Genomic DNA, 72,089 nt, shown 5'->3' with positions numbered 1-72,089 from the left:
TTCCAGCTGTGGACCCAGACGCTCCCATCCTCCTGCTCTTAGGACGAGACATCTTAAGGGTACACAAGGTACGAGAGCAAATCAATGGGCCCCACGACACTCCTTATGCACAGCGACTCGACCTCGGGTGGGTCATCGTAGGTGAGGTCTGTCTGGGAACGGCTCACCGACCAGCCAATGTTAACGTGTTCAGGACAAACATACTTCAAAATGGTCGCACATCCTATCTGAGCCCTTTCCCTGACATCATCCAGGTAAAAGAGAACTACAACAGCGTAGCTCAGAAACACATCTCTCCCTCTACAGTGCACTCGAGAGATCCAAACACAACTGTGAACACAGACAGCCTGGGATGTTCCGTGTTCGACAAAACACAAGACGATGATAAACCAGCACCATCAGTGGAGGACAAAGCCATCTTGGACATTATGGACAAACAGGTTTTCCAGGATGATGGAAACAACTGGGTGGCTCCACTACCCTTTCGCCCCACTAGACGTCGCCTTCCTAATAACAGGGAGCAGGCCATGAACCGTCTCACATCACTTCGCAGGACTTTAGACAAAAAGCCTGACATGAAGCGTCATTTTATTGACTTCATGCAAAAGATGCTGGATAACGACCAAGCCGAACCTTCACAGCCACTAGAGGGAGACGAAGAACGTTGGTATCTGCCCATATTTGGTGTTTACCATCCACAAAAGCCTGAACAAATACGAGTAGTATTTGACTCCAGTGCTAAGTGTCAAGGCGTGTCACTTAACAATGTTCTGCTCAGTGGTCCAGACTTAAACAACACACTCTTGGGTGTCCTAATGCGTTTCTGCAAGGATTGCATTGCACTAACAGCAGATGTGCAACAAATGTTTTACTGTTTTGGTGTACGTGAGGATCACAGAGATTACTTAAGGTTTCTCTGGTATGAAGACAACAACCCAGATAGAAACATAACCGAGTACAGGATGAAAGTGCATGTATTTGGGAACAGCCCTTCACCAGCCGTAGCCATTTACTGCATGAGACGAGCAGCGCTACAGGGTGAGAAGGAACATGGGTCAGAACCCAAGCAATATGTAGTGAGGAACTTCTACGTCGATGATGGTCTGACATCAGTAGCTACTACAGAAGAAGCTATCAACATTCTAAGAAAAACACAAGCAATGTTGGCGGAGTCCAACATGAAACTACACAAGATTGCATCCAATAGCAAAACAGTTATGGAAGCCTTCCCTATGGAGGACCATGCGAAAGACTTAAAAGATCTGGACCTAGGAGTGGATCATCTCCCCTTTCAACGGAGTCTGGGACTTTCCTGGAACCTGGAAACAGACAGCTTCTCATTCCAGGTGTCCCACAATGAGAAGCCTTTTACGCGGAGAGGCATCCTGTCCACAGTGAATAGTCTTTATGACCCCCTTGGGTTCGTGGCTCCAATAACAATGCAAGGTAAAGCCTTAATCAGAGAACTCTCTTCTGATCAGAGTGAGTGGGATGCCCCTCTTCCCACAGAAAAAGAAGAGGAATGGAAAATGTGGAAGGAATCTTTGATGGAGTTGGAACATATGAATATTCAGCGGACCTACATCCCAGTCTCCTTGTCTACCACTCAAAGAAGAGAGCTACACATCTTCTCGGATCCCTCTACAGTAGCCATAGGAGCGGTAGCCTACCTGAGAGTTATTGACTCGGAAGGTCAATGTCATGTTGGATTTGTCATGGGGAAATCAAAATTGGCCCCTCGTCCGGCCCACACTATCCCACGCCTAGAACTGTGTGCGGCTTTGCTAGCTGTTGAGATGTATGAACTGATCAAAGACGAAATTGACATTGATATACATGCAGCCAAGTTCTACACAGACAGCAAGATAGTTCTCGGCTACATCCACAATGTCACCAAAAGATTCTATGTTTATGTTGCCAATAGGATAACTCGCATCAGGAAGTCTACCCATCCAGATCAGTGGTGCTATATAAACACTGACAGCAATCCAGCAGACCATGCAACCAGGCCCATACTTGCTGCGCTCTTAAAACACACTAGTTGGTTCTCAGGTCCACTGGTCCACTGATTCGACCAGACGTCACTGTCTTTGCCTCTAAAGTTTCTGGAGCTCAACTCGGCTCTCATCGCTTTGAGAGGTTCTCAAGCTGGAAAACTCTCAATCGAGCCACAGCACGACTCATTCATGTTGCAAGATCCTTCCATGAAGGTGCAGACAACACCAGCTGCAGAGGCTGGCATGACTGTAATAAACCATGCGGTACAAGTGAGTTGTCACAAGCCAAAACAGCAATCATTCACTGTGTGCAACATGAAGCGTTCAGAGAGGAATTCAAATGCATTGAAAAAGGAAAAGAGTTCCCAAAGCAAAGTACACTCAAAAAGCTGAACCCAGTGATTCATGAGGATGGGTTGCTGAGGGTGGGAGGCCGCTTATCCTCCGCTGACATGTTACAAGACGAAAAACATCCTCTCATCATCCCACGGACACATCATGTTGCCACTCTGCTGGTAAGACATTATCACGAGCAAGTGGCTCACCAAGGCCGTCATTTTTCAGATGGAGCTATTCGAGCAGCAGGCTTCTGGATTATTGGGAGCAAACGTCTGGTCTCTGGTATCATTCACAAGTGTGTCACCTGCCGCAAGGTTAGAGGGAGGTTAGTTGACCAAAAAATGGCTGACTTGCCTGCAGACAGACTCACATCTGAACCACCATTCACCAGCATTGGACTTGATGTGTTTGGACCATGGAATGTCATAACTCGTCGCACTAGAGGTGGTAGTGCAGACTCCAAGCGCTGGGCGGTGCTCTTTACATGTATGTCTACTAGAGCAGTCCATATCGAGCTTATCGAATCCATGTCCACATCCAGCTTCATCAACACGCTGAGGCGTTTTCTCGCTATCCGTGTTCCAGCAAAAGTGCTACGGTCTGATCGAGGTACAAACTTTATAGGTGCCTGCAGGGAACTGGGTATCGGTACAAATGACTCAGAACTGAATAAATACCTCTCAGATAAGGGATGTACTTGGATATTTAATCCTCCACACTCGTCTCATATGGGTGGTTCTTGGGAGAGACTCATTGGGGTTGCCAGACGTATTCTTGATGCTATGCTGTTTCAGACGGGCTCCACTCTTCTCACACATGAGGTCTTGAGCACTCTTATGTCTGAAGTTATGGCAATAATCAATGCGAGACCCTTAGTGTCAGTATCAACCGACCCTGACATGCCTACCATTCTCACACCCTCAATGTTACTTACACAAAAGACCAGCGCTACCTCAGCCCCTTCTGGATACTTCAGCATGAACGACCTTCATGGAAAACAGTGGAAGCAAGTCCAGTGTCTCGCTGACACCTTTTGGAAAAGGTGGAGACAGGAGTACCTGACAACGCTGCAGAGACGCAGAAAATGGACAGCAGAAAAGCCAAATGTAAAAGTGGGAGATGTTGTCTTATTGAAAGACAGTCAGGCACACAGAAATGACTGGCCAGTCGGGCTTGTGGTAAAAACCTTTCCCAGTACTGACAAAAAGGTTAGGAAAGTAGAACTAAAAATTGTCAAGCAAGGAGCTGCTAAGGTGTTTCTGAGACCAATCTCAGAGATTGTTGTTCTTCTTTCTGAAGCATCCTAGAGACAAAAGATAAAAATAGAAAGGACATTATTTGTTTCTTGATATGTTTTATTTCATAGTGGCACAATTTCATTATGCCAGGCGGGGAGTGTGCTGCCATCCTGTTAGAAGGTAACAGATTTTCATTGTGTTCAATGGTGTTATTTGCCCCCTAGTGGCGCTTTCTGGTACTTAGAAAGACGACGCAAACAGGAAGTACAGAATTTGTTTTGCACGCATAGAAGCAGCTACAAACAACGCTACGGTGCAGGTCTTTCAATGTAGTTATTTCTTGTCACGCTTCAGCCTTGGAAAAATATTTGTTTGTAAGTTCGATTCAAGCATTTAGCTAATGATAATCTTGTCATTGATAGAGTTGCTTACATATCAATGTTGGTTGCATTTACTCACAAATTGCAATGCCTTTAATGTATGTCGTTAGCTGTATTACTTTGCTCATGCGTCATGCAAACGAATTGTAAAATATACAATACTGTAGTTTTGTTACTGTTTCTAGTGTAATATGCTTTGTTATTCTACATAGATGGTTATACATTATTAGAGTAATGAAAGGAGCCAATTACCATATGGTTAACAATTAGCTATATGGTTTGGCATCATGCCAGATTCATGGTACCTTAGCGCGTGCTTTGTATTTATGCAACTTCAAATGTTTAATGTACAGCTACAGTATGTCGGTGTGAATTGAATACTAAAGTATATTCTTTTTCTGTATTTTGAAGTTTCACAACATAAACGTTTTCAATATATTCATTCAAGAAAAGTCACGCCTTGGGAGTTTTATTGAAGACTTAGTTGTTAGCTATCTGTCTAGTTTTGCATGGGAACGCAACTCAAGGGCAGAATAGACGTGTTTATTTTTAGACATGTAAACACCCAACGGCGTTCCATAGAAATCCGGTTTGAGAACGAAACGACTGAACAAATGAAAAATGAAACAGCACAGCAAGTAAATGAAAGAAACAGGTTTTGATTATGTTTTACTGGTAATGGGGACATACGTAAATGCCAATAAAATAACTTTTTGGGAAGTGTGGTGTGTGTGTGAAACCTTTATTTTACTAGGCAAGTCAGTTAAAGAACAAATTCAAATTTACAGTGACGGCCTACCCAGACGATGCTGGGCCAATTGTGCGCCACCCTATGGGACTCCCAATAACGGCCGGATGTGATACAGCCTGGATTTGAACCAGGGACTGTAGTGACACCTCTTGCACTGAGATGCAGTACCTTAGACCACTGCGTCCACGTGTGTGTGTTTACTATTTAACTGTATTAGAATGCTTAAAAGGTTATCGGTATTGTTTTTTTTGGCAAGGAAAATATCGGATAAATAAAATCACATTTCAAATCAAATCATTTTAGCTGGATGTCAACAGTGAAGAGGCGACTCCGGGATACTGGCCTTCTAGGCAGAGTTCCCTTCTAGTGTTTGTGTTATTTTGCCCATCTTAATGTTTTCTTTTTATTGGCCAGTCTGAGATAAGAATATTTCTTTGCAACTCTGCCTAGAAGGCAGGATCCCAGAGTCGCCTCTTCACTGTTGACGTTGAGATGGGTGTTTTGCGGGTACTATTTATTGAAGCTGCCAGTTGAGGACTTGTGAGGCCTGTGTTTCTCAAACTAGATACTCTAATGAATTTATCCTCTTGCTCATTTGTGCCACCCACTCTTTCTATTCTGGTTAGAGCCAGTTTGCACGGTTCTGTGAAGGCAGTAGTACACAGTTGTACGAGATCTTCAGTTTCTTGGCAATTTCTCGAATGGAATAGCCTTCATTTCTTAGAACAAGAATAGAATAAAGTTCTTTGTTTCTGTCCATTTTGAGCCTGTAATCAAACCCACAAATGCTGATGCAGATACTCAACTTGTCCAAATGCCAGTTTTGTGCTAACAAAATTGCAAAATGATTTTCAAATGATCAATTAGGCTTTTAAAATGATAAACTTGGATTAGCTAACACAACGTGCCATTGGAACACAGGAGTGATGGTTTCTGATAATGGGCCTCTGCGCCTATGTAAATATTCCATAATTATTATTTTTTTAAATCAGCTGTTTCCAGCTACAATAGTCATTTACAACATTAACAATGTCTACACTGTATTTCTGACCAATTTGATGTTATTTTAATGGACAATTTTTGTGTGCTTTTCTTTCAAAAACAAGGACATTTCTAAGTGACCCCAAACGTTTGAACGGTAGTGTAGATAGAGTTATTAAAGTGACTATGCACAGATGAGTAGCAGCAGCGCTTAAAAGGTTAAAAGGGGTCTGGGTAGCCCTTTGACTGTTCAGGAGTCTTATGGCTTGGGGGTAGAAGCTGTTAAGAAGCCTTTTGGACCTAGACTTGGCGCTCCGGTACCACTTGCCATAAGGTAGCAGAGAGAACAGTCTATGACTTGGGTGGCTGGAGTCTGACCATTTTTAGGGCCTTCCTCTGACACCGCCTCGTATAGAGGTGCTGGATGGCTGGAAATTGGCCCCAGTGATGTACTGGGCTGTACGCACTACCCTATGTTGTGCCTTGTGGTCGGAGGCTGAGCAGTTGCCATACCAGGCAGTGCTGCAACCAGTCAGGATGCAAGCGATGGTGCAGCTGTAGAACCTTTTGAGGATCTGAGGACCATTGCCAAATCTTTTCAGTCTCCTGAGGGGGGATAGGCTTTGTCGTGCCCTCTTCACGACTGTCTTGGTGTGTTTGGAGCATGATAGTTTGTAATGTGGACACCAAGGAACTTGAAGCTCTCAACCTGCTCCACTGCAGCCTTGTCGATGAGAATGGGGGCATGCTCTATCCTACTTTTCCTGTAGTGCACAATCATCTCCTTTGTCTTGATCAAGTTGAGGGAGAGGTTGTTGTCCTGGCACCACCTGGCCAGGTCTCGCACCTCCTCCCTATAGGCGGTCTAATCATTGTTGGTGATCAGGCCTACCACTGTTGTCATCGGCAAACTTGATGATGGTTTTAGAGTCGTTCCTGGCCATGCACTCATGAGTGAACAGGGAGTACAGGAGGGGACTGTGCACACACCCCTGAGGGGAAGGGTTGTTACCTACCCTTCCCACCTGGGGGCGGCCCACCAGGAAGTCCAGGATCCAGTTGCAGAGGGGGGGGGGGTTGTTTAGTCCGAGGGTCCTTATCTTAGTGATGAGCTTTGAGGGCACTGTGGTGTTGAGCTGTACTCAATGAATAGCATTCTCACGTAGGTCTTCCTTTTGTCCAGGTGGGAAAGGGCAGTGTTGCGTGCAATAGAGGTTGCATCGTTTGTGGATCTGTTGGGGCGGTATGCAAATTGAAGTGGGTCTATGGTTTCTGGGATAATGGTGTTGATGTGAGCCATAACCAGCCTTTCAAAGCACTTCATGGTTAAAGAGTGCCATAGTCATTTACTGTAGGCAGGTTAACTTAGTGTTCTTGGGCACAGGGACTATGGTGGTCTGCTTGAAACATGTTGGTACTACATACACAGTCAGGGACCGTTTGAAGATGTCAGTGAATACACATGCCAGTTGGTCAAGTACATGTCCTTGTAATCCGTCTGGCCCTTTGGCCCTGTGAATGTTGACCTGTTTAAAGGTGTCTCTCACATCGGCTTTGGAGAGCATGACCACACAGTCGTCCAGAACAGCTTATGCTCTCATGCATGTCTCAGTGTTACTTGCCTGAAAGTGAGCATAGAAGTTATTTAGCTTGTCTGGTAGGCTTGTGTCATTACTGGCCATTGTTCCCTTTTGTAGTCTAATAGTTTGCAAGCCCTGCCACATCAGACGAGCGTCGGAGCCGGTGCAGAATGATTCGATCTTAGTCCTGTATTGCTGCTTTGCCTGGTTGATGGCACGTTGGAGGGCATAGTGGGATTTCTTATAAGCTTCCAGGTTAGAGTCCTGCTCCTTGAAAGCAGTAGCTCTAACCTTTAGCTCGGAGCGGATATTGCCTGTAATCCATGGCTTCTGGTTGGGGTATGTACGTTCAGTCACAGCTGGGACGACATCATCAATGCACTTATTGATGAAGCCAGTGATTGATGTGGTGTACTCCTCAATGCCATCGGAAGAATCCCGGAACATATTCCAGTCTGGGATAGCAAAACAGTCCTGTAGCTTAGCATCTGCTTCATCTGACCACTTTTTTATTGACCGAGTCACTGGTGCTTCCTGCTTTCGTTTTTGCTTGTAAGCAGCAATCAGGAGGATAGAATTATGGTCAGATTTGCCAAATGGAGGGTGAGGGAGAGATTTGTACACATCTCTGTGAGTGGAGTCAAGGTGGTCTAGAGTTTTTTTTCCCTCTGGTCGCACATTTGACATGCTAGTAGAAATGAGGTAAAATGGATTTATGTTCCCCTGCATTAAAGTCCCCAGCCACTAGGAGCACCGCCTCTGGATGAGTGTTTTCCTGTTTGCTTATGGCTGTATACAGCTCATTGAGTGCAGTCTTTGAGCCAGCATCGGCTTGTGGTGGTAAATAGACGGCTTTGAAGAATATAGATTAAACCGCTCTTGGTAGATAGTGTGGTCTACAGCTTATCATGAGATACTCTACCTCAGGCGAGCAAAACCTGGAGACTTTCTTAGATATCGTGTACCAACTGTTGTTTACAAATATACATAGACCGCCTCCCCTTGTCTTACCAGAGGCTGCTGTTCTATCCTGCCGATACAGTGTGTAACCCGCCAGCTGTATGTTATTCATGTCGTCATTCAGCCACGACTCAGTGAAACATAAGATATTACCGTTTTTAATGTCCAGTTGGTAGGGTATACGTGCTTGTAGTTCGTCCACTTTGTTATCCAGCGATTGTATGTTGGCCAATAGTACCGATGGCAAAGGCAGATTAGCCACTCGTCGCCGGATCCTTACAAGGCACCCCGATCTTCTTCCTCAATATCGCCGTCTTTTTCTCCTGTGAATGACGGGGATGATGGCCTCGTCTGGTGTCTGGAGTAAATCCTTCTCGTCCGACTCATTAAAGAAAAATGATTCATCCAGTTCAAGGTGAGTAATCGATGTTCTGATGTCCAGGAGCTATTTTCGGTCAAAAGAGATGGTAGTACCAACATTATGTACAAAATAAGTTACAAACAATGCAAAAAAAAATAAAAATAGCACAGTTGGTTAAGAGCCCATAAAACGGCAGCCATCCACTCCAGCGCCATTAATACGCTTTTACTTTTGACACGTAAGTATATTTTAGCAATTACATGAACTTTTGATACTTAAGTATATTTAAAACCAAATACCTTTAAACTTTTACTCAAGTAGTACTTTACTGGGTCATTGTTTTGGAGTAGTTTTCTATTAGGTATATTTACTTTTACTCAAGTATAACAATTGGGTACTTTTTCCACCATTGCGAAGAGGTGGAGGAGGACTCTGTGGAGATCTTGGTCAATCCTTTAGACCCCCTGGAGAGCTGAAATTACCTGTCCTGTTTCAATCATGAACAACGCTGGATCTGTGAGGCTAAGGCTTGTCACAAGCCTCAACACAATAATCATAGTCATATTTAGCTAATTTTGCAGAAAGTATGGTGAAACTACTGTTTCTATGTTTTCTGTCTGTATGTTTGCTATGTGTATGAAGCACAGGCCTGGAAGCCAAAGACAAATTTCCATTCTTAAATAGAATGGACAATAACGATTTGAACTTGAACTTTAATTGCTGTATTCATGGACTATGTATTTGTGCTGTTACCAGTCCAGAAAGGTGTCTAAAATGTAGTTAACCAAAAGTTCTGTCCACAGTCTTTATTCAAGTAAAGTCCGACTGAGGCTACGAATACAAAGGTTTTGCACCTGCCTTGCAGGTCCCCATTAGCTTTTGCCACAGCAGCAGCTATTTTTTATTGGAGTCACATTTCTCTCTTTACTCACCCTCTTCTGAACACTCAACCAATTTGATCAATATGATGATGTAGCCTATCTCTCTGCCTGATATTTCTGAACAGCTGCAATTTGAACGAATGTTCCAAAAATATATATGAAGGCTACAACCTTCTCTGTCTGTTGTAACGGATATTGTCATAGCACAAGCAAGACGCAGTCTACACATTGCATTGATGTCATCTTTATAGTTATGCTGTCATATAGCCAGCTCCTGTTTAGCAAATGTTGCAATGACGATGAAAAAATAACATTAAATCACTTTTTACTGCCTGTCTGTGCCTTGCTATGCTATGCTATGCTATGTTTGATATGTGTAGGCTACATAGGGTGAATTCAGAAAAAGTGGGACACAGCATTTCCGTCTTCTGTAACCTTTTTCGATATTGTCGTGGAATATTCTAATCAAGAGACTTTGTCATTTCTTCAAACAATCATCTTTATTTGATATTGATTCATTATTGCAGTGTGCTGCCGAGAGCTTAACTGATAATGAAAAAACAGATCTTAAACAGAAGACCTAAAAATGCTTAGCCAGGGCTGGTTCCACCCCTCCCATGCTGATCATGGGCATCATAAGCCACATTATGAACCCCAACCTGGGTTCATCTCCTGGTTATCCGCACAGAATGTTGTTTTACCCCCAACCCGGCTTAGTTTCCCAGATGCCAGGACGAAGATGAGACAATGAGGGATTGTCCTAACTTTTCCAGGCTATCTCTATCTCGGGTCACACACACCACATCATATCTATGGAATGCCGACTGTAGGTTTTTAATCAGTCATTGTCAATTGTCAGCTCAAGCTCCAGAGGCCCAACTCAGTGCCACAGACACAGATGAGAGTACTCGCCATAGCTATTCGATTAATGAACAGTATTAAACATAATATTGTCATTTTTCTCTCACATCTATCTATATTAGCCCAACATATGATACATTTATGAAATCCTCAAGATGTTTCTTAATGACACAAACAGGGCAAATGTTGACATAATATTCACAGGAGGCATGACACCCATTTGTGTACACTGAGCCAAAACCATATTTTCAGTTTGTGGGACACCATTCTTCTTCTTTTTATAAGAAACATTAATGTGTTGAACATTCCAAATTGTTTGCATAGTCAACTTAAACACAGCTCTGACACACACACTTACCCGAATAGACATGCCACCAGGGGTCTTTTCACAATCCCCAAATCTAGAACAAATTCAAGAAACCGTACATTATTATATAGAGCCCTTATTGCATGGAACTCCCATCTCATATTGCTCAAATTAACAACAAACCTGGTTTAAAAAAAACAGATAAAGCAACACCTCACAGCACAACGACTCTCCCCTATTTTACCTAGATAGTTTGTGTGTATGTATTGATATGTAGGCTACGTGTACTTTTTTTTATGTACAGTTGCAAGACAAAGTATGTGAACCCTTTGGAATTACCTGGATTTCAACATAAATTTGTGAAAAAATTAGATCTGATCTTCCTCTAAGTCACAACAATAGACAAAAGACAGTCTGCTTAAACTAATAACACACAAACAGTTATACGTTTTCATGTCTTTATTGAACACACCGTGTAAACATTCACAGTGCAGGGTGGAAAAAGTATATGAACCTTGGATTTAATAACTGGTTGACGCTCCTTTTGCAGCAATAACCTCAACCAAATATTTTCTGTAGTTGCGTGTCAGACCTGCACAACGGTCAAGAGGAATTTTGGACAATTCTTCTTCACAAAACTGTTTCAGTTCAGCAATATTCTTGGGATGTCTGGGGTGAACCGCTCTCGAGGTCATGCCACAGCGTCTCAATCGGGTTGAGGTCAGGACTCAGGACTGGGCCACTCCAGAAGACGTATTTTCTTCTGTTGAAGTCATTCTGTTGTTGATTTACTTCTGTGTTTTGGGTCATTGTCCTGCTGCATCACCCAACTTAAATCCAGGTAATTCCAAAGGGTTCACATACTTTTTCTTGCCTCTGTATGTAGTTCTGTCCTTGAGCTGTTCTTGTCTATTAATGTTCTATATTATGTCATGTTTCATGTTTTGTGTGGACCCCAGGAAGAGTAGCTGCTGCTTTCGCAACAGCTTAAATGGGATCTTAATAAAATAACAAAATACTAAATAGTCCTAATTGTACCTATTTGAAAATGTAATTGACACTTTATTGTTATATGATAATAATATAGATGATAATATTGAGGATTTCAGAAGTGTATCATGTGTTGGATTAATATGCTGAATAGATGTCAAAAGAAGTGTTCCACTTCTTCTGAATTCACCCTACTATATTTCTGTTAGGTGCCACTGGAATAAACAGGATAACAGTACTCCAAGTACCAGAGCCCTGCGTAACCTAAGTACAGAGGGTCCCTAATATAAAATTGATCTCTTTCGTCACACCCTGATCTGTTTCACCTGTTCTCGTTATTGTCTCCAACTCCTCCAGGTGTCACTTGTTTTCCCAGTATATTTATCCCTGTGTTTCCTGTCTCTCTGTGCCAGTTTGTCTTGTATGTTCCAAGTCAACCAGCGGTTTTCCCGTTCTCCTGCTTTTTGCTATTCTCCATTTTCTAGTCCTCCCGGGTTTTGACCCTTGCCTGTTTCTGGACTCTGTTCCCACCTGCCTGACCATTCTGCCTGCCTTGACCATGAGCCTGTCTGTCACGTTTGTCGTCTGGAGATAGAGAGGAGGACCAAGATGTGGCGTGGTAAGTGTTTGTCATTTTTTTATAGAAAAGCTGAACACTTTCAAAAACAAAACAACAAAGTGACAACCGTGACGCTACTGAAACACAGTGCTAACAAGCAACATAACATAGACAATCACCCTCAACCCACAATGACAAAACATATAAACACACAAAGCAAACTATGGTCATGGCGTGACAGTACCCCCCCACCCCCAAGGTGCGGACTCCGGCCGCAAAACCTGAACCTATAGGGGAGGGTCTGGGTGGGCATCTGTCCGTGGTGGCGGCTCTGGCGCTGTCCACTTCTGTGGCCCCTTAGGAACGGCGACCCTCACCGCCAACCTAGGACTGGCAAGCCTACTAAAGGGCCCCACTGGACTGAGGGGCAGCTCGGGACTGAGGGGCAGCTCGGGACTGAGGGGCAGCTCGGGACTGAGGGGCAGCTCGGGACTGAGGGGCAGCTCGGGACTGAGGGGCAGCTCAGGACTGAGGGGCAGCTCGGGACTGGCTGGCGGCTCTGGCAGCTCCTGGCTGGCTGGCGGCTCTGGCAGCTCCTGGCTGGCTGACGGCTCTGGCAGCTCCTGGCTGACTGACAGCTCAGGACAGACTGGCGGCTCTAGCAGCTCAGGACAGACGGGAGACTCTAGCAGCTCAGGGCAGACGGGAGACTCTAGCAGCTCAGGGCAGACGGGAGACTCTAGCAGTTCTGGACAGACGGGAGACTCTAGCAGCTCAGGACAGACGGGAGACTCTAGCTGCTCTGGACAGACGGGAGACTGGCAGCTCTGGAGAGGAGGAAGGCTCTGGCAGCGCTGGGGAGGAGGAAGGCTCTGGCAGCGCTGGGGAGGAGGAAGGCTCTGGCGGCTCAGGACAGGAGGAAGGCTCTGGCAGCACTGGAGAGGAGGAAGCACTTGTAGGCAGAAGACGGAGAGACAGCCTGGTGCGGGGGGCTGCCATAGGAGGGCTGGTGCGTGGAGGTGGCACTGGATAGACCGGACCGTGCAGGCGCACTGGAGCTCTTAAGCACTGAGCCTGCCCAACCTTACCTGGTTGCATGCTCCCAGTAGCCAGGCCAGTGTGGCGAGGTGGAATAGCCCGCACTGGGCTGTGCTGGTGAACCGGGGACACCATGCGTAAGGCTGGTGCCATGTACGCTGGCCCAAGGAGATGCACCGGGGACCAGATGCGTAGAGCCGGCTTTATGGCACCTGGCTCGATGCACACTCTAGCCGGGCCGATACGAGGAGCTGGAATGTACCGCACCGGGCTATGCACCCGCACCGGGGACACCTTGCGCTCCATGGCATAAAACGGTGCCTGCCCGGTCCCTCTCGCTCTCCGGTAAGCACGGGGAGTTGGCGCAGGTCTCCTACATGGCTTCGCCACACTCCCTGTGGTGCTCGGGGGAGGCAGCCCCAAGTCATTTTTGGGGCTGCCTCTCGGGCTTCCTACCGTGCCACCGTGCTGACTCCATTCGCCGGTATCCCTCCTCACACTGCTCCAGAGAATCCCAGGCGGGCTCCGGCACTCTCCCTGGGTCGACCGCCCACCTGTCTATCTCCTCCCAAGTAGTGACACAGTCCAGATCTCGCTCTCATGTCCAGAAATTCTGACATTGCTGCTGCTGCCCGTTGCCACGCCGCTTGGTCCTTTTGTGGTGGGTGATTCTGTCACGGTTGTCGTCTGGAGATAGAGAGGAGGACCAAGATGTGGCGTGGTAAGTGTTCGTGATTTTTTTTATAGAAAAGCTGAACACTTTCAAAAACAAAACAACAAAGTGACAACCGTGATGCTACTGAAACACAGTGCTAACAAGCAACATAACATAGACAATCACCCACAACCCACAATGACAAAACCATATAAACATACAAAGCAAACTATGGTCAGGGGGTGACACTGTCTGCCACTGTGTACCTCCTGGACTCTGATCTGGTTTTGACCTTTTGCCTGTCCACGACCATTCTCTTGCCTACTCCTTTTGGATTAATAAACATTGTAAGACTCCAACCATCTGCCTCTGCATCTGGGTCTCGCCTTGTGCCTTGATATCTTTCCTCCATTGGAAAAGCCTATGAGACTGCCCTACTTTAGCTAGATATGGTTGGTAAAGTGTGATAACTAAATAAATGAATTACAAAAAATAAACACTAGTACATAGTATGCACATTTACATCAATTTGGCACAGTGCATTTTTCATGACAGTTTTATAACCTTCACAGAAAAAAGCTATGTCACTGATCCATAGATAATAGGACTCATCATGAATATAACCCATTTTAGCATGGACATTGCCATTGAGGGCTTCCGCCATTTTAAAGTAGTCAACTGGGTGGGGATTCCTATGAGTTGGGCGCAAAACGTACTACTTTAAAATGGAGATTGCCTCAATGGCGCTGCACATAGACAGGTTGGCTAACAATGTCACGAAAACAATGTACGTGCTTCCATTGGGCAGAAGTCAGCCTGTTGTGATTCTGGATAGCCAAATTTTTAGCAAGAATGACAAACTGCCATGTGGGGAATCGTAAGTGGTTAATTTCAGCTGGTTTCATATTTTTATTGATACTATGTCTTGTTTTGACTTATTTTATGTCAATGCTAATATGGCTAAAATCCTCTACCTAGCTAACCAGTAACTGTAACGATGTATTTGAGACAACAAGTGGTCATTGTGCAAATGTATTTATGTTTTAAATAAACATTGGAGACTAAATATAGCTTACTCCTATTGTCAACAATCTACATCAACCTCATCTGTTTTGCCCCATGTGCACGTGTCCAACCCATCTATGCTGTCACAGATGCTATAATGGCATAAAAAAACAAAAATATAAATGCAACATGTAGTGTTGGTTTCATGAGCTGAAATGTTACATATCTAATTTTGTGCACAAATGTGTTTACATCCTTGATAATGAGCATTTCTCCTTTGCCAAAATAATCCACCCACCTGACAGGTGTGGTATTTCAAGAAGCTGATTAAACAGCATGATCATTACACAGGTGCACTTTGTGCTTGGGACAATTAAAGGCCACTAACGTGCAGTTTTGTCACACAACACAATTCCACAAATGACTGAAGTTTTGAGGGAGCGTGCAATTGGCATGCTGACTGCAGGAATGTCCACCAGAGCTGCTGCCAGATAATTTAAAATGAATTTCTCTATCACAAGCCGTCGTTTAGTCGTTTTAGAGAATTTGACAGTATGTCCAACCGGCCTCACAACCACAGATCATGTGTATGATGTCGTATGGACGAGCGGTTTGCTGATGTCAACATTGAACAGAGTGCCCCATGGTGGCGATGGGGTATGGTATGGGCAGGCATTATCTACGAACAAACACAATTGCATTTTATCGATGGCAATTTGAATGCACAGAGATACTGTGATGAGATCCCACGGCCCCATGTCACAAGAATCTGTACACAATTCCTGGAAGTTGAAAATGTCCCAGTTCTTCCATGGCCTGCATACTCACCAGACATGTCACACATTGAGCATGTTTGGGATGCTCTAGTTGAAGTGTATGACCGTGTGTTCCAGTTCCTGCCTATATCCAGCAATTTCTCACAGCCATTGAAGAGGAGTCGGACAACATTCCACAGGCAACAATAAACAGCCTCATCAACTCTATGACAAGGATATGTATCTCACTGCATGAGGCAAATGATGGTCACATCAGATACTGACTGGTTTTCTGATCCACTCCTCTACTTTTTTTTTACGGTATCTGTGACCAACAGATGTGTCATGACGTTGGCCTGGGGATAGGTTTATGACAGTCATAAATACCTCCCCCCGCCCCCCCCTTTCCTCTCTCTACCCTACTGATGTGACATTTGAAAATCCCTTGGTTAACATAGAGGTTCTGGGAACATCAGAAGGTGGGGGGAAATGAACTATTTCTGGTAATCCGACCAATTGAACATATGTGGTGGGACTTAATGAATATGATGTCAGTTCGGTTGTCATCTGAGACATCAATGATCCTATCATTGAGTCTCATCAATGATAGGATTACAAACTCTACAGTGGAAAGTCTGCACATTGTAGTTATCGGATTCACATGGAATTGTTGTTCAATGTAAATGTTTGAATAAAAAATTATTGGTGAAGAGATTAAATGTAATTTTAGCTTCCAAATGAGAGATTTGGATTTTCATAAGGTTAGGGCTCTGCTCAATCAGTGGCCTGCCCCTGTGAAGAGACATGGGTTATAAAACTTTTCAAACACACCCTTCTCGCTCCACTATATAAAGCCTTGGCGAAAATGTAACTTCCTGTTCCGAGGATGTGAGGACGACGGTCCATACGTTAAAAGGACTAACATGTCAACTACAGAAGTAAGCCAACCTCAGCGTGAGCTTTGGTTGTGAATGGTATGAACTTTTAACTCTTATTCACTACAGAAGTGATACCTCCTAGCCGTTGAGTTAGCAACAGCAGCTGCAAACGTGGGCTAGGAAAGAACAGACAGGGTATCCCGTCTACCACACAACGACGTTACTACAACGTATCGAATTTACCACCAGAGACATTCTTCAAAGGACAAAGGACTCGGTCGGGCAACCATCTACCACCAACCTACCGAAGCGCAGCTCAGAGTAAATATTTATTGCATTTTCCTTCTCCAAATGAGCGGTAATTTAGAATGCATAAGATACTGTATTTACGATAGAGACATCGCTTCTCCCTTTGTTCCTCAGTCTTCCCGCTCTTTCACTCAAACCCAGCCCCTTTTCTTTGGGTAACCAGCTGTCATATCTGTTCTGCGCGCTTGGGACGTTTTCCTTTATGCCGTAATTTGTAATCAAGGTATGATTAATTCTGTGCTAATGTAATTCTGTGTGATTAGTTAGGTATTTAGTAAATAAATAATTAAACCCAATTTTTGTATTGCTGATTCAACTTGTTAGCCAGGGTTCGTGAATATAACCAAGAGAGACTGAAATAAGGTGACGATTAATATTGACTGCTATTGATGTAAAATATGACTAGGTCTTTAAGAGTATATTCGGAAGATAAAAGCTCTATAAATATTATTTCGTGGTGCCGAGACTTTCTAGTGATTTACATTTACATGATTAGCCCAATCAGGTAATATTAATTACAGAGAAAGGATTTTATAGAATAGCATCTCATATCACTTAATCCGGCATAGCCAAAGACACGACAGATGCATACAGTGCATTCAGACCCGTTCACTTTTTCCACATTTTGTTACGTTACAGCCTTATTCTAAAATGAATTTTAAAAATAATAATCTCATCAATAATGACTAAGTGAAAACAGGTTTTGAATTTTTTGCAAATGTATTAAAAATAAACGTACATTCCAACGTACATTCAGACCCTTTACTCATTACTTTGTCAAGAGGTTTGGATACGATTACACTGTATATACACACTACATGACCAAAAGTATGTGGACACCTGCTCGTCGAACATCTCATTCCAAATATGGAATTGGTCCCCCCTTTGCTGCCACAACAGCCTCCACTCTTCTGGGAAGGTTTTCCACTAGATGTTGGAACATTGCTGCGGGGACTTGCTTCCATTCAGCCACAAGCATTATTGAGGTCGGGCATTGATATTCCAATATATCACAAAGGTGTTTGATGGGGTTGAGGTCAGGGCTCTGTGCTGTGCAGGCCAGTCAAGTCAACACCGATCTCGACAAACCATTTCTGTATGGACCTCGCTCTGTGCAAGGGGGCATTGTCATTACAGTTGGCACTGCGCATTCAGGCAGGTAGCGTTCTCCTGGTATCGGCCAAACCCAGATTTGTCCGTTGGACTGCCAGATGGTGAAGCGTGATTCATCACTCCAGAGAACGCATTTCCACTACTCCAGAGTCCAATGACAGCGAGCTTTACACCACTCCAGCCGAAGCTTGGCATTGTGGCATTGCGCATGGTTATCCTAGGCTTTTTTGCAGGTGCTCAGCCATGGAAACCCATTTAAGGAAGTCCCGACAAAGTTTTTGTGCTGACGTTACTTCCAGAGGCAGTTTGGAACTCGGGAGTGTGTGTTGCAACAGAGGATAGATGATTTTTACGCACTACATACTTCAGCACTTGGCGGTCCCATTCTGTAAGCTTGTGTGGCCTACCACTTTGCGGCAGAACCGTTTTTGTTCCTTGACGTTTCCACTTCACAATAACAGCACTCATTGAGACTGAGGCAGCTAGTGCAGGGCAGAAATTTGATGAACTGACTTGTTGGAAATGTGGCATCCTATGACAGTGCCACACTGAAAGACACTGAGCTCTCCAGTAAGGCCATTCTACTGCCAATGTTTTCCTATGGAGATTGCATGGCTGTATTGGAATATCGATTTCTATACACCTGTAAGCAATGGGTGTGGCTGAAATAGCCGAATCCATTAATTTGTGTGTATATACAGTACCAGTCAAAAGTTTGGACACACCTACTCACTCAAGGGTTTTTCTTTATTTTTTACTATTTTCTATATTGTAGAAATATAGTGAAGACATCAAAACTATGAAATAACACATATGGTATCATGCAGTAACCAAAAGTGTTTAAAAAAAATCTATATTTTAGATTCTTTAAAGTAGCCACCCTTTGCCTTGATGACAGCTTTGCACACTCTTGGCATTCTCTCAACCAGCATCACCTGGAATGCTTTTCCAACAGTCTTGAAGGAGTTCCTACATATGCTGAGCACTTGTTGGCTGCTTTTCCTTCACTCTGAGGTTCAACTCATCCCAAACCATCTCAATTGGGTTGAGGTTGGGTGATTGTGGAGGCCAGGTCATCTGATGCAGCACTCCATCACTCTACTTCTTGTTCAAATATCCCTTACACAGCCTGGATGTATGTTGGGTCATTGTCCTGTTGAAAAACAAATGATACTCTCACTAAGCGCAAACCAGATGGGATAGCGTATCGCTGCAGAATGCTGTGGTAGCCATGCTGGTTAAGTGTACCTTGAATTCAAAATAAATCCCTGACAGGGTCACCTGCAAAGCATCCCCACACAATCACACCTCCTCCTCCATGCTTCAGAGTGAGAAGCACGGTGGGAACCACATGCGGAGATCATCCGTTCACCTATTCTATTCCGTGTGAGACGGTGGTTGGAACCAAAAATCTCAAATTTGGACTCATCAGACCAAAGGACAGATTTCCACCGGTCTAATGTCCATTGCTCGTATTTCTTGGCCCAAGCAAGTCTCTTCTTCTTAATGGTATCCTTTAGTAGTGGTTTCTTTGCAGCAATTTGACCATGAAGGCCTGATTCATGCAGTCTCCTCTGAACAGTTGATGTTGAAGTGTCTGTTACTTCAACTCTGTGAAGCATTATTTTGGGCTGCAATTCCTGAGGCTGGTAACTCTAATGAACTTATCCTTTGCAGCAGAGGTAACTTTGAGTCTTCCTTTCCACCCCTAACATGTCACAACACAACAGATTGGCTCAAATGCATTAAGGAAAGAAATTCCACAAATGAGCTTTTAACAAGGTACAGCTGTTAATTGAAATGCATTCCAAGTGACCACCTCATGAAGCTGGTTGAGAGAATGCCAAGAGAGTGCAAAACTCTCATCAGGCAAAAAGTGGCTACTCTGAAGCCATGTATGTATTTTGATTTGTTCAACACTTTTTTGATTACTACATGATTCCATATGTGTTATTTCATAGTGTTGACGTCTTCACTATTATTCTACAATGTAGAAAATAGTCAAAATAAAGAAACGCTGGAATGAGTAGGTGTGTTTAAACGTTTGACTGGTACTGTAAATAAATGGACAAAGCCATCAATCATGTGACACCATTCATTCTTATGCTAAGACTCAATAGCGCATTGAAGCCAAATTAAGTTGGTTAAGATTAAGATGGTATCTCATTGAGACATGCACAGTCTGAGCTGCTCCAGCTCAGGTCGGCGCCCAATTGGCCCAGCATTGTCTGGGTTTGGCCGGGGTAGGCTGTCATTGTAAATAAGAATTTTGAACTGACTTGCCTAGTTCAATTAAGGTTAAATAAATACAAATATTTTTTAAAGGCTGACCGGAGTACTGCAGGCTGCCATTAGCCACTAAATTATCCTTATATCCTGTGTTAGATTTTAAAAGAATCAGTTCAAGGACATACATCTTTATTTACATGAAGATTGACATTTTTTCCATTCACTATAATGGTCGATCCTTTTTTCTGCTAACAATATCTGCAGTACCGCGGTCGCCCTAGAACCTCTGTGGTTTCAATGAGGCGCAGTAGTTCTCCCCTGGTCTGTTCTAACACCTTCGAATCCGAGGCCATGACAGCGCTTCCGTTGTGGGTGCGGTAGTTTATCAACCTTTATTTGCGTGCAATTAACATATATGAATAAACATTACCATAACGACGGTTCAAACACTTAAAAGACACACCCTATTCCCTCAGCCCACAAATTAAGTGTATACATACCTTACATTACTCATCTCATATGTATATACTGTGCTCGACACCATCTACTGCATCTTGCCTATGCCGTATGTACCATCACTCATATATCTTTATGTACATATTCTTCATCCCTTTACACGTGTGTGTGTGTATAAGGTAGTTGTTGTGAATTGTTAGGTTAGATTACTCGTTGGTTACTACTGCATTGTCGGAACTAGAAGCACAATAATTTCGCTACACTCGCATTAACATCTGCTAACCATGTGTATGTGACAAATAAAATGTGATTTGACGTACCATGACGTCTGACGAGTATTTGTAACTGATGTGAAACGGCTAGCTAGTTAGCCGGGTGCGCGCTAATAGCGTTTCGATCAGTGACGTCACTAGTTCTGAGACTTTGAAGTAGCTTTTGTGGAGCGATGGGTAACGATGCTTCGTGGGAGGCAGTTGTAGATGTGTGCAGGTCCCTGGTTCGAGCCTTAGGTATGGGCGAGGAGAGGGACGGAAGCTAGACTGTTACATATACACTTGTAGGGTAAGGGTGGAAGGAATGATTTTTAAATGGTCCACCTTTGGCCGGAAATAAACGTCACTCTTTAATTCCGCGATGATTGTATTTTCAGCCACGGGTAGCTTTATATGCGCTACAGTCAATTGAGTGCATGTGTACTTATATTAAATATATAATTTATTTACACCTACTGTATGAGAGCTAGCAAACCAATTTGCTAATGTTACCCTGCCTAGCTGGAACTCCCGAAGAAGGAAAATGTTTTATTTCTACAATTTCCAAAAGACAAAACAAAAACATATTTACTTTTTACGTCGTAGCAACATTTCACTTATTTGCATTCGTTTTTACTTACACTTGTATGTCTATTGATGTTTTTAAGTTTTCGCGGACTTTTCTTAGCGGATGTACAATCATTGAGAAGTGAATTATGGGGAGTTTCATGTCCCGGAGTGAACATAATTAATTGCACACTCGCAAAGCCGACTAAAAACGAGGGCTGAGGGACTGACGTTGCAAACCTCCCTTGCTTGGCTAATCATTTGGACAACCCGCCAACATGGCGACGGGGATTCCCCCAAAGGGCATAAGACGAGAGTAAGTCTTTTAAGTGTTTGGACCGCAACCAATTTGTCCCGACAGTTGAACTGCTCTGGCGCGCTGCATGAAAGAGGTGTGCTTCACCCGCACCATGCCATGCCGAAAGAGTGGCAGAGGCTGCATAACTATCCTCAAAATTTCCGACAAGGCGCACTGCGTGGTTTCAGACTGCAATCTATCCCCGCTCTTCCAAAGAGAAAGTGACAGTTTTTAGTTCCGTGCGGTGATAGCGTGGTGTTTGAATCTATTCTGATGACATGATGATCGAGGATTGGGTCATGTTTAACATAAAACAAATATATATATATATATATATAGTCGCTCTTATCCATTATCTTATAATGTAGGCAAACCTTACCCGCACTATATGTGCGAGCTGTTGTCTAGAGCGCACGTGCCAAGACCGGAGTGGCACATTTGCCATTTAATGCAACAGCTGTGACAAAATTATTGGTAGAGTTGAAATTGAGAGTTGAAAATATATTGAACTTTCGATTTTATTCGGTACATGACAACTTAAGCGAAAAAGTACCTTTTATGCACTACGTCATAACGCACTGCTTTTTATTAGCAACTGGTCCATTTGGTGGAAAAATTTGAAGATTTTGTTTCTGCAAGATTCTGGAATATTCACTTAAATCTTTCACCAATTGGATGGAAACATAGCTACTGTAATAGAAACAACAGGCAGGTATATTTACCACATACTTTAATGTTGCAAGTTCAGGTTCAAATAAAACACTTAAATGAAAAGCTTACAGTCACCATCTACTACATAATTGTAGATATATCAATCCTGTGATATTACACACTGCTCTCTAATATTATCAAATAAATGCTTATGTACATGCTGCTCAGTGTTAAGCTGTATTTACAAGATTGATCTCAAATGGAAATAATGTAAAAATGGATATCCAATTACATCAGAAACAATAGATTTTACCCCCAAACTAAAGCATTTGCTAACTGTCTAGAAAGTACTGTATCTGATCATAAAATCTTACACTCACACTTCTTACACACTGTATAAACACACACAAACCATAAAATGCATACCCACAGGCAGCATAGAGAGAATACCCATACGCCAAACATTTACACACACAGTATTCAAACTCACATGGGTCAATCGCACAGAAACACTTAAACTGTAATGCTGCAGCCCTTGACATCATTAACAACGGAATGCATTGATTGCCATTTAAAGGATAAAAAAACATGACCAATGTTATATTGATGACATTTTAAAGTGAACTTTAACCCCGCAGACACCCTACTGTATTGCACTTCATACTCCAACAGTAACATGACAGAGCAGCACTAAACATAATTACTTTTTTTCCCAACTCTGCTTGCATCATCAAACATGAAGTATGAAGTCTTAAAAAAAACACCCACAAAGCAAGGTATAACTTGCTTTTTCACACATTCACCTAAAAACTCCAAAAAAGGGAACAGCATTCAGGGCGCTATGTTTTTGCATAACGTTCTAATTGTCTCAACCCTGTGAATTGCACTTGAGAGAATTTAGTTTTTTTGATAACTGCAATCCCACACAGACGCACGGATTACATGAGTAGGATTTAGTGAGGTTGCTAAGGTGGTCGCACTGCAACACACACACAACTCACACATGCCCAAGTGTAAACAAACTCTCGCTCGCGCTCACACACACAGCCTGTACTCGCTCATTCTCTACCACATTAAAACTAAACATTGGGATATTGACAAAGGTGCTCCCGTAACTGGGGTAGGTTTTATATGAAACTCATAAAACCTACGAGTGTGTGTATGTATATATCTCACACAAACACAGAGTATACAAAAACATTAAGAACACCTGCTCTTCTAAGCCTCGAGACAATAGAGACATGGATTGTGTATGTGCCATTCAGAGGGTGTATTGGCAAGACTAAATATTTAAGTGCCTTTGAATGGGGTTTGGTAGTAGATGCCAGGCGCATCAGATTGTGTCAAGAACGGCAACGCTGCTGGATTTTTCACACTCAACAGTTTCCTGTGTGTATCAAGAATGTTCCGCCATCCAGCCAACTTCACAACTGTGGGACGCATTGGAGTCAACATGGGCCAGCATTCCTGTAGAACGCTTTCGACACCTTGTAGAGTCCATGCCCAGACGAATTGAGGCTGTTCATTAGGAAGGTGTTCCTAATGTTTGGTATACTCTGTGTGTGTGTGTGTGTGTGTGTATATATATATATATATATATGTTATATATATATATAACATCACATGCTACTCTTGGCAAAGCTGTATTAAGTGACGGAGTGGCAGAGCCGATGGCCCTTACGCAGGGTGAGGGGACACACATTCAGGCCAGGAAGAACAATGGATGAGGGATGAAACATCAATGAAAACATCTCCCTTCACCTCTCAGTCCCAGCCGTTGTCCTTTATCATGTGGGACAGCTCAATGATGAACTTCCCCTCCTTGTACTTCTGACTCAACTCAAAGGCCTGCTCCTGTAGGGATAGAGATGGTGGGGGGGATAAGAGGCTGGAGTGCATAGTAGACAAGCTTAAAAGACATCCACATTTTTTTGAGAATGGGGATTGAGGATATTATTTGAGTTATTTTACAGTGTGTAGACATAGATAAGTAGCATAGTATGTGTGCGTGTTTGGCCTTACATATTTCCAGCCCAGTGTGGTATGGCAGTTCTCACAGTAGATGTCTGCCACAGCGTGGAGCCCGGTGAGTAGCAGCCTCTCCTCGGCAGGACCACAGCCCACATTCACCCTGAAAACACCAGGAACAAGAACCACAGGTCAATTACCGACATGGTTCCCCGCCACAAATGTCTGTTTTGTGACCTAACCTAAGCCTATCAGATTTTCTGGTGACCCACCAGATAAGCATATATATTTATATTTTTTTAAACAAGATATGTGATAATGCTATCCAAAACCTAATATTTAGCCCCAAATCGGAGGGTGTTTGCTATGCACCAGCTGAGAAATGACATGCTAACTACTAAATGGAGCGGCAGGTAGCCTAGTGGTTAGAGTGTTTGGCCAGTAACCGAAAGGTTGATAGATTGAATCCCCGAGCTGGCAAGGTAAACATCTGTCATTCTGCCCCTGAACAAGGCAGTTAACCCACTGTTCCTAGGCCATCATTGTAAATAATGTTTTCTTAACTGACTTGCCTAGTTAAAAAAATAAATTCAAACTACAGCAAACAGAAGGTAAATATAACTCAACTAGAACGTGACATTCACTTTTAGGATAGTGTACTGTCTTGTATGGCTTACAGGACTAGAGTAAATACACTGAAGTGGCATAAGGAGAACCTGGCAGATGCATGATAATGGCAGTGTACTGAGGCTTGAGCTGTAACTAAGGTGGGACTGTGTTTAAGGGACCTAAAAGGGATACTATTTTGCTCATTAGTTATGGGTACACTGTGTAGGCTATATGGCCAATACACTGGATGACAAGTAAAGATACTCACACAGAGTTGAAGAGGTAAGCACGTCCCTGGCTTCCCTGAAAAGACTGGACGACAGAAAAAAGAGAATAAACTCAAATGTGCCACAAAGACAGAGAGCGACAATGCAAGAAATTATTATTATTTTTTTTTAAATGTAACGTATACTCTGTGTTTGTGTGAGAAAAAGCAGCAGCAGGTTCGTAAGCGTTCATTCAAACAGCACTTTCCTGCATTTGCCAGCAGCTCTTCGCTGTGCTTCAAGCATTGCGCCGTTTATGACTTCAAGCCTATCAACTCCTGAGATTAGGCTGGCAATACTATAGTGCCTGCCTGTAAGAACATCCAATAGTCAAAGGTATATGAAATACAAATGGTAGAGAGAGAAATAGTCCTATAATAACTACAACCTAAAACTTCTTACCTGGGAATATTGAAGACTCATGTTAAAAGGAATGACCAGCTTAAATATGTTCTCATGTTCTGAGCAAGGAACTTAAATGTTAGCTTTTTTTACATGGCAAATATTGCACTTTTACTTTCTTTTCCAACACTTTGTTTTTGCATTATTTCAACCAAATTGAACATGTTTCATTATTTATTTGACACTAAATTGATTTATTGATATTATTAAGTTAAAATGAGTGTTCATTCAGTATTGTTGTAATTGTCATAATTACAAATAAATAAATATTATATATATATATATATTACATTTAAAAAAATAAAAAAGTAAAAATAAAAATATATTTTTTTAAACAAATCGACCGATTTTAAACGGTATGGGCTTTTTTTGGTCCTCCAATAATCGGTATCGGTGTTGAATAATCATAATCTGTCGACCTCTACTCTGAACAGTTTTGAACCCCCAAAAAAGTACCTGTTTATGTAGTTCCCTTCTGTTATTTTTTTTACCTGTGAAATCAACAGTTTCTACATTTAGCTCATTACATTATTTCCCAATCAGTGAGGCTAGAGCAGGAAAGCTAGTTGTTTACATGCGTGATGGACAGACAAGTGTAGCCTATTTCGCAAGGTGTGACTGAAATCTTATGGGTCAGGAGAGAGCGAGAGGGTTGAGGAGCAGGCTTGAAGTGCTAGGCATCTTGCTGTGACATCCATGATCTGAATTAGGTCCACAGAATTATACCTAGGTGGAGCAGCTTCTATGAGGGAACTTTGAACTAGCAAGCTAACACTTGTGTTTGCAGAACGGCACCAGAATAAAAAAATAAGTCCAACATGAAATGTGATAACTAAGCAGTTAACTGACATTGAAAAAGTAAATCCATTATTCTCTAGCTAATTAAAAATGTCCATCCAGTCTTCTTACGCTTCTAACATCAGTACAGTAGCCTATGCTTCAGAGGGGGGAGGGGCAGATTGCCTGTGTGTGTTTAGTCTAAGAGTTTAAGATTTTCAGCTTGCAGACAGACACTGGAATATGTTTCTGAGTGATAGAGGCTTTTGCATAGGCTCTTTGTTGCGTTTTATTTGTGGGACTAGGAAAAAAAATGCCTGGAACATAAAATAACATTAACTGGTTTTCATGCTTTTAAAATAACGGTTCTCTTATGGAGCAGTATGGATCACTTTCGTTCTGTTTCTGTTATTGAAAAATGACATTATTTTCCAGTTTTCTGTTCTGTTCCCTGAACCGGGTTCCAACCCCTGCATCCAACACAATTATATGGAATTTAACCCACTGGCCATAAACGGTCCCTGTAGTCTTACCTTGGAGATGAGGTCATCATGGTTGGCCAAGTGTGCTCGGCAGTGAACACAGCTGTACCTTCGGTGGCACGAGTCTAGGTACGCCTGGAACGTCTTAGCCTTCGTCAGCTTCACCATGTCTGAGGAGATAGAGAAGAAAACAGAGAGACTTAGCGATTAACAGGAGAGACAGAGAGGATATTGGGCATTCCTGGGGCTCCTAACGCTAGGCTACTCTTAAATGTGATCGTGGTAAACCCAAAATTTCACTATTTGTGAAATGTAGTAACTATGAGAAAATGCCATTTTGTAAGCTTATTTGCCAAATGGGGTTAGGCAAATTTGGGTAAACCCAAACAAAAAACGTATGATTCCCATGGCTTTCAACTGAAAAATGCAAGAGAAAGAACAAGTTCATTAACATTTTGCTGTCTGTCCTCTGTCCTGTCCAACACTGCAAAGAAGTAATGCCAGCATTGTAGAAAACGCATGCACTCAACTGTTAATTTCCTACATTTAGGCATGACACCTTGAGTGTCAAATGTCAGAAGGAATCACACAATTAACTAACTGTATTATTAGGAGTGGGAAACAGGTCTGGGCGCATATGAGTGACTTTATTTTAAGCCATATGCATGTCTAATTCGCAGCACACTTCCTGGTAAAATTACAGCAGGGTCCGTGCTATCAAGCGATCCTTGGAACGTCCCTACCTATTGATTTTACATTTGATATGTTTTAAGTAAGGGTTTACGGTTAGGGGTTAAGTTTTGGGTAGGGACGTCGCAAGGATCCCAATAACTCTGACCATTGCACCAGACAGAACACAACATGCATTGACCTACTTTACTGTACCAGCTAAACCCGACGATGTATGGTCAGTTAGAAGCGCTCCATAGATGGATGAGGAAAATGTGTTACTTTTTACTCAAGTCTTATGTCATTTAAAACGGTTAAATGTCCGTGTGAAAATCCATTAGTGTAGCTAGAGTAATTTCAAAATAACGCCTCGGTATTAATGCCACGGCATACACAAGAACAAGCAAAACATCACTCTGATCCTTGCAATTTTGCTGGCCTGCTAACGTTGGCTGACTCGCCCCACATTCGGACAAAGCAACTAGCTAACGTTAGCTAATTTACGTTACTGTTACATAGGCAGCTAGCCAATAATTCCCCAAAACGATGCATACAGTGAATTATTAATCGACCGCCTTCCTCTGTAGCTAGCTATCCATTTTAGCCAACTATCGTGAGAGACTAGCTAACATGTTGACGTTATCTTGCCAGCTAGCAACTGAACCATAATCTGGGTTTAGAGAAGACGCTGAATATGTTTACTGTAAACCCGCCATTTCAGGTTTAGCTAGCAACCTACATGGAAGGAAATACAAGCACAATAGAATAGCCCTGGACTCACCTAAAGTAGTTGTCAGGGTTTCAGTGGAAGACCTAATTTGAACGAAGATATGAGCAGCAACTAAAATGGTCAACTAAGATGCATCAGTAAATTGCTAAATCGTCTAGGAGATAGTTTCTTGCTGAAGAAGTGACCCAACAAGCTATCGGACAGATGGATCCAAACAAACAAGAAGAATCGTGGTGCAGATTTTCTCTCGGTCTCTAACACTTGACAACAGGAACACTTTTTTCATCGGAGATGAACCAGTTTCGTGTATGTTGTAGTTAAAATAACAATAGCTACTCAGACAACGTTTTTTGCAGTTAGGATATTTTCGTGGTGACGGACAAACTTGCAATATTATGCAGTGTTTGTTTACAACGCTGGTTAAGGAGGCGGAACCAAACACGTCACCAGCTACAAAACAATCCCCAACGACCAATGGGAATCGTCAGATTGACTGGGGGAATGTAGGTCGAACAGTTTTAGGTTGAATTGTTACTCATTTCTATGAGATTCGACCGGGCGCCAATGTAGGCATGGTTTGCACTGGCTGAAAGTTTATTGCATTCGATTCCCAGGCATGGTTGTGAGCCATGTTTCTGAAGCATGAACAATGCTGCCTTGTTAACAACATAACCAAGCCGTGCAGATTTGTTCGATTTGAGCAGGGCGCTTCCCGCTCACCCAGTCACACGACGGGCTATAGGCACATTTAACCCGGGCCAGTTTAATAGAACAATGCCATAGTTGTGGTACTTTCAAGACAACTGGGAACTCGGAAAAAACGTATTTCTTTCCTTCTTTAAAAAAATTCGTGACGGCAGTGATCTTCAGGTCGGTAAATCGGAGCTCTAGAAATATGCCCGAGTTTCCGAATTGTAATTCTGAGTTGGATGACCTTTCAAAAAGATTTTTCCTAGTCGGAGCTCGTTTTTTCCCACGTTTCCAGGTTGCTGGAACCATTAGCCTCTGCCGAGTCCAGAGATACTTTTGCGGAGATGGGAAGGAAATTCAATTGGAATTGTATTTACGCACATTGTGTACGTTGCAAATGCTTTGTCAATGGGCAGCTCGGTGCATTCTGGGACAGGAGATCACTCCATCAAGGAGGGAATGGAAGTCAATTGGGCACTAGGTCAAAAACTCAACATTAGCACGAATAACGTGAACCACAGCAGGCTAGTGGCACCTTAGTTGGGGAGTACGGGCTCGTGGTAATGGCTGGAGCCAATGGCTGGTATCAAACACATGGTTTCCATGTATTTGATGCAATTCCAGCCGAGCCCCCCCCCCCTGCTGGGGGAGCAGCCTCCTGTGAAGAACAAGTGCAACTACAAATATTTTGTGAAATGATTAACTTGCTCTCTGTAATGTCATGTATCTTTTAAATCGTGAGATTACCCAGTCAGGTTTCTCGACATAGAGCCCCACAGCGGAGGTGTCATAATACCCATAAAACCTAGCTGTCAAACAGGGAAATGGTTAATATCGTTTTTCCACCATTCATTTTTCCCATAAGGGATTTTAAAATAAGGTTTGTGTTTGGTGTGGGCTTACCCTGGCATGATGTTTCGATAACTATGTAAATCTCTCCTGGATAAGGTGACATATGTCTCTATTTACCCTCAGATTCTAAAATAGTAATTAGCATCAAAGTAGACATTGTGCAAGATTACAAATCCCTGCATGTCATCTCTAGCTGACACCTTTGCTAACAGGTATTGTGACAATTTTAAAACTTGCACAAGGCAGTTCACAGAATAGTCCATTTAAAGAAATGTAGCCAATTTATTCATTACTAAATTTAGCTAGCTTATATAGCTTACATTCTTAACTTTCTGTCCATATCAGATATGTGCATGTCCTGGGATTTTGTTTTGTTACTCACATCACCTAGTAAAATACAACTTGAGTAAAAGTATTTGGTTTTTAAATATACTTAAGTATCAAAAGTAAAAGTACAAATAATTCAATTCCTTATTAAGCAAACCAGACAGGACCATTTTATTTATTTATGGATAGCCAGGGTCACACTCCAACAGTATTTAAAAACATGGTATTTGTTTAGTTAGTCCGCCAGATGAGGCAATAGGGATGACCAGGGATGTTCTGTTGATATGAGTGCAAATGGGACCATCTTCTGTCCTAAGAAAGTACTTGTGTCACGGAAAATGTATCGAGTAAAAAGTACAGAATTTTATTTAGGAATGTAGTTAAGTAAAAGTTGTCAAAAATAGAAATAGCAAAGTACATATACCACAAAAAATTACTTGGGTACTATTCACCACTGCACAATACACAGCCCTTATTTTAAGTATTTCTAAAATCGCTTATGGGAAAAATGATTGGAACCGTTTCACTGCAAGGTTTTATGGATATTATGACTCATACGGTGGTACTGTTCATATGCTAAACGGAACTAGGAAACAGACATTTCCGACTTGCTGAACGTGGTATATAACTACAACCAGTTAGCAAGTTGGAAATGTCCGAGTTTCTTAGGTCCGACATGCACATGAATGTGGCGTCATACCCTGACTTTTAGAAGGGATTGCTTGATGATTAGTTTAGCAACTGCATGACGCAGAATGACAACGTGCACACGATTGGTCAAAAGTCTGTTAGTGGGGCCACTGAGATTCCTATCTCCTACTTTCTAAGTATCTCTGCTGAGTCTCCAACGACCAGATGTTCCGGTTTTCAGGGGAAATGGAAAGAGAGCCTGTGACTCAACTTCCTCTTTTGGACGTTAACAAGGCTACTCCACTGAGGTAGGGTGACTCCTTTCTATGGCGACACGCCATCTGTTCTCCTCCACATTTACTGGATTGGTTGAACAGTGCAGAAGAGAACCTGAACTAGTTTCATAGGTTAAGCTATGTAGAAGTCATCTGAATCCTGTCCATGTTGTCCTTGGTCACGCATGAGAAAAATCATAGAGATTCTATGGATATGATACTGTAGCTCAAGACCGTATACTAGCTACAGTTTACTTGCTACATAACACAATAACTGTAGGCCTAATAAAGCCACTGGATTAACTAGGTCAAGAGCGCTGCACTGAAAATTGGTTACATGTCCTCGCTGTCAAAATGTAAAAAAAATAGGTGATTATTAGTGAGCTGAGCCGCAGGGGTGGACTGGGACAAGAATTCGACCCTGGCATTTTATCCATACCAGCCCACACCACTGCTCGTGCCGCCAACTCACCCCCACCACGGGGGGAATGGTGCCCAGACCTACATCCACACCAGGCTTGAGTCTTCTGACATTCGCATCCACTCTAAATTAAACTTAGACACAGGCAGTAGTACTGACACATAACATTGGCAGTAGGCCTACTAATATAGCCACTGTTAGATGGCATACCACCAAAGCCACAAACAAAAATGAAAATAATGGGGCAAATTATTGTTCTAAAAACAGAATTAAATCATTATACATGAACATGATAAGAAATTTACATTAGCTAAAGATCTGACTTGTGCTCAACTCTCAAGTCTGAAATTCTTATCTAGATTTAGATGAACCAGTCCAGTGCCGTGTTTTCAGCTCTTATTCATTGTGGCTGCTGTGTGTGTCACAGAAGGCTTATTTCTCCGAATTCTAAAGGACAAGGTCTTAATCTCTTAATATGTCTCTAAAGAGTTGTTTGAATTTATCTACTTATTATTTTAACCTATTTGCTATACTGCATCCAATGCACAGAGAACCAGGAAGTGCAGCCTTTGTTTCCCACTGGGAAACTGCTGGCTGGTAGATTATTGTTAAGAACTGAACAGACTTTGACCATGGCCTGGGCTGAGAGAATGAGGAAGTGAAGCAAGTAAACACATAAATACTGTGTGTGTTGGAAGCCGTTATTTTCCAGTGGTATAAACAAATGGAAGTTGGCCTTGAATGCTTAACTATACAAGTATTTATTTAAATCATCTTTGCATTGATAAACATACAATTTGTATAGCATGTCATAAATACCCCAAAAGTCAGTTCCATTATGTAAATGTCATAATACCATGAGAGAACATCAAGGATATATACTTAAAGAAATCACTTCTCCTCCCAACAACATCCAGACATTCACTGATAGATCCATTAGGGTTTGGGAAGGTTGCAGAGAGAGGTGAACAGTGTCTCAATATATGGCCACAATCCATTAACCAAAAGACAGTAAGTGTAAGTGACATACTTTTGTGTAGATGGAATGAAGTTGCCTAAAGACATTGATCAGAGATTGGTTATGTGTTTTTCCCTCTATTGGTTAAGGTTGGGATTTCGGAAAGTTATGCTGGTCTTGTATCTGTGCTTTTTAGGGCAACTTCCTCACAGAGCTGTCCTTCTGCTCATTGGTGGAGACCGGAGTTGTGAAGGAAAATTGCGATTTCAGTGTGGTTCTTTCGGTGATACACAATGTACGAGTGGAGGTCTCTTGATAGGTAGCTCGAGCTGTCAGTTAAGAACCTGTTTGTGAATTAGTAGTTTGATTGGAGGTTTGGGCTGTCAGTCTTGACTCCTGTGTCTGTGTAGGTAGTCAGTCAGGAGGGTGGGGTAGTCTGTCATGACGCCTGTGGCTCCTGCTTCGAACGCCGCCTCGATGTCAGGATCCTCGTTGCAGACGAACAGGTGCACCTGAGGATAGAGAGGGCCAGACATCAGTTATCCCACATGAGAAAAATACTACAGTACGTGCTAAAGAATTCTATAGTAAACTTTTGTATACTCTACTACACACTGTAATATCCCTTGATCATGTGTTGTACTTGTACTTTAGAATGTTGTAGAATACTACAGTATTATCTGCAAAAATAAGCAGAGTAGTAAATATTACAGTAATGTCTGCAAAAACACTACACTTATTTAACAATAGTAAATACCATTTTTTTAATTTAACCATTATTTTGACAAGGAGTCAATGCTGAGACCAAGGTCACTTTTCCAGATGAGCCCTGTATTAAGCACCAAAATACACATCTAAACACATTCATATACACAATACACAAAAAGAAAAACAGAAAAGACAATCTTCAGTAAAAAGGTCCCCTCACAACCATCTGAAATACCATAGAGGCACAAATTCCACCAATTATAAAGTGTATTGTAGATCATGCCACAAGTAAGGTGCAAGGAAATTAAAGGCAGATTTTCCTAACTCTCTGGATACCATCTATGTGACTTCAAAGAGGTGATGAGGAACTATAGTAATTTTGTGCCACCAGAAAGTATTCCATTCACTTTTGTTTTTTTGCTCTGACATGCACTATCAACTGTGGGACCTTATATAGACAGGTGTATGTATGTATGTATGCCTTTCCAGATTATGTCCAATCAATTGAATTTACCACAGGTGGACTCCAATCAAGTTGTAGAAACATCAAGGATTATCAATGGAAACAGGATCGCCTGAGCTCAATGTCGAGTCTCATAGCAAAGGGTCTGAATACTTTTGTAAATGTGATAGTTCAGTTTCTAAAAACCTGTTTTTGCTTTATCGTCATGGCGTATTGTGTGTAAATTGATGGGGGGGAAAAAACAATTTTGATCAATTTTAGAATAAGGCTGTAACATAACAGAATGTGGAAAAAGTGAAGGGGTCTGAATAATTTCTGAATGCACTGTAAGTGAGACATCTACATGCTAAGTATGGACCATATATCGTGATCCCTACAGGTTATAGAAAAGAGCAGAAGCTCTGAACTATTCGTTCTGACTCCAGTCCTACCTACCTACAGGTTATGTAAAATTTGCTCTTTTAGTATTTCTCCAGTAGGAGAAAGCCTCCATTTCTATGTCAAAGATAATAAAACAAAAACACTATAGTAAATCCTACAGTAATGCCTGCAAAAGCACTACTGTAAATACTACAGTATTTTACATTATGCAAAAACTCTACAGTTAACACTACAGTATATTCAAATCCGCAAAAACACTACAATAACTACTATAGTATTTTCCATGTTGGCGGATATGAGTGAGAGGGCTGGGTTGTGTTTATTAGGTACAAAACAAAGTGAAACAGGGAGCTGCTATCTGAACATTGAATGTGAAATGCTGATTTACATTTTGTTGCGCAACATTTTGCTATGGTGTTCTTGAATGAACATGACCCTGGTTCCATTTCAGTCACCTGTCCCTTCACCAGGAGTGTCAAACTAATTTTGACCCGGGTGTGCATTCGGTCTTCAACAAGGTCAAGAGCACTGCACTAAAAATTGTCAAAATATAGGTGATTATTAGTGAGCTGGGCCGCAGGGGTGGACTGGGAGCCCACACCACTACTCGTGCCGCCAACTCACAAATAGTTGTGATTGAGCTAAATATTGAGAGTTGGGAAATAAATAAGTATACCTACAGAAAGCTGAGACCCTCCTCTCTTCGACAGGGACAAGGGGATGAAGCTTGTTGTACGCTAGAAAGCATTTTTCTCTCGAGCGCATGGGGGGAGAGGAGAGTGGCTCGCTCATTGCATCAGCAGGCCCCAGTGAGGACACAGGCACATTTGGAGGGCAGCCGCTTTCATTACAGGAATCATTAGGATAATGCACTTTACTGTTTGACCAAATCATAGTTTTAGCCACCCCAAAAATAGGATGTTTTGAGTGAGGTGACAATGTAGAATGTGTTCTTTCTAAGTTTATAGGCACCCTTTCTGTTTTTTTACCACCCATGATCTTGGCTGACTAACTGATGACGGAGTTGGAGCAGGTCTCTTTGCTGATGCCGCGTTTGACTTAGACTGAGGTCATGCAAACTCACATTCAATCAGAACTGGGCCGGCCCATCTTGGTGGGGTAGGCCAGCCATTGCCCACTCATCATCCAAAAGCCCATTATAGATGGAACAGAGGAATTCCACTAAAATCGAGCTGGATTGGAACTCCCATGTTTGCTCCTTGCCCTAGACACTCAGTGTCTATAGTTCGTAAAGGGCTGGATAAGGGAAAGAGGGATGTAACAGGAGCTCTGCTGACCCTACTGATGGGCCATGACATACTGAAGCGGTTAGCAGAAGGGGCTAGGAAGTGATGGCAGTAACAATTATGATGATAATAGTAATGATGGTGGTTGCTCTGTACCTGAATTCCTCTGTTGGCCAGATGTTTGAATAGACTCTTCCTCATCGTTAATCTGGAAAAACATTAACGTTTTGCAGGTGGTTTAATCTTTTATCAAAGCTTGTACATGGTCTGTTGGTTTTAGTAGGGAAAGGGAACTGCTTTGTTACTGTAGTAAATGTACCCACTTTTCTATCAGATAGATGACCATTCTGTTCTTCAGAAGACGCTCCTCAGGAATATATGTTCTGCATAAATAGAATGAGATTATATGATAGTTACAATTTACGACATACACACACAGGGTTGCCAGAGAAAGAACAATAGAAAGCTCTCTGTCACCACACATCCGTCTGCACCTATACTCAAAGATAAACATGTGACCACACACATCCATGCACAGACATAACAGATGATGGTGAAGTCAGATGGGTACTGTATCAGCACATGAACTTTGGCACCCATACGCAAAAAAACATACATGACACACACGCACACACACGCACACACCTGTTAATGATGCGGGGCAGGTAGAACTGCAGGAAGCTCTCTCCCAGCGGAACAAAGGGCAGCAGGCCGCTGTAGTAAAGGAGGAGCAGCTGCAGCCCTCGTCTCATACTGAAACTATAGGGCATGGTGGAGTTCTATAAGGAGAGAGGGAGAGCAGAGAGAGAGAGGGAGAGATGGAGGAATGGGATAGAAGAGAGCAGGAGGGACAGGGAAGAGAGAGGCTGGGTTGAGAGAGTGCAAGAAAATATCTCGCCCTAGGACAGGAGTTGGACCCCTGGTTCAGTTTATTGTATCTTCCCCTAGTTGACACTTACAGATCTGCGGCACTTTTTCATAATGGTACAGTCTACAGTCGCCCACACTGTGAGGTCCTCTCTATCATACTGTTTCACCATGTTGGACACCTGAGAGAGAGCGAGAGATAGACCAGGGCAGAAAGGGAGAGGGGAGTTATTCGTTGTCTGTGACTAAAACATTTAGTGAAGCTGTGAAACCTATTATCGTTAGATTCTTTTTTTTCCCTGACATAGTCAAATAACTCAAGCATAGATTGTTAACTTTTTTCCAAATTTGGCACACAAAGACCATGAGTAAAATGTGTCAAAAAGAATGGTACCGATTGGCCTATAGGTGGCAATGTTATAAGCGGTCTCACTTTAAACCCTCATATCCACCGCCCCGTTTGACGTAGGTGTGTAACCTGCACGTTAGCATATGCTAAAAACACAAATCTTCTCACGAACCATAAATCATATTGACGTCATATTTGGTATAGACTCAATGAATTAGCCTGTAATGAATTGGAGAAGGATTAGTTGCTGCATTCAAAGTCGGCCACGTCACACAACTAGATGGCACCATATAACACCAGGGCTATAAGAACTGAACCGATAGACATGGGGCCATGAAATTTGGTATGTAAACCAATGTATATGTCCTTAGAAGCTGTGTGATAAAGTCACTGCAACCTTAGATGGCTGCACTGGACCAGTTGGTGGCACTATAGATGTCGTCATCCTTGTGGTATTGAGAGAGAACCATGGTAATGCTTTCACTGATTGCACATAAAGGAAGATAGTTCCTACATGATATAGTGCTTGCTTTGCTATTCAACTATCTTGTGTCCTTTCTGTCTTCCTGTGAACCCTGTTCATTGCTGCTCACTGCTATATTTATAAAGTATATTCTGTAAATAAAGTTGAATTTGATTGGATTTAGCTTAGTCCTGTACTTTTTCCATCAGCAAGCTGTTGTCTTCTTTGATTTCGATGTTGACTGGCATCTTAGGGAACTTCCTGAACACTTCCTCCAACAGGGTGAACTTCCTGTCTGTACCGGTGCTGTAGTGGCCTGGTGTTGGAAAGGAAGGAAGAAAGGGATGGGAGGGAGGGAGAAGGGTGAGGTAGTGAATGTCATGATAATACACACACACACGCACGCATATACACACACACATTGGTGCAAAACCTCAAAGAGCATTTGTCTATGCCATTGACCCACTTCTGTCAGAGAAGTATGGTGGATGAGTGTGTGTGTCTCTGTGTGTGTGCCTTAATTAGGCTGACAGCGTCGTATTTTGGTACACCAGAAGTACACGAATTTCCAATGAAAAGCTGCATTTGCCTTGCAGCATTGAGTTGCAGAGGTAGTTGCATAGTGCAAACTGTAAAGTTTGGTGGAGGAGGAATAATGCCCTGGGGCTGTTTTTCATGGTTCGGGCTAGGCCCCTTAGTTCCAGTGAAGGGAAATCTTAATGCTACCGCATACAATGACATTCTCTAGGCGATTCTGTGCTTGCTCCTTTCCAACTTTGTGGCAACAGTTTGGGGAAGGCCCTCATGTTTCAGCATAACAATGCCCCCGTGCGGACCTCCCGATTGGCACAGTGGTCTAGGGCACTGCATCGCAGTGCTAGCTGTGCCACTAGAGATTCGGGGTTCGAGTCCAGGCTCTGTCGCAGCCGGCGGCAACTGAGAGACCCATGGCGTGGCACACAATTGGTCCAGTGTCGTCCGGGTTAGGGAAGGGTTTGCCCTGCAGGGATATCCTTGTCCCATCGTGCACTAGCGACTCCTGTGGCGGGCTGGGTGCAGTGCACGCTGACACAGTCAGGGTGTTTCCTCCGCCACATTGGTGCGGCTGTCTTCCGGGTTAAGTGGGCATTGTGTCAAGAAGCTTGGTTGGGTTGTTTCGGAGGACGCACGGCTCTCAACCTTCACCTCTCCCGAGTCCGTATGGGAGTTGCAGCGATGAGACAAGACTAACTACGATTTTTTTTTTTTTTTTTAACTAATCACTTTAAAAAAATTTTAGTTTAAAATGAAAAACAATGCCCCCGTGCACAAAGCGAGGCCCAACCTCACTAATGCTCTTGTGGCTGATTGGAAGCAAGTCACTGCAGCAATGTTCCAACATCTAGTGGAAAGCCTTCCCAGAAAAGTGGAGACTGTTATAGCAGCTATGGGGGATCAACTCTATATTAATGCCATTGATTTTGGAATTAAATGTTTGCCGACCAGGTGTCCACATAATTTTGGCCATGTAGTGTATGTGTTACAGTGGATACCTGCATTAAATGTGACCTCCAGTCTGTCCTTATACAAGGGTAAGTCCTGAAAAGAAAACACAATTCATATTTTATACTACAAAATGAATGAACTGTCTCATTACTGTATGGGACAGTTTATAAAAGCTAAAACAGTTTATGGAACAGATTATAAAAGGGGCCTACATGTATACACATTATAATACATACACATTAAGGTCAGAATAGCTATGGTAACAAAGAGTTCAAGCAACAATCAAGGGGAGTTTTATATTCTATGGTTTTAATATACATTTGACCTCTAACCTCTAGGTTTAGGGAGGAGATGGTGACATCATGGCCAGTCTGCCTCAGGAGGTTTTCGTCATGTGACACAACCACATGACCATCCCTGGTCAGGTGACAGTCCAGCTCCAGCATTCCTGTACCCTGCTCCACCGCACTGAGGGAGGGGGGGTAGATTAAGTGCCGACACCCGCATAACTGTTGTTTTGAACGTGTCGTAGGTGGAACTGCATTAGAGCTGTCAATCCACAAGTGGCTCCCGGCATCATACTTATTGCAGACATTGGCACATTAGTAGTAATCCCATGTAGCCATGTTTACAAGTTCCAACACTGGAATGTGTGATACAATCTACACATCGATTAGGCTGAAATATTTAGTTTATGATTTTTAACTTGAGTTTCATTATTTCTATATAGCCTACATTTTCTAGTTCTGAACTTCTAACGTGAGTGGGATGGGTGTGGCTTTGTGACAATGACCACACAAGCAGCTGCTCACCGATTTGAAACATCAACTATGCAGGTGTCGGTTAGCGCATGTTAATGCTTGATCTGATTGAATCTAGCTCAGAGGTGTCAAACATACGGTCCGGGTCTGGCCTGTGAGGGGGTCCAATCCAGTTTAAGGGTGGTTTGAGAAAAAATACAAAACTCAAATAAAACATACTTTAAAATGACTAAAACCAAATCGAAAGTATGTCAAAATTACAATGGACCCATAGTGCCTTCAGAAAGTATTCATACCCATTGACTTATTGCACATTTTGTTGTGTTACAGCCTGAATTCAAAATGGATTAAATCTATTTTTGTCACCCATCTACACATAATAACCAAGTTAAAAGATGTTTTCATTTTTTTTTTTTTTTTTACATAAGTACTGTATTCACACCCCTGATTCAATTAAGTGATAATGCCCGAGAAGCCTGTGTTTGGAGGATATATTGGCACGGGTGTTCGTCGAGGGCCGGCAAACTGTGCCAATACCCTTCAAACACCGGCTTCGAGGGTTACCTACATATTCAAATAATGATTGACATATTTTTATTAAACTTTATTTTGATGAATTTATTAAAACAATTTCATCCTTCCATAAGATATAGTCCCGACACAAATCTAAGGCTGCACCCCAAGCCAGTTCGTTTGCCAGAGACTCGACCCAGTTGTTCAGTCTTTTTGTTCTAAATTGTTCTAGTCATTCGTTCTAAATGTTCCATACCCATAATGGCTGGCAACATTTTTATCCCTTGAATTCTAGCAAGCCAACTACAGCGAACTTAGTCACGTCAAACAGTGCAGCCAAAATAACAGCAAAGTAGCTTAATTTGCATCTGTTTAAGTTGCTTTCTAGTGTAATCTATTTGGATTTCTCCTGGCATAGAAAATGTGCTCTCTCATCAGGACACTGTTGTTCAGAGGAGCTAGCCAAAAACACAGCTAACACAAACACTTCAAACTGAAGCTGGATAGACTTTAAACTAGCCGGACTTCATTTCATTTGATCTTTTTTCAATTGATATTTCTTTGTATATATCCATGAAAATGATGCCAGCTGATTCATGATTTTGACTGGCTGAGAAATGCTGCCTGCCTGCCTGTCTGTCTCATCCTGACTCCCGACACTTTCATAACTATGGGACAGCTTGAGATTGAGTTTGAATATTGAAACAATGTTGAAATGTTGAAGGTAATATGGTAATATGTAATATGGTAATAGGTAATATGTGCATGTAGGTAGGGGTAAAGTGACTATGCATAGATAATAAACAGCAAGTAGCATCAGTGTAAAAGCAAAGGGGGGGGGGGGGTTCAATGTAAATATCCTGGTGGCCATTTGATTAATTGTTCATCAGTCTAATGGCTTGGGGGTAGAAGCTGTTAAGGAGCCTTTTGGACCTAGACTTGGTGCTCTGGTACCGCTTGCCGTGCGTTAGCAGTGAGAACCGTCTAAGACTTGGGTGACTGGAGTCTTTGACCATTTTTTGGGCCTTCCTCTGACACTACCTAGTGTATAGGTCCTGAATGGCAGGAAGTTTGGCCCCAGTGATGTACTGGGCCGTATGCACTACTCTCTGTGGCACCTTACGGTCAGATGACAAGGAGTTGCCATATCAGGTGTGATGCTACCGGTCAGGATGCTCTCGATGGTGCAGCTGTATTACTTTTTGAGGATCTGGAGACCCATGCCAAATCCTCAGTCTCCTGAGGGGGAAAAGGTGTCGTGCCCTCTTCACGACTGTCTTGGTGTGTTTGGACCATGATAGTTTGTGGTGATGAGGACACCAAGGAACTTGAAACTCTCGACCCGCTCCACTACAGCCCCATTGATGTTCGTGGGTGAAGAGGGAGTACGGGAGGGGACTAAGTACACACCCCTGAGGGGCCCCAGTGTTGAGGATCAGTGTGGCAGACGTGTTGTTGCTACCCTTACCACCTGGGGACGGCCTGTCAGGAAGTTCAGGATCCAGTTGCAGAGGTAGGTGTTTAGTCCCAGGATCCTTAACTTAGGGATGAGCTTTGTAGGCACTATGGTGTTGAACGATGAGCTGTAGTTAATGAACAGCATTCTCACATAGGTGTTCCTTTTGTCCAGGTGGGAATGGGCAGTGTGGAGTGCGATTGAAATTGCGTCATTTATGGATCTGTTGAGGCGGTATGTGAATTGCAGTGGGACTAGGGTTTCCGGGATGATGGTGTTGATGTGAGTCATGACCAGTCTTTCAAAGCACTGAATGGCTACCGACATGAGTGCTACGGTGCGGTAGTAATTTAGGCAGGTTACCTTCGCGGGCACAGGGACTATGGTGGTCTGCTTGAAACACATAAGTATTACAGACTCGGTCAGGGAGATGTTGAAAATGTTAGTGAAGACACTTGCCAGTTGTTCCGCACATGCTTTGAGTACACGTCCAGGTAATCCGTCTGGCCCCGTGGCTTTGTGAATGTGGACCTGTTTAAAGGTCTTGCTTTACATCAGCTACGGCGAGTGTGATCACACAGACATCCGAAAAAGCTGGCATTCTCATGCATGCTTCAGGGTTGCTTGCCTCAAAGCGAGCATAGAAGGCATTTAGCTCATCTGGCAGGCTCGCCTCACTGGGCAGCTTGCGGCCGGGGTGCCCTTTGTAGTTTGTAATAGTTTGCAAGCCCTGCCACATCCAACAAGCGTCAGAGCCGGTGTAGTAGGATTCAATCTTAGTCCTGTATTGATGCTTTGCCTGTTTGATGGTTTGTCTGAGGGCATAGCAGGATTTCTTATAAGCGTCCGGATTACAGTCCTGCTCCTTGAAAGTGGCAGCTGTAGCCTTTAGCTCGGTGCAGATGTTGCCTGTAATCCATGATGTGTCTGTGTGTATATGTATCCTGTGTTGTTTTCTCTCCTTCTCCCCTCACAGGTGAAAATCATCACTCACCAATCAGTCACCAATCCAATCATCAATCAGAAGACACACCTCCTCCTGTTTCCTACCCTAACACAGTTCCTTTCCCTTGGTTTAAAAACTCCATCAGTTGTTTGCTCTGGAGCTCAATCTCTCTGTAAATGCCATGTCTGTAGGTCTCTGTGTTTCACTCTCTCGTTGTGTATTAACCTCTCTTTTGTTTGAGCACCTCCATAGCACTTTTTCATCACCTGTGAGTATTGTTTTGGTTATGGTGTTTGTTTGTTTGCTGGTGGGAAAAAGGGAAACCAAGACAAGTCGCCCATGGGCATACACTACCCGTAGGTAGACTTTGTTAAATACACTAGTTAGAACTGGGTGGACCACCCACTGTATTTTTGGTTAGTTAGTTAGCTATTGTTAAAGTAGGCTAGTCTAGCTTAGGGGTGTTTTTGAATACTTATTGTTTCTTTCCTTGGGTCCAGCTCAGCCCCTTTTTCCTGCCCCCCCCCCCCCCATTACCGTGTGTTTTCAAATAAACCTTGAGTTTGATGGTAGATTTCAGTTGTCGTGGTTATTTCGTTCTCACTTTTACTTTGTCACAATTATAATTTGCATGAGTTATGTTACGGGTCTCATTACCACCCCCCCCCCCTAGACTGTCGGGCCAAAAGGGATTCGTAACAGTGTCTAACTATTTCTAAACCATGTGAAGGGATGGCGTGATTAAAGGGGAACCAGTTAGTTGGCTCCACAATTTCTGTGTGCCAGTCACTCCTCTCCGTGATCTTGTCCAGGAGGGATTGTATTTGAGATGGGAGTGTCTAGAATTGATACAGTGGGGAGAACAAGGATTTGATACACTGCTGATTTTGCAAGTTTTCCTACTTACAAAGCATGTAGAGGTCAAATTTTTTATCATAGGTACACTTCAACTGTGAGACGGAATCTAAAACAAAAATCCAGAAAATCACATTGTATGATTTTTAAGTAATTAATTAGCATTTTATTGCATGACATAAGTATTTGATCACCTACCAACCAGTAAGAATTCCGGCTCTCACAGACCTGTTAGTTTTTCTTTAAGAAGCCCTCCTGTTCTCCGCTCATTACCTGTATTAACTGCACCTGTTTGAACTCGTTGCCTGTATAAAAGACACCTGTCCACACACTCAATCAAACAGACTCCAACCTCTCCACAATGGCCAAGACCAGAGAGCTGTGTAAGAACATCAGGGATAAAATTGTAGACCCGCACAAGACTGGGATGGGCTATAGGACAATAGGCAAGCAGCTTGGTGAGAAGGCAACAACTGTTGGTGCAGTTATTAGAAAATGGAAGAACAAGATGACGGTCAATCACCCTTGGTCTGGGGCTCCATGCAAGATCTCACCTCGTGGGGCATCAATGATTATGAGGAAAGTGAGGGATCAGCCCAGAACTACACGGCAGGACCTGGTCAATGACCTGAAGAGAGCTGGGACCACAGTCTCAAAGAAAACCATTAGTAACACACTACGACGTCATGGATTAAAATCCTGCAGCGCACGCAAGTTCCCCCTGCTCAAGCCAGCGCATGTCCAGGCCCATCTGAAGTTTGCCAATGACCATCTGGATGATCCAGTGGTGGAATGGGAGAAGGTAATGTGGTGTGATGAGACAAAATAGAGCTTTTTGGTCTAAACTCCACTCGCCGTGTTTGGAGGAAGGATGAGTACAACCCCAAGAACACCATCTCAACTGTGAAGCATGGAGGTGGAAACATCATTCTTTGGGGATGCTTTTCTGCATAGGGGACAGGACGACTGCACCGTATTGAGGGGAGGGTGGATGGGGCCATGTATCACGAGATCTTGGCCAACAACCTCCTTCCCTCAGTAAGAGCATTGAAGATGGGTCGTGGCTGGGTCTTCCAGCATGACAATGACCCAAAACACACAGCCAGGGCAACTAAGGAGTGGCTCCGTAAGAAGCATCTCAAGGTCCTGGAGTGGCCTAGCCAGTCTCCAGACCTGAACCCAATAGAAAATCTTTGGAGGGAGCCGGGTCCGCTCAATGTATGTGCGTAAAGCTTATACTGGACACAGGGCATGTAACCTCTATTGCTCATCAGAAGAAAAAATAGATCAAAAGCTAATGACCTGTAGGACATATTCATGACTTTCTGGGCAAAGGCCGCATTTACCTTAGTCTCCAGGGGCGAACTGTGTACAGGAAGATTGTATAGATAACGCATGGAGATCCCCAACGCATTTAGCCGAGGTCAAAGCCACGAGCAAGGAGGTCTTGTAGGAGAGGATCTTCAGATCCAAAGACTCCAGTGGTTTTAAAGAGGGCCTTGCACAGAGCATCCAAAACCAAAGCTAAATCCCAACTGGATGCAATAGGTTTAGAAAACGGTCTCAGGTGGTGCACACCTTTTAGGAACCCCACCACCAATCCCTGGAGTGGCATCACCAATTCCCACATGACATGCTGAAATAGCGGCCATGTACACTTTCAAAGTGGTGAATAGGCGACCCTGATCAAAACATTCCTGTGGGAACATTAAAATGTCCCTCAGAGAACTCTGAAAAGGAACAATTCCTTTATTTTGGCACCAAAGCTCAAATGCCTGCCACACTCTTGGGAGGGAGCCTTTGTGGACTGAATAGTAGCAATCAAGTTCGGAGGTAAACCTCTAACAGTCAGATTGGACCTCTCAGGGGCCAAGCCCACCGATCCCAAATCTCAGGCCGGGGGGGGCCAAACCCGCCCGGGCGCCTGGGACAACAGATCCCTGCGCAGCGGGGGTTGCCACAGGACCCCGCTCAACAGGCGAATGATCCCCAGCTCCACTGGTGGAAATGTGTAAAGGAGGGTACAAAGCCACTGATGCACAAGTGTGTCCAATACCAACGGCGAGCTCGGGTCCCTCATTGAGGAAAAACAGATGACAACGCACATTTTCTCGAGATGCATAAAGATCTACGTCGGCCCTGCCAAACATTTCCCATATCTGGGAGACCACCCAGGTGTGTAGACTCCACTCCTGAGAGAGAGAGGGTCTCACCTGGATAAAAGATATGCACTGTATTGAGAGCATGTGTGCATTGCTTCCCAGCATTAGGGAGCGAGCCAAGGTTAGGAGGGAGAGAGACAGGGTCTCTCCCCGTCTGTTGATGCATGTCACCACTGACATATTGTCGGTTCTGACCAGCACAAGCCAGCCCGATAAAAGCAGGGGGAAGCACCTGAGCGCCAGATACACCGTTAGGAGCTCCAGGTAAATTATATGCAGTGCGCTCCGACCAACTCTCCATACCCCTCGAATTGAGTTGCCTTCGAATAGCGCACCCCACCCTTGGGGGGATGAGTCTGTCGTGATCACCTTGCGGGATACAACTCAGCCCATGGGAGCCCCCTGACAATAGCAGAGGGTCACACCACCGGGCCAGGACCCATTGGCCTGACAGGGACACCTGAAGCAACCAGCTTAGGCTGCGAGATGCATCGAGGTGAGTGGCTAACACTCGGCACCGGAAGGGCCACGTCAACAATAGCCCAAGGGGAACGACTTCCATTACAGAAGCCAAAATTTGCCTAAGCAGAGACGGAATCCAGACACCCTCCGTGGGGATAGAAAAGTGTGATAGGGGAGTGAGTCTAGCTCGAGACCCAGAAACGGAATGCACTGAGATGGAGTCAGACGGCTCTTTTCTGGTTTATTATGAAGCCTAGAGACTGAATATGGGACTAGCATGGATGTGTGTAATACCAATCGTCTTGTGAACATTCAGAATATGTAGACTCTGAGGTGCTAGCTGAGGGCACGTAGGTCTCGAATGGGACGTACAATCCGGTCCCTTTTTGGAACCAGGAAATACCGTCCGTACCAGCAGTCCTGGATCTTCAACATTGGAACCACTCGGATTACCTGCTTCTGGAGACAGGAGGATACTTCCTCCCTCAAAATGGGCGCTGAGGACTCGGGACAGTCGAAGTGATGATGCTGCAGAAGTGTGGGGAACGCACAACAAATTGTAGCCTGTACCCCAACATTACTTTTGGTATGATCCAGGGTGACACTGCGTATGTGCGCCATTGGTCGGTGCAGACAGTGAGACTCCTGTGAAATGCCATCTGAAGGGCCGGGAAACCACCATGGGGACCGGGAGAGATTACTTATTTTTCCACCACTTTTGACAACCAAAGAGACTTTGTGGGATAATAGCATGGTCCTCTCCAACCCTGCTAATTCCCTCAACTCTGCTACCAACAACCACTTAAGGGGCACAGGGGGCTCTGGCAAGGGCTAACGTAGTACCTCGTTTGGACAGTAACCAAACGTGGGGGCACTGTCAAAGTAATGTTTTTGTGGAGGATTGTACTGGTCGCTCACACCTGTACCAAGGACCCTCGTTCTGGGGTTTACCCGAGTCAAGTGCTCAGGGGCTGCTTTCTCATCAGAAGGTGCTTGGAGAAAGCTACTAAGTTTCACTTGGCAGAAGTTATGCATCCTAGCCGACGTTAGGCAGGAAGCTTTTTAGTCTAAGCTAGCTTGCCTCTTTGACCACAGCATGGTCCGTTTAGAATAGCCAAGTGACTTAACTCTACATAATCTAAACAAGAGAGCTACCCAAGCAACTCCACCATGGGAAGGTAGGAATAACTAGTAAAAGCTAGCTTGCCTAGGTGTGTTTGCCAACATTTTAGCTAGCCTGGGCTCGAAAGTCTATGTAGGAATGGATCACCGCGGTGGGACCGGGACCCTTCATCAAAAAATATTCTGGGAAGAGAGGCAAGCGGTGCATGACCAAGGCAGACACAGGCGGCGGGGGGTACCCACCTAACCTGGCCGCCCTCTCTCTTCAAGTAGCCTCCAGTAACCAACACCAGGAGCCGGGTTAGGTGCAGGCAGCTACTGCATACACCACGCCCAGGCAGACGAGACATTTGCTCCAACCATAAAACAAATCCGCGTCCCGCAACTCAGACGAGGTACAGGCAACTAGGAGAGGAAGTCACTATCGGAAACACCAAGGCCCCTCAAGAATGAGACACGATTGTCAAGAGAACCTGCGCCTTGGACTAGCAGAACATTGCCAGCCGTGGGCAAGCCACGGTTAGTGAAACCGTCCCCTAGGCCCACACACAAACTGATTCGAGCGAGGGAAGCCAGAGAATGCACCGAGCTGGCTGAGACATACAAGACAACAAACGTGAATATATTTTGATTCATTTGGGCATGGTCCCGACCCAGCTTGTTAGCCTTCATCGTTTCGGTCGTATTAGCCATCTTACTCATTGCTACAGCCAGGCCAAGCAATCCATAGAATAACTAATTGGTTTGCACACAACGGGTGAGCACCCACTACCACAAAGGGATAGTTTAGTTGGAGTCAGTCTCATGTTCCAAAGATATTTGTTTTTGGCATGAATCGTTCCTGCTGAAATCGAGGTGAAGAGCAGAATAATTTAAGGGTTTCAGAAAGGCGTTTATTTCATTGGCCTTGTCAGGCGTGATTTTAGTTCTTCAATTGAAATCGTGAGAGTGTAACTCACACACAGTTGTGTTGTACCGAGAGGAAACCTGGTTCAGTCTGCTTTTCACCAAACACAAGTTCACCTTTCAGCAGGACAATAACCTAGAAGACAGTGAATCGCAGTGGAGGCTGCTGCTGATGGCGCCGGAAGAAATGGCATCCGTTTTACGGGCGCCTAACCAATTGTGCTATTATTTGTTGTTTTTTTGCAACTTATTTGTAACCATAATATCTTATGGCAAAAAAAGAGCTCCTGGATAAAAGGACAGCGATCACTCAACTCGGATTAGACTAAGATTTTTTCTTCGACAAGGCCAAAATCCCCTTAATTGGCAAGAGAAAGAGACGCAGGTAGAGGACACAGGGCGGGGTGCCCCGTAAGAATCCACCAACAGCGAGTGGGAAATCTGCCCTGACCATCAATATTACTTGCCAACATACAATCATTGGACAATAAATTAGATGAGGTACGATCACGAATATCGTATCAACGGGACATCAAAAACTGTAATATCTTATGTTCCACCAAATCATGGCTGAATGACGACATAGAAAATATTCAGCTAGCAGGATATACGCTGCACCAGATAGAACAGAACACTCCAGTAAGATGAGGGGGGGGGGGGGCGGTCTGTGTATATTTGTAAACAACAGCTGGTGAACGAAATTTAAGGAAGTCTCTAGATTTTGCTCGCCTGAAGTAGAGAATCTCATGATAAGCTGTAGACCACACTATTTGCCAAGAGAGTTAATCCATTTTTTTTTGTGGCTGTTAATTTACCACCACAGACGGACACAGAGTCAGCTGCATAAAGAAAATAAGCAAACAGGAAACCGCTCACCGTTAGGCGGCGCTCCTAGTGGCCGGGGACTTTAATGCAGGGAAACTTAAATCAGTTTTACCTCATTTCTATCAGCATGTTAAATGCGCAACCAGAGAGAGAAAAACTCTAGATCACCTTTACTCCACACACACAGACGCATACAAAGCTCTCCCTCGCCCTCCATTTGGCAAATCTGACCATAATTCTATCCTCCTGATTCCTGCTTACAAGCAAAAATTAAAGCAGGAAGCACCGATGACTCAAAAGTGGTCAGAAGAAGCAGATGCTATACTACGGACTGTTTTGCTAGCACAGACTGGAATATGTTCCGGGATTCTGCCGAAGGCATTGAGGAGTACATTACATCGGTCAATGGCATTATCAATAAGTGCATCGAATGTACATACCCCAACCAGAAGCCATGGATTACAGGCAACATTCACACTGAGCTAAAGGGTACAGCTGGCGCTTTCCAGGTGCGGGATTCTAACCATGAAGCTTATAAGAAATCCTTGCTATGTCCTCCGACGAACCATCGAACAAGAAAAGCGGCAATACAAGACTAAGATTGAATCGTACTACACCGGCTCCGACACCCATCGGATGTGGCAGGACCTGCAAACTATTACAGACTACAAAAGGGAAGCACAGCCACAAGCTGCCCAGTGACACGAGCCTACCAGACAAGCTAAATCACTTTTATGCTCGCATCGAGGCAAGCAACACTGAGGCATGCATTAGAGAACCAGCTGTTCCGGACAACTGTGTGATCACGCTCTCCATTGCCGATGTAAGACCTTTAAACAGGTCAACATTCACAAGGCCGCTGGGCCAGACGGATTACCAGGACGTGTACTCCGGGCATGTGCTGACAAACTGGCAAGTGTCTTCACTGACATTTTCAACACATCCCTGACTGAGTCTGTAATACCAACATGCTTCAAGCAGACCCCCATAGTCCCTGTGCCCAAGGTAACCTGCCACTAAGGTAACCTACCTAAATGACCACAGACCCGTAGCACTCACGTCCATAGCCATGAAGTGCTTTGAAAGGCTGGTCATGGCTCACATTATCATTATCATCCCAGAAACTCTAGACCCACTCCAATTTGCATACCGCTCAAACAGATCCACAAATGATGCAATCTCTATTGCACTCCACACTGCCCTTTTCCACCAAGACAAAAGGAACACCTACGTGAGAATGCTATTCATTGACTACAGCTCAGCGTTCAACACCATAGTGCCCACAAAGCTCATCACTAAGCTAAGGATCCTGGGACTAAACACCTCCCTCTGCAACTGGATCCTGGACTTCCTGACGGGTCGCCCCGGGTGATGAGGGTAGGTAGCAACACATCTGCCATGCTGATCCTTAACACAGGAGCCCCTCAGGGGTGTGTATTCAGTCCCCTCCTGTACTCCTTGTTCACCCACGACTGCATGGCCAGGCACGACTCCAACAGCATCATTAAGTTTGCAGACGACAAGTGGTAGGCCTGATCACCGACAAGACAACCTATAGGGAGGAGGTCAGAGACCTGGCGGGGTGGTGCCAGTGTAACGGATGTGAAACGGCTAGCTTAGTTAGCGGTGGTGCACGCTAAATAGCGTTTCAATCGGTGACGTCACTTGCTCTGAGACCTTGAAGTAGTGGTTCCCCTTGCTCTGCAAGGGCCGTGGCTTTTGTGGAGCAATGGGTAATGATGCTTCATGGGTGACTGTTGTTGATGTGTGCAGAGGGTTCCTGGTTCGCGGTCTAAAGGACGGTCTAAAGGGACGGTCTAAAGTTATACTGTTACACCAGAAAAACAACCTATCCCTCAACGTAATCAAGACAAAGGACTACAGGAAAAGGAGGACCGAGCACACCCCATTCTCATTGATGGGGCTGTGGTGTGGCAGGATTAGAGCTTCAAGTTCTTTGGTATCCACATCACCAACAAACTAGAATGGTCCAAACACGCAAAAACTGTCATGAAGAGGGCACAACAAAACCTATTCCCCTCAGGAGACCGAAAAGATTTGGCTTTGGTCCTCAGATCCTCAAAATGTTCTACAGCTGCAACATCGAGAGCATCACCGCCTGGTACGGCAACTGCTCGGCCTCCGACGTCAAAGTACCACAGACGGTAGTGCGCACGGCCCAGTACATCACTGGGGCTAAGCTGCCTGCCATCCAGGACCTCTACACCAGGCGGTGTCAGATGAAGGCCCTAAAAATTGTCAAAGACCCCAGCCACCACAGTCAGACTGTTCTCTCTGCTACCACATTGCAAGCGGTAGGTACCGGATCGCAAAGTCTACAACAAAGGCTTCTCAACAGCTTTTACACCCAAGCCATAAGACTCATGAACAGGTAATCAAATGGCTACCCGGACTATTTGCATTGTGTCCTGCCATTCAAGACCCCCCCCCCCCTCTTATGCTCTGCTGCTACTCTCTGTTTATCATCTATGTATAGTCACTTTAACAATACCCACATGTAGATATTACCTCATTTAGCCCGACTCACCGGTGCCCCCGCACATTGACTCTGTACCGGTACCACCTGTATATAGCCTCGCTACTGTTATTTTCACTGTCATTTTACTGTTTTATATTTCTTTACTTAATACCTTTTTTTAAAAATTAAATTGCACTGTTGGTTAGGGCTTGTAAGTAAGCATTTCACATGACAAATAAAGTTTGATGGGAGGATGGCTAATAATAATGTCTGGAATGGAGTAAATGGAATGGTATCAAACACATTAAAGATGTGGTTACCACTCCATTGACTCCATTCCAGACATTATTATGAGCCGTCCTCCCCTCAGCAGCCTCCAATGAGTGAATGTTCTTGAGTGGCCTACTTACAGTTTTGACTTAAATCTGCTTGAAAATCTATGGCGAGACTTGAAAATCGCCGTCTGTGTCTAGCAATGATCGAACAACCAAATTGACAGAGCATGAACTATTTTTTAAAGAATAATGGCCAAATATTTCACAATCCAGGTGTGCAAAGCTCTTAGCGACTTACCCAAAAAAGAATCACATCTGTAATTGCTGCCAAAGGTGTTTCTATGTATTGACTCGTTTATAAAAATGGAGAAAAAAAAAAGGATTTTAGGTAGATTGTTGAACAAAAATACAATTAAATCCATTTTAATACCACTTTGTAACACAATAAAATGTGAAGAAATCGAATGGGGGTGTATACTTATGATACGCACTGTAACTGATCTGAAGACAGGTTTGGTTAGGGTTGGTCACTTACTGTGTGAAGGCCTCCATGGTGCTCTCTATCCTCTCGCCGCTTCCTGCCAAGACAGATCAGAAAAAAAAGCAGAGAACATCACTGTCATATCCAGCTCCAAGACTCTCGCTCTCTAGCCTGCTTTTCCTTGATCCCCACTGACTTGAAATAACAGGATAGTTCAAATCAGAGCCAAATATTTATCCAGATATAGTGTGACTCTGGGTCAAATCAATAGACACTCAGCATTCCTGCATGCAGCTACACCACAGGTTCCAAACATCCCACTTTCACTTGTCCAGTCCATTCACATCAATGATTACAGATGAAAAGTGAAACAGCAAGGTAACTACCACATCCCTCCACCGTTCCTTCCTTACCTCCTCTGTGTGAGATGTGGGTGCAGTGGAAGGCAGCCCGTTTCTTCTTGTGGAGGATCTGAGGGTTCTTCAACAGGTAGAGCGACGTCAGGGTGTAGCCCCCTAGGGCCGGAAGGATAAAGTACAGGAAACTGGCCATAATCAATTCTCCTCAGCAAACGGTCCTCAAAAGTGTCCGAAGGCAATTAGGCGCAGTATCAAAAGGCAGAGGTCCTTGGATCCTCCTAGATACTCTAACAATAAATGAATAGAACACCTACAAGTGTCAGTGGCTGTGTACTGATGGAAAATAACCTGCCAGATATGAGTCCCTTGTTCTGCAAGTTGTAATAAAATATTTTCAGCTATATCGCCCACCGTGCTGCTTCATAACATAGGTAACTAACAGCCAATGTAGAAACCACTCCAAGTGCATCTAAAGACACTCAATTGATCTGGTTATATTATAAACTTCACTTGACTCTTTTTCACACAATTATCTTCTCTCTTTCTATCCTCCACTTTTACTACTCCTTCTCTTATTCTGATCACTCTGTTTCTCTCTCCGTCAGTTCATTGGTCACCTCTCAGCCTAGAGCAATGTTGTAACAACTTTCATACAGTTAAAAAAAATAAAAAAACAGGACTTGAAAAACTGGTACAACCTAAGGAGGCATCCGAAGGAAGTGCCACAAGGTTCTACTCCCATAACATACACTCGAATGCTTAGCGAAACTCTTACTCATAACCTCACCTAACGCTACTCTTTCCCTCCATGGGTTCTGTTTGTAGTCAACCCTATCTCCTTCGCACTCTCCCTTTTTACCGTTCTCCCACACTGAGTAACTGGGACCCACACGACGTCGTAAAATCAGTTAATTAAATACTAGTCGGTCAGTAGGAGCTGGCCTCCCACACCTCTCTTTCCCCTCTTTTTCCCCTTCCCTGTGACATATATTGTTCTTCTCTCAGGCGTTACTACCTTTTGTGACACAAACTCACGCTCTCTTTCACTGTGTGTGTGATAAGGTAATCATGTAAATGGAACTATCCTACACGAAGTGCGGCTATAAAATACATTAAAAGCAAACCTCAAATAACATGCATTTATGGGTGGGAATATGAATTTTAAAGATAACATTATGGGTGCTACCTCTAGCAACAGATATGAGAGAGAGCTAACACTATAGGCTGTTAAAGAGCGTGTCAGCAAGCGTTGATACATGGCAGGTTTCGATGCCGTCAGGAACCTTTGTTAAAAGGATGGGTATGTAAACTCATTTTTAATCACACACGGGCGCAAACACACACACACACACACACACACACACACAGACATAGTGTACTTAAGAATAGATGTAAATGCACTTTCACAAGCAGGAATGCAACTTCAGCAGAATACTGTATAGCACAGCATTGTTTACACCAATACAAATGCTGAAAAGGTAGCAAACGAGAAACTAGATATTCGGAGAGAAGCAAAAGCATAGCATGTATGCCAGAGGGAAAAGTAATTGTTCACTCCCCAGTATAGCATTCCTTCCTCAACTGACAAGGCCACACACACACACACACACACACACTCCAAGGTCCAGTTTAAGCAGGTACTGGAAATTGTAAGACGTTCTAGTGCCCTTTGCCTTCTGTAACCAACCAGTATAGCAAATGCAGTCTGTCACCCAAACCTGCATTAGCTATTAAACTAAAGTCGTGCTTTACGTATTCCCAAACCTTGATGAAGTAAACAGAGGTTGAGCCCTGTGGGAGAATACCGAACTCATGCAGAGACATGTCGAGGAGGAAAAGGAGAAAGAGTTGTCTAAAAGGACAGACAACTTGGCTTGGAACAGGAGGGAGGAGATTACTATTTTTTTAGCCGGTTGTGACACGTTAACGAATATTACTGGTAAATTCACTGTTACCCTAAGATATTTCTATAACGCTGTCCACACTGCCATTCAGTACCACGAACAAGGACAGACCATAAGACAAAGAAAACCAACAAACAGTTTACCAGTATCAGGAATTGTATTTATTATATGTATATAATAGTTTAATTCATAATACTCATAGACGATAACCCTCAATAGGCTCATATCTGTGAAAACACTACTAGTTATAGCACAACCATAAGTGAAACAAAAAAGAGAAAAACTAATTTAAAAAAAAAACTCCCTTATGTATAAAACAAAATAAACAACTCACTATAATAATAAGAACAGCCATTTAATTAAAAAAGGACATTATTTAGAAACCTGCCTGACTATGCATGTTTTATTCATGTATTGTGTGCGTGTGCATATGTGGTGTGCAATGATGTGTGTATCTGTGAAAAAGTGAGTGATTGCGTATTGCAAACATGGTCCCGTTGGTTCATTCGCATGGTCCTCCGATGAGACTGGCAGTCAGTTGGGTCGTGTCGCTGGTGGGAGGGGGGTAAAAAGGGGTTGGGGGATAGTAAAGCAGCTTTTGGTCAGAGAACGACAGACAGTCACAAGAATCCAAACATGCAGATACAAGTAAGGGGAAAGCCTCTGGAGTGCGTTTCAAAACAATAAAACACAGAGACACATGCATACATCCTGCCGATTGGAGTAGTGTCTGCTGTGTTTCAACCACAGACTATACACACACACACACACACACACACACACACACAATGAAACAGTGCGGACCAGGGTGTGACACCGCAAACGTGTGTTATGACACTTGACACGCACACACTCAATAAAAAGTGTGACGAGCTCCAGTGAGCTTCCATGAAAAATCTGCCCAGAAAAGCAAGCAGATTAGAGGGAGGAAAAAGAAGAAATGTAATTAACCGCAAAAGAGTAAGCCAATGTCTTGACTTAAGAGAAACAGTTTAAAAAAATTAAACAAGAAAAAAACAGAAGGGGAAAAAGTTTGGTTACTGTGGCAAAGTGCAGGTGCGCTGATTGAGATGATTGATGCAAGTAACCCCTCTTCCCCCAACATGACTGACAGATGTCACTCAAGAAAGGCTCCTCACCTTTAAATCGGATCTGCTGTAATTTCTAGCCATGATGGGGAATTAGTTTGAGAGAGGAGGAAAAAAAATGTACAGGAGGAAATAAGAGAAAAAGAAATGAGTCAACAAATGGCAGCACAACCTGGGATGTGGTTTGGGAGGTCTCGGTCAATCAGAAGCAAGATAAATGTAAGGTGGGTGGGACCTGAGAGGGAAAGCCCTTTGAGTATAGCATGGCTGGTAATCGAGGGATGTGGAATGGATGATACTGCACATATGCACTGATCGATCAGAGGTGCGTTCAGTTCGCTTTAACATTTGCTACATTGCGGAACGGTTTGTGCTGACCGACACGTTTCCCAAAAACATTCTTGAACACACTTTGTGTGTTTGCTCATAACTGACAGCGTTTTAAAAAGGGCAGTAGCCATGCTGACAGCGTTACCCAACCCCCCCCTGTTTATCAACTGGTCGTTCAGTACAGCATTGCTTGCGTTCAATTGAACGTTCCAGAATGTACTGAACACAGACCTGGCCTCAGATTTACTCTCCGCCTCCTATTGACTAAATGTAAGGATTAGGAGAGGCTAAACTGATACCAGATCTGAAAGTAGGGCCACTTCTACCAATGAATAGAGGCTTATAGCTTCTGAGGGCCTGAGGATGTGCTATGGCAAAATGGAGCAGTCCACTGTTAGATGTGAGTGGAAAATGTGACATTCGGAGATCTGACAGCGATGCGTTAAGCTCTGAGCAACAATCACCATAAAACAAAGAGCAAATCAGCCACTAATTACCATAGACACCATAACAGTGGCAACCATTATCAGTTTAACACAAGATTGAAGTATATGTCAGCCGGAAATCTGCTAATTCTGCCTGCCACCCTCCACAACTAAATAAATGAACAGTATTTACAGATCACTGTCCTCCCTGAAACGATACCAGACACAAAGGGAGGAGAGAGGGTGGAATGGCAGAGAACAGGCAGAGAACTTAACATGTTCTAATATGGAGGCTGATTTCAAGTTGAATTTGGTTTTGGGCAAAGAGAAACATACTATAGGTACCCCTCTCCAACAAAGATTGGAGTTTTTTTTCTTAACCTCCCATTTAAGGACCGGTGAGGGTCTGTGGCATGTCGCTGATCGGTGTTAGTGAGTCAGAGACTAGCACAGAAAGAATAGGGAAATCACATCAGCATGTCTAAGATGTGGGGTAATCCTGCATGTTCTAGGTCATGCATTTCTATCTGAAAACTCTGAAGTCCTCTTTATAAGTGTGGATAGAGAAAGCCAGCTGTGGGTTACAGTACAAAGACCATTCAAGCCATTTCTCGTCTCTCCATGCCTCCATCCCACTCTCCCTTTGCCACTTTTGTACATTTCAAGAATGTATGCATGTTGATTTAGATGAACAACATACATAATTTCTAAAGAAAAGACAACGAAATATAAAACTTCAACATGCCAGTAAAATGTAGAATGTTTGTTTTTGCAAGTAAAGAATGTCAAAAAAAAAAATATCTGTGCCCCCACCCCCAAAAAAAACCATTAAATTATTGTCAAATATAAACTTCAAAACATACAAATACAACTCCTGACTGATCATAAACATTCAAATAACGGTGTACAAACCAAACCGCCACGAGATCACTCAAACAAAACCATGTATGTACACATATAACCAGCACCCATCCATCTTTTCTTTCTCAAACAACAATTCCATGGAGCAAGACAGACAGTTAAGGTGTTGGTTAATACAGTAACATATACTGTGGCTAGTGAGAAAGAGATGGAGAGAAAGAGCACAGATTTACAGAGAGGGGAAAAAAGAACAAAGGCTCACAGGGAAGAGTGGTAAAATGGAGTCGGTCAGACGGGAGTTAGATTAAGGTCTTGCTTTTTAAACAGTACACTCCTCACAGAAAGCAGTTAAAGAAGAGATAGAGGGAAGAGTATCCTGATGGTGGTTAAAATGAGCACAGTAGTACTTAAAGAAAATATCCACCCAAAACCACTAATTCCTATCATTTACAGTGTCAATGTAAGAACAATATATTTGTGAATAAATGTTTCATTTTGTTGTTATAATAAGGTTGGTGGCAACATGTGAAAATGGAACCCACAATCCAATGCTCTCTTTATGGGCTGGCTGGCAAGCTGGCTAGCAAAATGTAGCTACACAAAATAACACCAGAGTCAATATCAGCATGTAAAATAGTTAGTTGTAAAATTGCCTAAACAAACAGCACTATCAACTACAATCTCACCATGTTTAACCTGCAGCTCGATGTGCCTCGCAGAGCAGAGTCTGACATACGCAATGGAACCATGAAATCAAATAAAATTTGATTGATTTGATTTGAAATGCATCATCAACTTAAAGAGCAGACAAATAGGAGAAATGTGGTGGACCCTCTGTTTAATTACATATTTCGAGGTAGGAATAATCCCAAAAATATGATCAATGGCTCATTCAAGAGAAGACAACCTCCCATGTGATATCAGCTAGTATTCCAAATCTGACATGTATTATAGATGTTTTTGCGATATAACAGTCAAATTCCTATTAACTTACAGTGTAGTGAGAGTGGCTTTATCACAATGCTACAACATACCATCCGAATTTCTGCCTGTTTGATTGGCAATAGCTCAAGATACACATGAAATAACCCAGGAATCAATAGAACGTCGCTGAGATGCACATAAACAAAATAACATTCAAAATGGGTGAATCTTTCCTTTAAGTAGACAACAGTCCCCCCACCAAAAAAAACAACTTCCCCGCGATAGAAATAAAAATATATATATAAGAAAATACTAACTGTTAAATGTTTCTGGTCCTTTTTTTTTTGTATGCTGTATATATATATATATGTTGTTTTTGTATCTTGTCGTTTGGAGTCTTCCTGTTTCAAGACTCGCTTTGTCACTCGTCTTCAAAGCTGAAACACATATGAACAGGAGATGAAAATGAAAAATGAAAAAACGTCACAGCTAAAAGTGTCTTCATGTGTGAGCAGAATGTCCAACTATCTTTTTCAAAGCTCTAGTAAGCGTTATGGAGTGATGTGAGTGTATGTATGAGTGTGTACCTCTATGCCTCAGGAGCCCTGGTAGGTGGCCTGGAAGCGGAGCGTCTCTTCAAAGATGAGCTCCTTCAGCTTCTCCTTAGGCAGGTCATCCAGCTCCATGGTGAAGGTGAACGGCTCCTCTGCTACAGGCTACACACACACAATGAAAATACTACACTGAACAAAAGTAGAAACGCAAAATGTAAAGTTGGTCCCATGTTTCATGAGCTGAAATGAAAGATCCCAGAATTTTCCATAGGCGCAAAAAGCTTATTTCTTTCAAATGTTGTGCACAAATTAGTTTACATCCCTGTTAGGGAGCATTTCTCCTTTGCCAAGATAATTAATCCACCTGACAGGTGTGGTATATCAAGAAGCTGATTAAACAGAATGATCATTACACAGGTGCACCTTGTTCTGGGGACATTAAAAGGCCACTAAAATGTGCAGTTGTGTCACAACACAATGTCACATGTCTCAAGTTGAGGTAGCGTGCAATTGGCATGCTGACTGCAGGAGTGTCCATCAGAGCTGTTGCCAGAGAATTGAATGTTAATTTCTCTAGCACAAGCCCCCTCCGTCACTATAGAGAATTTGGCAGTATGTCCAACCGGCCTCACAACTGCAGATCACGTGTAACCATGCCAGCCTGAGACCTCCACAGCCGGTTTCTTCACCAGCGGGATCATCTGAAACCAGCCACCCGGACAGCTGATGAAACTGTGGGTTAGCACAAGGAAGAAACAGTCTCAGGGAAACGCATCTGTGTGCTCGTTGTCCTCAACCGCGTCTTGACCTGACCGCAGTTCATTGTCATAACCAATTTCAGTGGGAAAATGCTCACCAGATGGCCACTGGCACACTGGAGAAGTGTGCTCTTCACAGATGAATCCCGGTTTCAACTGTACCGGGCAGATGGCAGACAGAGTCTATGGCGTTGTGTGGGCAAGTGGTTTGAGGATGTCAACAGAGGGCCCCATTTTGGCGGTGGGGTTATGGTATGGGCAGGCAAAAGCTACGACAGCTGATGAAACTGAGGAGTATTTCTCTGTAATAAAGCCCCTTTGTTCAGAAAAACTCATTCTGATTCGCTGGGACTGGTTCCCCAGGGGGTGGGACTATGGCCTCCCAGGCCCACCCATAGCTGCACCCCCGCCCAGTCATGTTTAATCCATAGATTAGGGCCTAATGAATTTATTTAATTTGTCTGATTTCCTTATATGAACTGTATCTCAATATAGTCATTGAAATTGTTGCATGTTGCGTTTATATTATTGTTAAGTATATTTTCTTAAGTGTAATAACAGTATACAACAAAATAGGCTACAGTACACGAAATCATATCACCTTAGGGCACTTTCACATATGATCCTGGAGCGTTTGGTACCCTGATCCGTAGGGATGTAACTATTCACGACACGCATCAGTCCCTGATTCAAATTTTTAAGATACGACTGCATCACTCCACGGACACCAAACCGATCCAAATGCAGCACGCATCGTCAGAAAAAAAATAGATTCAAACGTTCAGAATTGCCGATTCACATTTAGTTGTTGCTCATATAACTTTCTACCTTCTGAAAATCTCTTACCGAACCGTTCAGCACAGGGACCTCGTTTCGGTCCGCACTGTGAACCCAAATAAATAAATTCAAGAAAAATATATAAAAACACTAGGCCTATAGGCTATGCCTACGTTATGTTGTATGCCTCGAGTCAATCTGAGCTGGGGAAAAAAAACATTTCAGACTATTCCGTTGAAACAACTAGTGCCCATGCAAACATTTTAATTTCAATTGCCGCATTTCAAACTGTCCTTTTGTGATACGCAGCCGGGATCCAGTTCTGTACAATGGCGAGTGGTGGGGTCGATAAACCAGGAGAATTCTCCATCATCAACATCAGGAAAAAATTTGGCTTGGCCCCTAAGACCCTAACAAACTTTTACAGATGCATCCTGTCGGGCTGTATCACCACCTGGTACTTAACCACTGTAACTAGCCGGCTACCACTCGGTTACTCAACCCTGCACCTTGGAGCCTGCTGCCCTATGTACATAGAATCCCTGCTCACTTTAATAATGTTTGCATACTGTTTTACTCATGTCACATGTATATTACTGTACTCTGGTCAATGCCATCCTATTTAACTATTGCTGTGTGTGCGCGCGCACATACACACACACACAATTCTATCCTATGTATTCTACAAATATACCAAATATTCTATCCACATACTGCCCATAATGTCTATACATCCCATTACATACATATACATTCCAGACCGACATTGCTCGTCCTAATATTGCTACATTTCTTAATTCCATAATTTTACTTTTAGATGTGTGTATTGTTGTGAATTGTTAAATATTACTACACCGTTGGAGCTAGGAACACAAGCATTTCACTACACCCACAATAACATCTGCTAAATGTGGATGGCACCAAAATTGGATTTAATTTTGACGGGCCGACATCACCCCAGTATTCCTACCACTGGAGCAAACAGCCCTTCGCAGCGGATTCTGACCAGGCCAAAGAAATTACAAGAGCGATAGGTATGTTTTAGCCACAAATATGCACCCATTCTCGGTGGTTGAGAAGAATATGGTGTTTTCAGCACCTCTTGAAAGTGCTTATGAACTTCGCCCTCTCATACCCATTTCAGCAAACAAGTAGTACCCACTCTATATAAGCAAGCTGAAGTCGTCAATGAATTATCCATGCACTTACTACATACTGTACGAACGGACTGCCAGGGCAACACAGAGCTACTGTTACAGCCCATCACATTAGCCCAGAATGGGATATGAGAAGTACAATGCTACAGTGGGTTTGTTGAAACGTTACATGCCTATCAGTATCCTAATCAAACTGCGCACTGTGCCCAGCCTGACACCCTGACCAACGCGAGGTAGGCTGCCTGTCCTGAATCTTGCACATCTGCACAGCACCTTCAGCATTCAAATGCCAAAATGGATTGCACGATATTAGGCTTTATTATTATAGTTGAGTGACAACTCCTGTAATTTGATTATTATCATCTATACACTGTTGAAAATGGTGTTTTACTGGAATAAAAGTAAGCTACTGGCTATACCTGCTGAACGAGGCTTGCTCACATACATACAGCTCAGAGAAGCCCAGCTCATGAGATCCAGCAGCAGATTTCTATTTAGAATGGAAAATGTGTTTATTCAACAAATGTTAGTTTATCGAATCGTATCACATCAATTTGTTCTCTGAACTGAATCGCTTCAAACTAAAATGTATCGTTCTTGTATCGTATCAGAGCCCATGTATCTAGATACGAATCTAAAATGTCTTGAGGGAAAGATGCGCATCCCTACTGATCCACGCTATAAAGCATGTGCAAAACGCAAACGAACCATGGCTGAAACAAATCCTGGACCTGCGGGAGTAGTGGGACCCCAATCCAGGACCAAAGTTTCAGGTAGTGACTTGACAGCGTGAGCCGCGTGGAACTTTTTGACCACATTTTACATGCTAGCTTTCTATTTCTAGGCGTTGTGAAAGCAAAACATATTTTGTAGAATTCTCAAACGCTTCAGGAAATTGAACCAGATTAATGAATTTCATATGTGAAAAGGGCCTTCGATGGTTTCTGGACAGGGCACTACAGTATGTGAGGGCACTAGTGTATGTGAGGGCGGCCTGCTGCTGTCATACCTCGTCAGTGGGGTCGTAGTACTGCTCCAGATAGGGATGAGCCAGGGCCTCCTCTACCGTGATGCGCTTGATAGGGTTAAAAGTCAACATGCGGCCCAGCAGGTCCAGAGCTGGAGGGAGGGGAGGAGGGAGAGACGGGTGTTGTTAAAAAGGTCTTTAACAGGCATTCTGATTCCCATGTAAAAGCCTTTTGAGTTACTCAGCTATAATATTTGTTTTGGATAGAAATGCTCAACATCGGAGAAAAATGAATCCCCCCCCCCCTCTCATGGCCAACTACCAGGAAGTTTGAAAAGACATACTGAGTGGGCCGGGGAGCTTACATTCATGAACTCACCTTGACTGACAGCTCTTTGAAACACCTACACAACCGGTCAAAAGTTTTAAAACACCATATCTGTTATTTCATAGTTTGTCTTCAACGCTATTCTACAATGTAGAAAATAGTAAAAACAAAGAAAAACCCTTGAGTGAGTAGGTGTTGTAAAACTGTGTAAATCAACTTGGATGCAGTGGGGCCGTGTTGCAGTAAAATCATCTCAAGCTAATTTTGTGAGACACAAAGCAACTCAAAGCACATCGAAATTGCATCAATGTTTGGCATGTCTCTTGGGATGCGGTTCACAGCAACACTGTGTTGACAACTGAATGACTCTTCCCCCCTTTTGTTTCAAGCTGGCTGAAGACCTAGCTAGCCAGTAACTAGCTAACACCAGACACAGATGAAGACCTAGCTAGCCAGTAACTAGCTAACACCAGACACAGATGAAGACCTAGCTAGCCAGTAATTAGCTAACACCAGACACAGATGAAAGGAGAAACATACAAGTATCTTTGCCATAGATGAAGTGTAAAATTTGTATTATATATTTGCTGACACCCAACAGTCACAGTTTGGCACCCTTCGCCAATGTTGGTTACAAGGCTATACTTATTTAAATTATGTAAGGGAATATTATGTTACCATTGGTGTATTACAATTAGTTAGGGTGATGTCACCCTATCCCCTTACTAATCCCACCTCCTGAATCCAAGTGTTTGACATGGGGGAGGGGACCACCAACTTCATGATCAAACTTGATCAATGTAGTCATTTTCATACTTTGGTCAACATACTTTGATCTTGTTTCATCCAAATTGAATGAAAAACAGGATTTTTACTGTTCATGACCTTTAAATGGATAGTTCTTCCCAAAATCAATAGATTATCCATAAATACCACAATCCAACATGAAAGGGAAGGATAGACACCTAATGTTACCATTTGAACTAGGTTGAAGTCTACTCGGTGTACCAAAAGCCAGTATTCCCATAAGCTCACACATGAGTAGGAAAACAGGGACCACTAGTGAAGCTAGGAAAAGGGAAGTGTGAGTGTGTGTGTATGCATGTAATGCTTGCAAATGCATTTGAAAACTGTGAATGTATGCATTTTGTGTGTGTTAGCATGGGAAGGTGTGTACACATACGTGCGTGAAAAATAATAAAACAATGCTGTTGTACTTGCCTTTCTTGCACTGACTTAGCTAATAGCTGCTTTATTGAAGAACAGTCTTACTTACAATAACGATCTTACCTAGTGACCCTAAGATGAATGCACTCTCGAAGTCACTCTGGGTAAGATAAATTACTATAATGTAATAATGTGTGTATATGTGTATTCTACCCTTGCTGTCCGCCTTGGGGAACAGCTTGTTCCAGGGGACCTTGGGTTTCTCAGGCAGAGACTGCAGGTAGTTCCTGGCCTTCATGTTGATGATGCAGTTCAGGTCATCCGGAGTGGGAGAGCCCAGGATTCCTGCACAACCAATCACACACTTTAAACATGGTTCCTGTTCAGCAGGACACAAGGTAGCAAACAGTTGAAATGCTTTGAAAATGGATATATAACATTTATACTGAACGAAAATTATAAACACAACATGTGAAGTGTTGGTCCCATGTTTCAGGAGATCTATTTGTGCACAAATTTGTTTAACATCCCTGTAAGTGAGCATTTCTCCTTTGCCCAGATAATCCATCCATCTGATAGGTGTGGAATATCAAAAAGCTGATTAAACAGAATGATCATTACACAGGTGCACCTTGCGCTGGGGGCAATAAAAGGCCCCTCTAAAATGTGCAGTTTTGTCACACAACACAATGCCACAGATGTCTCAAGTTGAGGGAGCGTGCAATTGTCATGCTGACTGCAGGAATGTCCACCAGAGCTATTGCCAGAGAATTTAATGTTAATTTCTCCACCGCGTCATTTTAGAAAATTTGACAGTATGTCCAACCGGTCTCACAACTGCAGACCACATGGAAGCAAGCCAGCACAGGACCTCCACATCCAGATTCAGGATTGTCTGAAACCAGCCACCCGGACAGCTGATGAAACTGTGGGTTTGCCCAATCAAAGAATTTCTGCACAAACTCTCAGAAACCTTCGCAGGGAAGCTCATCTGCGTCCTTGTCATCTTCACCAGTGTCTTGACCTGACTGCAGTTCTGCGTCGGAACAGAGTTCAGTGGGCAAATGCACACCTTCAATGGCCACTGGCACACTGGAGAAGTGTGCTCTTCACCAATGAATCCTGGTTTCAACTGTACCGGGAAGATGGCAGGCAGAGTCTATGCCGTTGTGTGGGCGAGTGGTTTGCGGATGTCAACAGAGTGCCCCATGGTGGCGGTGGTGTTATGGTATGGGCAGGCAAAAGCTACAGACAACGAACACAATTTCATTTTACCAATGGCAATTTGAATGCATAGATATACCGTGACAAGATACTGAGGATCTATTTTTGTTCAGTGTATAAGGCAAGTTCAGGTAAGTTTAGCCATGTCCACCCTTCTCACAGACAGAAGCCAAAGTCAAGGATATTTCCAAAGGGTATTTCAGAAAACAGCAAGTCATGCAAAGGTTTGAGGGAGTGTCACACCCTATTCCCTTTCTATTGTACTACTTTTGACTAGTGCCCATAGGGCTCTGGTCAAAAGAAGTGCACTAGATAGGGATTAGGCTGCCATTTGGATCGCAACCTGTCTCTCTCTCACCCAGTATGTGGTTGAGCTGGTCCAGGTAGTGCTTCCCAGGGAAGATGGGCCTGTTGGACAGCATCTCAGCCAGGATGCAGCCCACTGACCAGATATCAATGGACTTGGAGTAGCCCTGAACAACACACGGAGTTAGTACAAACACATTAATTCACATACACAAAGGACTAGGCGTAGCCCTGACAGAAAAAACATGGTCCACAGACATGGAATCAATGCACAGTCCACACACACCTTGGAGTTGAGCATGATCTCGGGAGCCCTGTACCAGCGCGTAGCCACATACTCTGTCAGGAAGCCTGTGTGGTCATGCTCTGGGTCAGCTATCCGTGCCAGCCCAAAGTCACAGATCTGACGGAAGAGGCTTGTTAAAACACGCAGAGAAGCATGTAGACACACATATGCAAAGCTTCAACTTAAGAAACAATTTGCAACAGAATCGGCAGAATAAATACGGGCCTGTTCATGCCAGCAAATCCTCACAACGCCCTCTTCTGGTTATAGAGTAGATACTTTTCTTCACACCTTGGTTAGACCCTAACCACTTGTCCAAGGTTAGATTTCCCCACTCTCTAATGGTTATGATTGGGTGATAGCTAGGGTAAACATGGGCGTATTCATAAGTGTCTCAAAGAAAAAGTGCTGATCTAGGATCAGGTGCCTTCTGTCCATTAGTGAACTGCCGTAGCACAGTGGTCTGAGCAGCACTCTTCGGCACTGAGTATCACGAGTTCGCGCCCAGTGGTAGGCAATAGTTAAGGCTCCCAAGTGGCGCAGCGGTCAAAGGCACTGCATCTCAGGGCTAGAGGCATTACTACAGACCCTCACAACCGGCAGTGATCTGTAGTCCCATAGGGTGGCGCACAACTGGCCCAGCGCTGTCCTGATTTGGGGAGGGTTTGGCCTGGGTAGGCCGTTATTGTAAAATAAGAATTTGTTCTTAATTGACTTGCCTAGCTAGATAAATAAAAAAAGAATTGACAAGGCAATACTGACCATAGAACAGTACTTATACTCTGAAACGTTTTATAAATATCAGCCCCAATCTTAGACCAATGGGTAGCTAACCATGCCTTAAGGTTACAGTTGGGGTTAGTTATAGTGTTGGGGTTAGCAGTAGTAGTATTGTAGATATAGGGTTAGTAGTAGTATTCTGGTTATCATTACCTTGAGGTCGCAGGTGGTGTTGATGAGCAGGTTGGAGGGCTTGAGGTCACGGTGCAGCACGTTCGCAGAGTGGATGTACTTCAGGCCTCTCAGGATCTGGTACAAGAAGTAGCAGGTGTGGTCGTTGCTCAACATCTGGGTCTTCAGGAGCTTGTACAGGTCTGTCTCCATCAGGTCCTGCACTATGTAGCTGGGAAACAAGGGGTTAAGGAGCCTAACGAACAGAGGGGGACCAAACCATAACCCATGTTATTCTGTTAGATCTAGGCTTGAAAAGGTCCGTCTCCATGAGATTCAGCACTATATAGCTGGGAACCAGCAGGGGGTGCCATTTAAAGAGACAACAGAGGATGAGGAGGAATATGACAGTTACAGGCACTACGGGTCAACAACCACATATCCATTTGAACCTGACCGTAAACAATTCCCTGTATTAAGTGCGAATTTTTGGTGGAGTTTTAGTAAACATAAAGGCCTTTACACACCCATAATAATATCACGTAGTCCCCCCTGTATTGCTAACATTTACTTTAAGTAATTTTCGCTTCAGCGCAGGTCCAATGAATTTGCTTATTTTACAATGCTTCTGCATGGAATTATAACACTGAAAACAAAGGTTAAGTCATCAACCTAGGAACAAGGAAATACTGCACTCATGCAAAACATTTAGGGACTGCACATTATTTATAATGAGGGATACTTGGAGAAAAATCAGACCACTCTTAAATGAAAATGGATGGCCCCCCCTTCAGTAAAATATATTTGTACCAGACCCTCCCACAAATGTAATTTTTTTAGACCCTCCCCTATACCCAAAATAATAATTAAAACAAGGTAGATAGCAGACCAGAGCCGTAGCTATGCAGTTTCAGAAACTGTTTTTTAAACTTTATAATAAAAGCATTTTTATTTGATTTTATTTACCTTTATTTAACTAGGCAAGTCAGTTAGGAACAATTGGGACTCCCAATCACGGCCGGTTGTGATACAGCCTGGATGAATTGCATAAATCTATCAAGGTATTTGCTGGTCTGAGAAAAAAAATAGCCTTTGATAAACCCATTTCATGCAATTCTACATAATTTTATATGAGTGGAGAAAAGCTGAATATTTTTTAATACCACACCAGAGCATGTGAGCTGAGTGGAGCGAGGAGCCATGCTTGTGTAATTTTGCAGGTGGGTGGAGCAGGTGTAAAAAATAATAATAATACAAAATAATAATAACAACTTTGGCCTTCTCTCCCAGTCCAATTTCAATCCGGGTACTGTTCAGCCATGAGCTCTGGGCATGCTCTTCCCTGCATATTTCGGTTCCTTTAATACTATTATTTTAATTAGGCCTATTCTGTTGTATTTATTTAGCCTACCCACCACTAGTAATAAATAAACAGACAGACAGAGCCAGCCAGTTTCCCCATTTGTCTCTGATTCAGATGGGTTGGGTTAAATGTGGAAGACACATTTCATTTGAATGTATTCAGTTGTACAACTGACTAGGTATCCCCCTTTCCGGGTAAAAGAATACACGTCCCTCATGCACTCGATGCGGCGGGCCCTCAGGATGTCGTTGATGCCGATTATGTTTTCATGGCGGAACCGCAGCAGGATCTTGATCTCCCTCAGTGTGCGCTGACAGTATGTCTGATGCTCAAATGGACTGATCTTCTTAATGGCCACGCGAGAATCTGTCATGCCGTCATTGGCCGAGCTGCGTGGGGTGGAGGAGAGAGAAGATAGAGGGAGAGATATGGGGGAGAGATGGGGAAGAGAGGGCTCCAGTTACAACCTGCACAATAAGCCCAGCACATTGCATATGACATGGCAGTTCTTTATAATAGGGACACAGTGATGACTGACACGTGAGCATGAGCACAATGAGACAACCAGAGGAACCATTGCAGAAGAGGAATTATTCAATTGAATTATTAAAAGGTTAGGCTCTAATTGACAACTTAGTAAATACAACTGTCAAGGAAATGTAAAAGTTATTGAGCCATTAAAAATAAATATTCAGTCTATACACAGTTTTGATTACATTCAGAGTGTGCTTGCTATGGCGTGCCCTAGTAAGTTCTGCATTTGGTCAAAAATGTCAAGTATGAAATAATGGTGTAATACTTTCCCATTGTTTAGATAACTTGGATAAGGCCAGAAATGCTTGCCCTGACTCGCAACTTGCTGACTTGACATCCATACACCTACAAGAGGTAGATAAAATGTTGATACTGCATATAGCTGTAAAGTCTGGTTTCCTTTACCATAAAAGGACCAATAAAAACATCTGAAATCGTGCTAAACTCAATCTTTGATCTTGCTTAATTAAACTATTCTCTCGCCCACCTTGTGCACTATGCAACATTGCACAGAAAGCCTCGCGAGACATTTTCTATTAGAAAACTAGTGGTACGATCAGTGAGGTTGGTTAACTAACCAACGAACTGTTTAGTTAGCTAGCTACCGGTAACTAACTAGCTAGAAACAGTTAACCGCTCAAAAATCGACTCACGCTGTGTGAACGATGGACTGTTTAAATGTATCAAGATTACAAAGACCTGCGCAATCACTTCATCCCACTTCCTGTATTGAAAAAGATTTTGGCAGCCTCATAATAACCACGCCTATTAGCGACTTAGCTAGTTAGGTAGCTAATTGTAAGATAACGTTTTTAGCTAGCAAGTTAGCCTGCGTTGCGGTTATAATATAGCTAGTTAGTTTGCAAACTAGCAAGATTGCTAGCGGTGTTTGCCCCAATGTACTACAAATTACGTATGCTGTGTCTTGTAGAAACTAGCTTGTTCGTTTTATGCAATTGTGCACGTTACTGGGATACAATAGGTGGGCATCAAAACATACTAAAACCACACAGCGTAGCTAGCTAGTAACTACCTACAAACCTAACTACTGTAACGTTAGCTAGTTAAGTGAGCCAAACGCTGTCAATCTGTTGCTAGCTAGCCAGTTAACTACGTATAAATAGTTTCACTACCAGTGGTAACGTTACGTGCAATTGAATACACAACAAGGGTATGTGCACACTTGTGCGTTTACATCCAGATAACGTTAGTTGTCAATATGTCAATTATTAGGCGATATGGGGAGGCAGTGAGCTAGCCAACGCCTTCAGACGAAGCTTAGCTGGCTTTAAAATATATATATATATATATATATATATATACTGAAGGCAACGTTTTTACGGCGAACATTGTTTATTTTCTCTTACCAAACCATTCCATAGGCCCCTTCCCCGATGTACGAGAGGTTGACATAGCGGGGTCCAACGTCAAAGTTCTGCCCCTTTACCACCTCCAACACGGGCTTGATCCCCGCAGCTCCAGTAGCTCCCTCCGGCTCAACAGCCCCGGCGGCACCAGTATTCGAGCCTGTAGCTCCAGTCGAAGCAGCACTGTTGCTCGAATCCGCCATGATTCAGTCTAGAAATCTACTATTTTCAGTCAATATTTGGGAGGGGGCCTGGCGCAACTCTAAAAATGACTTCAGGTTGATAGGAATGTTAAATATATTTCCTTGGTTCGTTTCGTTGACGGATGAATACGAGTCGTTCAATGCCACCCTCCAGAGTGTGTAAATGAATTCGTTTCTAGTTCGTCTTTGCTTTGGAATTTTAGCAGCGGTTGACATCCCAACTATGCATTACTGCCACCATCTGGATGGCAGGCTGAATAGAACAATTTAAACTGAACCCAAATAAAAGGGAAAGGGGATACAGTTGTGCAACTGAATGCATTCAACTGAAATGTGTCTTCCGTTAAGGGGATACCTAGTCAGTTCCACCTGAATGTATTCAACTGAAATGTGTCTTCCGCATTTAAAAGTGATCCAATCATTGATCCTATCAGTGATGTTGATTGTGATAAACGTTTATTTCCCCATTTTCCCCACACCCAGGACATGTTTCATGTATTTTTACAACCCATTTTACATTTAAATGTTAGTCATTTAGCAGACGTTCTTATCCAGAGCGACTTACACCTATTGCATTCACCTAGGGCCTCCCGAGTGGTGCAGCAGTCTAAGGCACTGCATCTCAGTGCTAGAGACGTTACTACAGACCCTGGTTCGATCCCGGCTGTATCACAACCGGCCTTGATCGGGAGTCCCATAGGGCGGCACACAATTGGCCTAGCGTCGTCCGGATTAGGGGAGGATTTGGCCGGGGTAGGCCGTTATTGTAAATAAGAATTTGTTCTTAACTAACTTGCCTAGTTAAATAAAAACATCTGAAGATAGCTGGTTGGGACAACCACATATCACAACAGTGGAGGAAAAAGTACACAATTGTCATACTTGAGTAAAAGTATAGATACCTCAATAGAAACTTACTCAAGTAAAAGTCACCCAGTAAAAAACTACTTGAGTAAAAGTCTAAAAGTATATGGTTCTAAACATACATAAGTATCAAAAGTAAATGTCATTTCTAAAATATACTTAAGTATCAAAAGTTAAAAAATATTTTTAAATTCCTTCTTTTAAGCAAAGCAGATGGCACCTTTTTCTTGTTTTTAAAATGAATGGATAGCCAGGGGCACACTCCAACACTCAGACATAATTTACAAAAGATGCATTTGTGTTTAGTGAGTCCACCAGATCAGAGGCTGAAGGGATGACCATGTGTTGTTGTCTTGATCTGTGCGTGAATTGGACCATTTTCTTATCCTGCTAAGCATTCAAAATGTAACGGGTACTTTTTTTGCGTGTCAGGTTAAATGTCTGGAGTAAAACCTAAATTATTTTCTTCAGGAATATAGTGAAGTAAAACTAAAAGTTGTCAATAATAAGTACTTTACACCACTATATCACGGTCATTGTAAGTTCATTGTTTCCACTCATACTTGAGTAAAAGTAAAGATACCTTAATAGAAAATGACTCAAGTATGAAGCATGATGAACAACAATCACATGAAGGTTTTGATAAACGAATTTTAACACAGATAGGGGAGGTGTAAGCAATATATTAATATAGTGGATAGGATAAACAACCAATGTTCCCTCTAAACGTCTGCGTGCGCGCAGTAGTCCCGAGACTGCTGCCCAACATTTCTGTACAAAACTTAACGATAATGACGACACCTTCGCCGATCAGGAGCCGGTCGGGGAGTTTCAGCGATGAGACAACGTCGAAATTAAGGAGAAAATGGTGGCTGTTGGCGGTAGATACACTCAATTCAGCTGCCTGCGCGCCGGGTTTGCGAACTTTGACCGTTTTTAACCATTTCATGTGTCTAGACTAGAGAAACACCTGCATTCCCGGCATGCCCAGAGAGCAAATCAAGTGCACATTCGGTTTCCGCGGGCAAATCGGCTGGCTCAGATGACGGTGTTTGCAGTAATGAACCAGGCATAAAAGAAAGCTACAGAAAAATTTATACTGTGAGATTTCAAAACCATTTTCACTCAGCGCTACAAGTACTTCAGAAGTAATACATGAGTAGGAAAGTGTATCTATAGGCTTTTTACATTTTATTTTCTTAGGGGTGGATCAGCTTAATATTGCGGAAAGATTGTTGCTTCCATCAATGTAATTCTCTGCATCATTTCCAATCACCATATATTTTTGTTGTTGTAAATATATATCCATACACGTACATATGTACATTAAAGTACTTTGTGAATTTCATCAGGTTCATATATTAATATCACACGTATGCATGCCTGCATCCTGTCAGTAGGGGAGTGTGTACTTACTTTTTGCCCTGCATGCTTGTGCTCAAAGCATTTTGATGCACGCTTTTTCTGTCTTTTTCTCCCCAATTTCGTGGTAACCAATTGTTTAGTAGCTACTATCTTGTCTCATCGCTACAACTCCCTTACGGGCTCGGGAGAGACGAAGGTTGAAAGTCATGCGTCCTCCGATACACGACCCAACCAAGCCACACTGCTTCTTAACACAGCGCGCATCCAACCCGGAAGCCAGCCGCACCAATGTGTCGGAGGAAACACCATGCACCTTGGTTAGTGCGCACTGAAACACCATGCACCTTGGTTAGTGCGCACCGGCCCGCCACAGGAGTCGCTGGTGCGCGATAAGACAAGGATATCCCTACCTGCCAAACCCTCCCTAACCCGGAC

General features: G+C 43.2%; 3 protein-coding genes across 5 annotated transcripts; all 3 read right to left on the bottom strand.

Annotated features, from left to right (window-relative positions):
- Window positions 1-22,452: 22,452 nt before the first annotated feature.
- LOC109898214 (protein yippee-like 3) lies at window positions 22,453-29,292 on the bottom strand. Of its 2 annotated transcripts, none has more exons than XM_020493094.2 (5): window positions 28,345-29,292; window positions 26,946-27,064; window positions 25,236-25,279; window positions 24,413-24,521; window positions 22,453-24,244 (listed from the first exon to the last, which is right to left on the bottom strand). In XM_020493094.2, the coding sequence occupies exons 2-5, from the start codon at window positions 27,060-27,062 to the stop codon at window positions 24,155-24,157; spliced, it is 360 nt and encodes a 119-aa protein (XP_020348683.1). In that variant the 5' UTR covers window positions 27,063-27,064; window positions 28,345-29,292; the 3' UTR covers window positions 22,453-24,154. The 2 variants fall into 2 exon arrangements, with proteins under 2 accessions (XP_020348683.1, XP_031689624.1); XM_031833764.1 differs by lacking the exon at window positions 28,345-29,292 and adding an exon at window positions 27,770-28,225.
- Window positions 29,293-32,228: 2,936 nt separating this feature from the next.
- On the bottom strand, window positions 32,229-53,885 carry LOC109898212 (lysophospholipase D GDPD3). 2 transcript variants are annotated; one of them, XM_020493090.2, is made up of 11 exons: window positions 53,776-53,885; window positions 52,066-52,298; window positions 51,707-51,749; window positions 38,742-38,877; window positions 38,457-38,502; window positions 37,122-37,240; window positions 36,205-36,294; window positions 35,891-36,024; window positions 35,569-35,628; window positions 35,402-35,453; window positions 32,229-32,958 (listed from the first exon to the last, which is right to left on the bottom strand). In XM_020493090.2, the coding sequence occupies exons 2-11, from the start codon at window positions 52,202-52,204 to the stop codon at window positions 32,830-32,832; spliced, it is 948 nt and encodes a 315-aa protein (XP_020348679.1). In that variant the 5' UTR covers window positions 52,205-52,298; window positions 53,776-53,885; the 3' UTR covers window positions 32,229-32,829. The 2 variants fall into 2 exon arrangements, with proteins under 2 accessions (XP_020348679.1, XP_020348678.1); XM_020493089.2 differs by lacking the exon at window positions 53,776-53,885 and adding an exon at window positions 52,799-53,001.
- A 168-nt stretch (window positions 53,886-54,053) lies between these two features.
- LOC109898211 (mitogen-activated protein kinase 1) lies at window positions 54,054-69,640 on the bottom strand. Its single transcript, XM_020493087.2, has 9 exons — window positions 69,223-69,640; window positions 67,528-67,710; window positions 66,001-66,190; window positions 65,068-65,184; window positions 64,834-64,948; window positions 63,465-63,596; window positions 61,799-61,908; window positions 58,131-58,259; window positions 54,054-57,980 (listed from the first exon to the last, which is right to left on the bottom strand). Exons 1-8 carry the CDS (start codon window positions 69,423-69,425, stop codon window positions 58,140-58,142), a joined length of 1,170 nt encoding a protein of 389 aa, XP_020348676.1. The 5' UTR covers window positions 69,426-69,640; the 3' UTR covers window positions 54,054-57,980; window positions 58,131-58,139.
- Between the last annotated feature and the right edge of the window lie 2,449 nt (window positions 69,641-72,089).

The sequence above is a fragment of the Oncorhynchus kisutch genome, linkage group LG10, assembly GCF_002021735.2.
Source record: "Oncorhynchus kisutch isolate 150728-3 linkage group LG10, Okis_V2, whole genome shotgun sequence".
Classification (NCBI taxonomy): domain Eukaryota; kingdom Metazoa; phylum Chordata; class Actinopteri; order Salmoniformes; family Salmonidae; genus Oncorhynchus; species Oncorhynchus kisutch.
Note: the sequence above shows the minus strand (reverse complement) of the source record. Positions and strands in the feature narration are given on the sequence as shown.

Coding starts and splice junctions, on each gene's coding strand:
- LOC109898214 (XM_020493094.2), bottom strand. CDS start 27,062: ATGGTGAAGCTGACGAAGGCTAAGACGTTCCAGGCGTACCTAGACTCG. Junction 24,522..25,235: donor GCTTACCTCTTCAACTCTGT/GTGAGTATCTTT, acceptor TGGTGTTTTCAG/GGTGAATGTGGGCTGTGGTC. Junction 24,245..24,412: donor CCACACTGGGCTGGAAATAT/GTAAGGCCAAAC, acceptor CTATCCCTACAG/GAGCAGGCCTTTGAGTTGAG.
- LOC109898212 (XM_020493090.2), bottom strand. CDS start 52,204: ATGGCCAGTTTCCTGTACTTTATCCTTCCGGCCCTAGGGGGCTACACC. Junction 36,295..37,121: donor ACAGCTTGCTGATGGAAAAA/GTACAGGACTAA, acceptor GCTCTCTCTCAG/GTGTCCAACATGGTGAAACA. Junction 35,454..35,568: donor GTCATCTATCTGATAGAAAA/GTGGGTACATTT, acceptor ATGTTTTTCCAG/ATTAACGATGAGGAAGAGTC.
- LOC109898211 (XM_020493087.2), bottom strand. CDS start 69,425: ATGGCGGATTCGAGCAACAGTGCTGCTTCGACTGGAGCTACAGGCTCG. Junction 64,949..65,067: donor AGATCATGCTCAACTCCAAG/GTGTGTGTGGAC, acceptor TGTGTTGTTCAG/GGCTACTCCAAGTCCATTGA. Junction 61,909..63,464: donor CCCCAAGGCGGACAGCAAGG/GTAGAATACACA, acceptor CCCTCCCTCCAG/CTCTGGACCTGCTGGGCCGC.